Genomic DNA, 59951 nt, shown 5'->3' with positions numbered 1-59951 from the left:
ATAGTTCAATCCAATAAGCATAACATAAATGAATCACATATTTTCTTTCACCCTGCTCAATTAAGAGTTCAAGCCAGTAATCAGGGACTTAAAATTCGTATTAGAACCATCGATTTCATAAGAAAAACACTAAAAAAAGGAAAAAGAAAACCCCCAATACTTAAATTAATAAAATTTTTTATTAAAACCTTGTAGTTATAACAAAACTGTTAACACCTTCCGCTACTTTTGAACAAAAATAAAATCAAATTGGGACGGACAATTTTAGGTCAAGGTCTCAAGTCCCAACTACTTGAAGCATGAATATAATTAAATTAGATAATTTTAAGAAAGCCCCAATATGTCAATGCATAAACAGGGCGTGTTATGTTCAGGTTAGGGGGTTCAAATGAACCCCTGACTTGGCCAAATTTTTTTAAAAAAATTTGTTTTGACCCTTTAAAATAAAAATTTGAACACCCTGATCCTAAATTTTATTTAAACTCAATTGGAATAATTTTGAATATGATCATCTTAATGCTACTTTCACAATATTTTCACAATAAAATTTATGTGGCAAGATTTTACAAGTTTTTCACAATTGACATTACTTTTTTACCTATCTTTAACAACTTGCTACCAAGATTTTGTTGTAAAACTTTTGTGAAAGTATTGAGTTAGTAGCACTATTTTTACAATATTTAATTTTATAAAAAAATTTCAAATTTTTGCTCCTTCGTTATATATATATCTCTTGGACTCAGGCTTACTTTGCTGTTGACAGCGAAATAAAGTTGTTTTTCCCCTGTACTTTTATTCTTTTAAACAAAAAATTACACCACCGTTACAACCAACATTTTTATCTACATATATATGTGATTCTTTTCTCATTCTCCTTATCTCTCTTTCTCTCTTCTATATTTTCTTAGTTTTTCTTTTTGTTTGATCAAGTAATTTGATTAAAGATCTATAGATTTCTAAGTCTAAGAAGTCTATTACTACTTACTCAAATTTTAAGAGAGTGACCATGTGTATGATTAAAAAGCCATATACTTCAAAAGCAAAAACATATATTAGTTATTATTTTTTTCTTAGTTTCATCCTATTATAATTACAATCTCAGAAATTTAAACTTTTTTTCAATTAAAATGTTAATGGGCCATAATTTTATCTCCCATATCAATTATGAAACTAAAGAAAAGCTATCTTTATTAACATAAAAATAAATTGTAGGAGTTGATAAATTGGAGATGGAGACTTTAGTGGCATATAAAGCTTAGAAATTAACACTATAGATTCTACATATAAAACATAAATCATACAAGAAATACACCTAGGGACTACTAGGTTGTAGGTGATAATGTAAATTTTGAACTAGTGACATTTGTTGGTTGCATGAATTAGAGGAATTTGCCCTCCAATGTATTTAGTTTGAATATAGTTTTACTAAAAAAATTCATAGATTAGTTATAACTAATAATAATAGAATTCATGAAATCAATGTTTCATAAATATTTTCTTATAAAATTTATTAAAATGCATTGTGCGGGATATCTACTAGTTATTAATAAGTTCAAAAAAAAAACAAAAAACAAAAAACTTGTTTATATATATATATATATAAATATATATATATATATATAATGTGGGCATACATATAAAATATGGGAAATCCACTTAAAATAAATATCTAACAAAAAACAACTCATTCTCGAATTACACTTAAAATAAATCCCATTAAACAACAAAGGTAAATCCATATGTAAGGATCCATTTTATACCCAAAAAAAAATAAAAATAAAATAACAACCTTTATTTTCATATAATTACATAACTATTTTTATTAAATTTGATATTTGAAATTGGGATAAAAAGGTATCATTTTCTTTCATTTTTCATTGTTTTAACTATTGAATTAAAAAAAATAATTAAAGAAAAAAAGAGTCACATCTTCAATTGAGGGCCTCAATTACTATATATGGATGACACAAAAAAATTATTGAATCAATAGTGTGATAGATGGAATTTAGAAATTCCAAACTTAAGGCATGTTCTTCAAGTTCATTGAACATTAAATAATTCACCGCCTAGGTGGCCCTAAGGGACATGTATGTATGGCACAATTTGAAAAAAACAACAATGGTATGTCCGAAGTTGAATCAATCCCAAGTTTCCTTCGCCTGGTCCAATTATTATTAATGGTCCCAACCAGTAATTAGGGACTTACTTAAACTTCATCCTCAATTTCATAAGAAAAGCATTGAAACAATGAAAACCCCAAAATGGCATAACCTTAATTAGTAGCAACAATCACCAATCTTAAACTAATCAAAATCATTCCAAAATCAATACTGATATTAGTGACAAATCTCAAGTCTCAACTACTTAGATGAAGCATCAATTTGATTAAAACAGATCATTTAATTTTAAGAAAATACCAAATTGTCAATTCATAAACCCTAATTTCACAAACAATTTTGAGCTGACAGCATATGGTTTAGAACTAGAAGAGCACAACCAATTTAAGCTAAGGAGCTGAATTTGAAGCTCTTAGTGACTTACCAGGCATGATGGACGAATTTTGAACTAAAAACTTGCTTAACTGCTTCATCCTTCCAATGCAACCTATTCCACCACCTTTCATCTCCGTGAATTAGACTCTTCTTTGCGCTGTTGTAATCAAATGGCAGCTCTTCTAAATTACGACATCCCACTACCTCAATATTTCTGAGCGAAGGAAAGGGCAAGACACGCGGGCATATTCTAAGTAGGTGTGGCAACTTAACCAAACGTAGAACCGTAAGACTTGAGAATATTGTTCCTCTATTTGTTTCGTCTCCTGTTAGACACTCACGTAATTTTATACAGTTACGTAATTCAAGAGTTTGAAGGATTGGAGCATAAATGAGCCACATCACATCTGACCTATGAAGCACGGGTGCGTTTTGGGACTCGGGTGCGGGTGCGGGTACGGGTGTGGAACTCGGCAATTTTTGAAAAAGGTGGGTGCGGGTGTGGCGGGACTCGACGATTAAAAAATTATTAAAAATATTTTTAATATATTACTAAGCATGCTTTTTTATATAATAATAATAGAAAACTCATATAATAATAATAATAATAATAATAATAATAGTATAGAAATAATAAGAATAAAATAAATAGATAATAATAAGTAAAAAAAAAACAAAAAAAGTAGGAGGCTCTCACGTGTAGCTTTCCATTAAAAAAAAAAAAGAAAAAAAAAAAAAGAAAAAAAAGAAGGTGTGGCTCTCACGTTTGGTCAGAGAGGCACAAAAAACAAAGAAGTGTTTTTGTACTTATCAAAAAGAGAAACAGTAGTTACAGAACACTTCCAAAGAAAAAAAAAAAAAAAAAAACAGAGATCAACTTAGAAGATGATGCGAAGAAGAACACGAAGAAGCAAATCAGTCCACCGGCAATAGTAGAGTATCAATATCCAGTCCAGTCCAGAAGGTTTTTTTTTTTTTTTTTTTTTTTTTCCTTACCGGCCGATTTCCTTTTTCTAGTCGAAACACACCGATACGATCCGATTCGGCCCCAATCGGTGTGAATCCGTCCGGTTCGGCACGAATTGGCGTGCGTCGGAGCCAAATCAGCGCGAGTCGGCGCCGATTTGAGCTGCGTCGGCGCGAGTCAGGAAATCCACGTGGCACGACGCGGCATGGACGCGCAGTCTGCGGCGTCCCTCCCGCGTCGCCGCGTCCTGCCGCGTTGGACGCAAGTACGCTAGGTCCGGAGTCGCGTCCGTGCATCCCAGCATCTGACAAGGAGTGACAACCTTGAATAACCACCTTACAAAGGAGTAAAAATTGAGGAATTAGGGGGAATAAAAATTTAGGGGGAATTTTCACTTCTTCTAACTTTTCACAATTACATAATTCAAGATGCTTCATTCTTCTTAGCAATAAGGGTGATACTTCGAGGATGGTCACATCATTGCATGAGTAGAGGAAGAGTTTTCTTATGCACCGTTGTAACTTCTGCGATCCCACTAATTTTTCGACGAAATCTTTGTTAGTAATGGCAATGCAGATTTCACTCAAGTGTTGTAAGCCATCCAAATACTCTTAACAACTATGGGTCATAGCAATAATGGAGGAAATCAGGATATTCATTATAAGGACCGAACCAACTAAATATTTCCAAGAACGGAAGTCTTGATATCAATCCCGCTGGTATTCCCCCAATTTTTGTTTGATTTAATATCAAGCACCTTAATTTTTCCAATTGTCCAAGGTCAATCGGCAATGTTATGATAGCGGATTGAGAGACATTAAGATATTCCAAGTTGATTAATTTACCAATCTCCGGGGGTAACTCACGTAAGAGAAAACTATTTGACAAATCCAAGAGTGCCAAAGCAGACATCGAAGGGAAGAACCCAGCTGGAAATGTTGTTAACATTGGAACCTTACAAATCATAGTACGGAGATTTGGTAACTCCGTGACATTTTCGCAGAATTGTTCTATGCATGACGGAGAAGAATTTATGAGGACATCATCTATACTATAATCCCACAAAGACAACCTTTCTACTCCATTCCATATTCTTAATCCGCGTTCTTCATCTGACTCAGCATCTCTTTTGATGAATATTGCAACCTTGTCTTTACATTCCCACCAGGCCATGTCACGAACCAAACCGTGCATCCTAATTAACTCTTCTGATTCAGCACTCTCTAGTAAACATACATGCTTCAAACTTTTGATTATATATTCTCTGTCACGGTCATATTTATCTAGAAACCTTTCTTGTCTCCAATATTCAATGAGTTCTTCTTTCCTGATGTTTTATCCATCAGGGAATAGACAACAATACAAGAAACAAGACTTAAGGGTAGCATTCTCCAGTTTTTCGAAACTAAACTTCAAAGGAAGCAGAACAGAATCCATGCCTGGAAACTCTGAAGGAGTGTTCCTCAATGTGGCTATTTCAGACTCCCAGTCTTCTGGATCCTTCCTAGTAGCCATTGCATGCCCAACAGTGACCAGAGCTAGCGGCAAGCCTTTGCATTCTGCAGCCATAACTTTTGCAAGCTTCGGTATACGTGGATTAGAATTTAAAGTGTTTTCACCTACCTTCATCCGAAACAAACGTAAGGCTTCTTCTTGTGTTAAACACTCTATCTTGATATTTTGCTGAGCTCCCATGAGGCCACAAACGTCCTCTGATCGGGTTGTAAATATTACTTTGGACTCATTCTTATCATTTGGAAGAGGAATTCCTACAAGGTTGAGATCAAGCCGTTCCCATATATCATCTAACAATAACAAAAACTTTCTCTTTACTAGCCTACAGTATATTTTAAAGGCAATATCCTCTGTAGAATCTACAGAGAGTGTAGAACCCCATCTAAAGCTTTCAGATTGACCCAATTTTTGGAAAATAGTTTTCTAAATTTTTTTCAGGTCTGGTTGTTTTGATACAGAAACCAAAATAACTTCAACAAAATCATGGCTTAGGCTCAAGAACAGATTGTTTATTTTGTGAAGGAGGGTAGTCTTTTCGACTCCTCCGATTCCATATAAACCAATGACTCTCAGACTCTTGTCTTCAATGCATCTCCAGACCTTTTGAAGCATGGAATCTAAACCCACGGTCTCATCCATAGGCTTCTTGTTAACGGAATTATGCATCTTTGCAACTGGGATGCACGGACGTGGCGGGACGCGGCGACGCGAGAGGGACGCCGCAGATCGTGCGTCTGTGCCGCGTCGTGCCACGTGGATTTCCCGACTCGCGCCGACGCGGCTCAAATCGGCGCAAACTCGCGCCGATTCGGCTCCGACGCACGCCGATTCGTGCCGAACCGGACGGATTCGCGTCGATTGGGGCCGAATCGGATCGTATTGGCATAATATCGGCGTGTTTCGGCCGAAAAAAGGAAATCGGCCGGTAAGGAAAAAAAAAAAAAAAAAAAACCTTCTGGACTGGACTGGATATTGATACGCTACTGTTGCCGGTGGACTGATTTACTTCTTCGTGTTCTTCTTCGCATCATCTTTTGAGTTGTTCTCTGTTTTTTTTTTTTTTTTTTTTTTTTTCTTTGGAAGTGTTTTGTAACTACTGTTTCTCTTTTTGATAAGTACAAAAACACTTCTTTGTTTTTTGTGCCTCTCTGACCAAATGTGAGAGCCACATCTTCTTTTTTTTTTTTCTTTTTTTTTTCTTTTTTAATGGAAAGATACACGTGAGAGCCTCCTACTTTTTTTTTTTACTTATTATTATCTATTTATTTTATTCTTATTATTTCTATACTATTATTATTATTATTATTATTATATGAGTTTTCTATTATTATTATATAAAAAAGCATGCTTAGTAATATATTAAAAATATTTTTAATAATTTTTTAATCGCCGAGTCCCGCCGCACCCGCACCCACCTTTTTCAAAAATTGCCGAGTCCCGCACCCGTACCCACACCCGCACCCAAGTCCCAAAACGCACCCGTGCTTCATAGCTTTGCAACCACAACGTCGAATCGACCATTATTCTTCAGCTTTTCTACTTCATCCAGCATTTTTCTTACTCTCTTTCCTAACTTATAGCTTCGCCAACAGTTTTTGGGACAATAACCTATGAGACACTTGTTCTGCTCTTGTTCGTCACCATCTCGGAGAGTTTTGCTCACATCTTCTTTCAGTTTCTGTACCTCATCAAACCAGCCAGCCACTTCGCTGGTACGCTTCGCGAGTAGTAATAACTCCAGTTTGGACCCTTTGCTGCACATCTTCATATATTTGCTTGAGTTGCTCCATAGTAACTCCCAAGGAATTGAGATTTTCTTTCAGATCGCGAATGTGGACTAAACGCTTGGACCCAGAATGCCATAGGCACAACCCAACTTCTTTAATGACTGGGATCACAAACGTGCCAGAAGTCATGGCTATGGGTGACTACGAAAACAAATTTTAATGAAAAATGGTCAGCTAAAAGGAGGTGGAAAATGAGAAAAGAAACCGAAAAGAGAATGAAAAAGGGTTGCTGTGAGTAGAAGAGATGCTACTTTTTTCTTTCTTTTTTCCCTCTCTTTTTGCAGATTAACTCGTGGCTAGTACTGACTGTTTAGTTACCAAGATTCTAAGAAGATATGCTATTTTGAAATTAATTCTAAATTTCACTATTCTTAAATTTCACTATTTAAGAGAACTAAAGAATTTAGAATTTGGTTTTTGAAATTATAAGGGCCGTTTGGTAATGTTGTTTTAGTAACGTTGTTTGTATTTTTTGAAAATATGTATGGGTGAAAAAATGTGTAGAAATACGTGTAATGTTGTTTAAAAACTGAAAACACGTTGTTAAACTAAAGAGCATGTGAATATCTATAACTTATTTTAGGGGGAAATGACATGTAAAGTGCATGGATATAATATAACTTTATAGTACATTTTAAAGGAATTAAGGACATATGAAATCAAGTGTGGTTTACCTCACTTTTTTTAAAAAAGACATCAATTTAAATTGAATCCCACGTAAATACTCGTGCAAAATAGACAATAATTGCTTAAAGTTTAGAGGAGTTTAAATTTTAAACCTTGAAATTTCTGAATTTTGGATAAAATCCAAAGACCTTGAAATTTTGGGGGATAAAATCCAAACTTTAAAATTTCATGGTATAAAATCCAAATTCTAAAACTTCAAGATATAAAATCCAAACTCCCTTAAACTTTAGGAGGTAAAATTCAAATTCTAAAACTTTAGAGTGTAAAATCCAAATATCCCAAAACTTTAGGGGTATATTTGCAATTTAGACAAAATTTTGTTATAACTTAGCATGAGGTCTCTCATCCTATTCAAATCATTTTTGGTTGGAGACAACTACGCTCATTAGCCTCAAGCTTTGTGCAGTGCAAACTGTAGCTTTCTGTCCATTATAAAACTTGATCAATAGTTCAAAAGTCTTAAGCCTCAATGGTATAGATTTCAAATTTCCTCCCCTCTTATTGTAACGATTATATATATAACCCTTAATCAACAGAATTCCTAATCATTCTCAAATTACAATCAAAACAAATCCCATGATATGAGATTAAAAGAAAAAGACATTAATTTCCATATGTATCCAAATATTAGAAATTTAAGGCCTATTATGGAAAAGAAAAAATCCTATTTAATTAAAAGTGACATTTGAAATTGGCATCATCATCAGACACCAGTTTCCCAGCCATATATGATATATCTTCAAGTGAGAGTTCCAAGGAATTGCATAATTTGAGAAAACACTTGTAAGTCTAAAAATCACTTAATTTAGGGAAAATAAGCCGTTAACAACAGATTAACTTGAAATTAATACAAAATTTACTTTCACCTTGCAAATTATTGTTCCAAACCAGTGATTAAGGACTTGAACTCCATATTAGAACCCTCAATTTCACAAGAAAACATTGAAACCCCAAAATGGCCTAACCTTAGTATCAGCAGTCAAATCTTAAATTAATCAAATTCAAACCAATTTTAGTTAAAGGTATCAAGTTCCAACTACTATTTCTCGAGAAAAGAAAAAAATCACAACTCACAGCTACTTGATTGAAGCATCAATTTCTTTACTGTCCTAATTTCATTGGAAGAAAAGTCCAATTTTGTCAATGAATAAACTCAAAACTGGCCAAAATTCTAACAATAAGCTCAATAGTTTCTGTCAAGACTTAGTCAACTCTCAATTGTGAAAGGAATTTATATCGAAAATTCAGCACTTTTGGGAAAAATCAGGGGCGTTAGCATATTGTTTAGAGGAGCACAAAGAGTTTAAACAAAGGATCAGAATTTGAACAATATTTTGACTTACCAAGTGACGAATTTTGAACTGAAAACTTGATTAGTGGATGCACCCTTCCATTGCTCTTCTTAGCACTGTAGGAATCAAATGGCAGCTCTTTTAATTGTTTACTCTGTAGTCTGTACCTCAATCTGTATCATGGAAGGAAAGGCAGAAAGGGTAATGCAGGACGGTATATTCTCTTTAGGCGGCTTGGCAGGTTATTTAAACTTGCTTTTTCTGCCAATTTGTCTCCTATCCATTATTTCCACTAATAATAGATAAGAGGGGGTGGGGCTTGTAGCTTTTGAAAATTGTTATTGAACTTAGAAATCGAGGTTGTGTCAAGTGATTTCGCCAAAATGCAGAATTTAAAAAAAAAAAAAAATTTAAGAAAAAATGAATATGATTTTTCTTCTTTTATAATTTTTAAGTTGATAAAAATATTAATTTGATTATAATCAAAATTTTATATTAATTTGATTACAATCCAAAATTTTCATCGAATCCTTTATTAAAAAAAATCAACAACATAACTGATACTACATGTGTAGAAATTTTTTTAGATTTTTTTAAAACAAAGATATAATTTTTCTTCTCTGATAATTTCTATGTTGATAAATAGATATATATTTTTTGTTCTTATATTTTTCTTCTACAATTTTTAAGTTGATAAAAATCTTAATTTGATTACCATCCAAATTCTTCATCTGTTTTTTTTTCTTATTATAATATATAAATTGATAAAAAAAATCTTAATTAAAAAAAAAAGCAGAAAATATAATTTTTTTAATCTTCTCATCTTATAATTATATAACTACACGTAAAAAGAAAATAGCAAATTGAATAGGTTTTATGTATTTTTTGTCTCTTGTTTAATCTAATTTCCTTAAGTTGTATTTATATGATTATTGTTTGAGAATGAATCATTAAATATGCTTCATCCTCTCAATTTTGATTTAGAGAACAATTTTTTCTAGCTTATTATTAAGCATGTCTTGATATAAATTTGATGATAAATTGTTCATAACAATTTTTCTTTTTCTTTTTTTTTTTGTTATCAATCATTAAATTTTTTATTAGAGAATTGTTACGGGTTGCATACTTTTATTTTTATTTTTTTGTATTTCATTTTTTATTATTAAAACATTTGTTTTATTGTTGAGAAAATATATAAGAAATTGACTAAGATTATAATTTGACACAGCAATTGGCTAAAATTATGGACCATTCGAAAGTTCTTCATGTTTGAAACGTTAATTATGAAATAACCAAAAATTGTTAATTGCATATATGTATCGTTCTGTTTTTTTTTTTAATATAATTTTTAATGCAATTTATTCATTTGTTATTATAATAATTATTTATTTTGTTGTTGTTTATCAAATAAAATATATATTATATAAGTTTATGATAAAGCCGTGCAACGCACAAGCCTTTAACTAGTCTATATATATAAAACTAAAACCTCTGAAACTCTCACAATTTTTTACGTCAGCACAATATTTAAATAAAATTATTTTTTTTTAGTCCAAACTTAATATGGAGTGAAACTCTATCTCTCTAACAAGTCCAACTTAAACTCAAACTCATCATTATTATTTTTTTAAAACAAAATTATTTTTGTTTAATCAAAACCTAACAAGGAGTGAAACTTTATCTCTCTAATAAGTCAAACTTAAACTCAAACATTGATAATCTATATAAAAACAAAAATTTTGATACGACTCAAAAAAAAAAGAAAAAAAGATTCACATTAGATTAAGAAAAAGAATTTTATATTGTTATTAATGAATTTTATCTTTTATTTCAAATTTTTTTTATTTGCTTTCATATGTGCCTAAGATTTGCTTTCTATCTTATTATTTTGTTATGTTTAGAATTGATTTTCTTTTGAGTATTTGGGTTAATCTCCATATTTATAATGACATTATTTTCGTGGGTTTGGTTTTTGGGTTGAAATTTCTACTAATTATTTATTTATTTTTATTGTATATGGCAGATAAAATCATCTCTATTTTTTTGGAGAAAAATCAAAACTGCAACCTATGTCTTCCAACCTAGAGAACGATAAATTTTTATTTGGTATGTTATATATAAATTTGTTGAATTTGGTTTGGTTTTGAAGTAGAATTTGGGGATTCTATAAATTTTGAAGTTTTAAGTTTTGGGGTTGTTGGTATTTGCGTCTCAGTAGGTTGATCTTAATTCTTCACCTTAAGTGCTTTTTATTTAGGTTCATGTGATTTTTGGTTTTCTTATTAAAAACTATGATTTTTGGTTGATTAATTATTTGTTTGGATTAATTTCAATTAATTATTTGTTTGGATTCAACATAAAAGATAATGGAATTAGGTATTATAATTTTGATATTGTTCCATGTTTTGAATTGTTTATATTGTTATTACTACAAGAAAGTCATATTGCTACTCAAATTTGAAACTTGGTATGTCTTCCTTATATCATGGTCTTTATTTATATATTTACAATTTATATTAGTTTTGAGTGTGTGTATATATAACTATTGAGAGTTTTTCTTTATTAATTAAAGAATTGTAAATTACTTTGTAGGTTTCGATAACTATGCACTTGCAACTCAATAACGTTCAATGTTAGACAACACTTCTAAACTATGGAAAAGTATAGAAGTTAAATATTTCTTCAATTTTTTTCCAAAGTCAATAGCTTTTCCGTGCATTGCACGGGTTAGTGACTAGTATCTATATAAAACCAAAGCCTTGACTTTTGGTTGACCTCTCTACAATTTTCCACATTAGCATTTATTATTTTATTTAAAATAAAATTATATATATATATATATATATATATTGATAAAAAGAGCTCTTTGTATTAAATAGGTAACTATACAAAATAAAATACGTTTTCATAAAGCCATGCATAGCTGAGAATTTGAAATTAAATAGTTATAAAATTCATCAAATGGATTTTAACTTTAATTTATATATTTGTGTTGATAAAAGAAAAGGCTTAATTAATATTATTGTTATCTTCAACATTTAGGTTGAGGTTGATTTGAGCTTGAACTCTGCATTGTAATTGTATAAAACATCAATACTCATCCACCCCTCTCATCCCTATATAAAACATAACTCCTCTTCTCCAAGTTAGTAAGAAGAAAACCCTAGCCAAGCAGCTGCAGCCACAGCCACACGTTGTGAGAATCCCCAATCCACAGCCATTGCCACAGCCAACACATCAGCCATATCTTGGTGGAATACCACTGCCGGCCGCATTGTGAATTACTGCCTTAAACAGAAAAGACTGCAGCCACATCAGATGCTCTCCTTCCACATATTCATTATGGTTTTTTTTTTTTTTTTTTTTTTTTTTGAATGATGCTTAAGCTTGAGCCATCATCACCTTTCTCCAAAATTTTGTCTTTCAAAAGTTTTGTTCTTTTTTGTCAATTAAAATTTCTTTCGTAAGTTATATTTATGGTTCCATTAATATTTCCAATCTTAAGTTGCTTTCAAGAAGTTAAAGAAAAGTTTTTCTTTTAAGTAATAACACACAAAGTGATAGTGATGAAAACACGGTGAAGAAATTTTTGTTAGAAGGTATACAAAGCCAAGAAAGTCAAATTGTTTTTTATTCAAAATTGTTTTCGAAACAAATGTTTAGCAAGTGATCTTTGCTATGCAATCTTCTAACTCCAAATTTCAAATCTATGGACTTTTAGTTGTTGCTATTTTAATAGTTTATACTATGTTGCCAGGATTTCATTAGTGGAAATTCAATTTCATTCGAGCCAAGTTCAATAGAGTTATTGTAATGTTAGCTAATTATATAGGGTGGGGCTTTTTTCATTCTCATCATTTCTCTTTTCTGTGGGTAGCCAAAAAATCATTTCTCTTTTCTGTACATTGTTACAACATTATGTTCAAAATTCTAAATTCCTTGATGTGAGACTAGCAACTTTTTATATGAAATTCAAGGGCAAAAATGGCAAAATATCCCTTTCGCCCAAGAGTTCCAGCAAAATGTCCATGTTCTGAAACTATCTATCGATATGCCCCTGTTTTGAAACTCAATTTTCTAAAAATTGAGTTTTAATGTAAAACTTGATTTATAGAAAATCAAGTTATAAGCAATCAAACTTTATAAAAAAAATAAAAAATAAAAAATCTATGGAACTTGAGTTCCATTCAATTTTTCAAAGAACTTGAGTTCCATGAACTTGAGTTCCTTACTGAAATTCGATTTTTAGAAAAATCGAGTTTCAAAATAGAGGTATTTTGCTAGATAGTTTCAGAATAGGGGCATTTTGCTGGAACTTTTGAGCAAAAGGGGTATTTTGCCATTTTGGCCGAAATTCAAGGAATCTTGGAAATTTTAAATTAACATAAAAAATGTAGCCCAACCAATATGTTCAAGTTTAAATTCCATCCCACCTCTCTCTTTTTGTGTCATTCCTTTGGTTTTTATTTTTTTATTTTTTATTATATAATAATAATGATCTTTGTTTGGTTACTGAGAAATTGTAGGAATCAAATTATGAATAATTGTGGATTTTTAGTTAGTATGTTTGGGATTCAAGCATCTTTATATAGCTGTTTTATTTTTTTTATTAATTGGTTATTATTAGTTTCACTATATATATATATATATATATATATATAGGTGTTAAACTATTGATGATGGCTGCTACAATGACAAAACAATGGCACAATGGATGCAAATGGACGAAAATCTATATAGTTGAGGGTGGCCGTCACAATGATAGATATGACATTGAGTGTTTTCACAAGAAATGTACAACTTGTGTTTATGTGATGGAAAACACCTACTCTTCTCAAATTATGAAAATTTATATGTATTATTTTTGTGTTATTGCCTCTATGAAATTGTATATTTGTTGCATTAGGTTTTTGCTTTAAGTTTTTTCAAGTATTGTAGTTAAAAGTTGTATATATTGTGTATTTGTACTATTAAAGTGTTGTCTAAACAAAAAAGGAGGAACGTTTAAACATTTGGATTCTTATTTTCAAATAGGACAAAATTTAACTACAAAATTGGTTGTAACCTGAAAGTTCTTACTTTTGAGTTTAGGTTATAACCTTACTCAATATCTTTTTATTAAAGGTAAATTTTGACAAATTCACCATTGGATTACATCTTCTTCTTATATCCTCCATGCTTCCAATTTTTTTGGAAAATTAAAGATCAATTGCTATGTCATCAATAAATTGTAAGTTTTTGTAGTTTAAAATTATGCATAAAATATAAGTTTATAAATTATATAGTAAATAATATCTGATTAACACAAAATTTGGCATGTGTATTAAGAATATAAAAAACATGTAGATTTTCAAAATATATAGTAATATTTATTTTATTGAGTAAGGTTGTATAGCCTCAACCTCAGACTACAACCAATTTTGTAGCTAAATTTTGTCATTTCAAATATATCATGAAAAGATTGAAAATATTAAGACATGTGAAATGAGTCTTCTTCTTCTTCTTCTTCTTCTTCTTTTTTTTTTTTTTTTTTTTTTTTTTTTTTTTTTTTCATTTTTTTGTTGTAGTTGTCTTTGGAGAATCTATCAAGAAATTTCAATATTATTATGTTCCTTTAGCAATTTGAGAACCTTTCCAAGCATGCACTTGCAAGCCTTTCCAACACATGTAAATTCCTTTATACAAATGTATCTTTCGTGTATTAACTCATTTGTTTTAGTTGATAACTTTTAGATGAAATGTGTGAACCTTTAATTTGAACAAAATTATTTATTTCCATTCATTTTCAAGTCATATTACCTTCAAGCAAGCTAAATATTTTTAATTTTTATTTAATTATCCCGTGTATTGTACGAGTTAGCGACTAGTTATTACAAATATTCATGTAATTACCTGCATAAAAGCGTACTGACCTCCACTAGGATTTTGAGGAAAAAATAACTACTGCTTGTTCTTGAAATTCATTTGGGCCTATAATTTTAATTTTTTGTTCAATGTCATAATTTGCCATTTATAACCAATTTTTTTATAACATCTTTCATATAGTTCACACATCACAAAAGATCATAGTCTCATAGGGTTACTAATTCACAATATATGTAGTTTTATTTTATTTTTGATGTGGCGTGGGTAGTTTTTTTTTAGGAATCCGTGGGGTAGTTTTTTATAGGAACCCCCATAGGGTAGTTTTTTTTTATAGAGCATGGAGTAGGGTTTTTTTTTTTTTTTGGTGATAAGTTGGGTAGGAGCTTGTATCTATCTATTATTTAGTGGGGAGCTTTTACCAAGTAGGTTTTTTGTTTTTAATTTTTATCTATTTATGGTTTTAACCTCATTTATTATGTTTTATGAATAAGGATATATTAATTAAATTAATTATATTTTTGAAAGTCAAAAAAATAGTTACTAATTTTCCAAATCCTAATATATAGAGATAAAGAAAATAATATCTTTGTGGTTTAGTAAAAAACCCAAATCTAATTAGAAAAAAATTCCTTACGCTGTCACGCTACAACCATGCAATGCATCCACCCTGACCCAGTCATTCGCCACCACGACTCGCCACCTGAACCGTAGCTTCCAGTGGTCTCTCTCTCTCTCTCGCTGTTTGTGTTTGAGATGAGTTTGTAGCCTGAGAGTTCTTACTTTTGAGTTTTGACAATTGACTAACTGTCTAACTCAATAAATACTTTGTGGTTTACAGCTTGTTTTGCATGAACAATAGTGATATGGTGCTATCTGTTTTGTGGTTAAAAAATACAACCGAGTAAATGAACGTGGTCTCTTGGGTATATAAAAAAAAAGTATGTGGTTTCCAATTTTCAATGCACTTTTATAATACTTTACTATTTTATATTATATATTTAGTATTGATAATCACGTATGGTTCTTTTACTTTTTTCTTTAAACAATCATGTATAACCATCTGTTTGTGGTTCAAGGAATTAAATTCTCAGCCAAAAAAAAAAACCTTAAATTAATTTTTTGTTATGATTATTATTATTATTATTATTATATGCTTGTACGTGTGTATATATATAAGTCATAATTTTTTTTATAACTTAAAATTTTGTTCTATATAGTTTGTGTGGGCACCGAATACTGCTGTTTTATGCTAGTATTTGGGCCCTCAACTTATTTATTTGTGGGTTTTTCTCAATCCTATTAATGGGGCTCCAACCTTGATCTGGTCAACCTTTGTCAAGCTCTCACCTCTCACCCTCTTCCCTCCTTCTCCCTGATTCCCAGTAGTCCTTTTAAGTTCTTTTCTTCTTATATCCTCTCTCCCTATTTTTTCCAACCTCTCAACCATTTGTTTAGACCTCCTTTCATAGCCCTCCGTGAGTGGAGTGGCCATCATTTTTATTCCCACTCACTCACATATTCCCATATCTCCTAGAATCCCAAGGGATCCTCATGAATTCAGAAGATTCTCTTGGAACTTGTTCCGGACGCCGAATAGTGCTTGGGAGTGGATTCCTTTCAGAATTATGAGCTCTCGGTTACCAACCTCTTAGGAATTGCATACAGACCTCCTTTGCGATCAGTTCAGACCCCCTCCTTCTAAAGAATGCCTCGAGAAGGTTCGCACCAATTCTCAGTACTCGGTCAATGATCAGGCCCGATGTGATGAAGCCCGAAGGGTACCCCTTTATTGTGTATTGGGCCCACACTACCCAATGGGCCTAGGGCTTCGTGTTGGGCTTTGCCTCGGCAATCAGTTTGGTTCACTAGGCCCAGTTCACCCACAGTTTCCCCTAGAAAATTTTTTTGGGCCCTGTCACTAAAAACAGCCATGAACTTCTCCAAAGAAACAATACAATAACACAACTACAAGAATAATCACCACAACCAAAGCCATTGCATATATTAAGCACAAAATACATTAAAAAAACCCAAACTGACATCATCAACAACAACCTATCCTGTTTATAAAAAACGACAACCTATCCACTCCTCCCTTTTGTGTTGAAATGACTGGGTAAATCCCAAGGAATTTTCTTTTTTGCTCAACGGAGAAAAGACAAGATTTCTATATGATGCTCTTGCTCTGTCAACCTTTTTCGTTTTATGAGATCAGTGAAATTGTCTTTTGCTTTAGCGAAACTGTCCCGTCTTCAATTCTTCAAAAGATCTTCAAGGCAGCTCATGTCCAACATCTTCAATAATTGAAAGAAAAAAAAATTAATCAATATATTTTCAAATCATTCTCAAATTACAATTAAAACAAATTCCATAATATATCAATTATATTTGGAGGACATCCATTTTAACCAATAAAAAAGACATTAATCTCCATAGATCTTGGAAATTTAAGGCCGAGTATTCTCGTCCTTAATGTAGATAGCAGTTCCATCAGGGTGGGAATCATGAACGTAGGGACTTTTTTTTTTTTTTTTTGATAGAAGAACGTGGGACTTAACTCATGAGCCCTTAGAGAGAGAAAATTGTGTTTTTAAAGTATGTTGTCCAAATGAATGTCCAAGAGCATTCATAGGCAAAAACATACCCTTGAGAAGAGAAATACTTGTTAGGAGTGAATATACCAATTCCATGAGTCACGCCTTCTTCCAAAATACCGTTTTAATTAATAAATCTCTACAAAAACAAATCACAGGTCTGTGAAACAGAAAATACTTAGGTAGTTTCGAAGTATAGTGAAATGGTGGTCTCACCTCTCACATTTATGATAGACCCTATTATGAATTTAATAAGTGGATGCTATCATAATTGTGAGATAAGGGAGTACCATTCACCGTAATTCGGAAGTACCTAAGAATTACTCCTGTGAAACAATACCATCAATCAAATGGGAAGTTATTGCACATGCAATAGTGCGATTGCCCATCACAATTGTACTCTAACAAATTATACAAAATTCCCAATATAGGAAAGTCCTTTTATTAATTAAGAGAAAAACTTAGATACAGTACCTTAGGTTCCCTATTTAAAATTTTGACATCAGTCCAATTTAACATCTCAAGCAAACGGCATTAAAACTATTTTTTTTTTTTCCCTTCTTCCATCTTTTTCCAGTACATACTACAGACGGCTTCTCTTCCAAATCCAAAACCTTTCTCCCTCATTTTCTTAGTAACCAAACAGGAAAGATCAAAAAATAAAATGAGTTTGAAGAAAAGGAAAATAATCAAAGAAGCTACTTGAAGAAAAGAAAAATAATGGGGAAGAGCTAAAAAAGAGGGTACCGTTCGACAAGAATGTTGCCCATAGAGTTGGAGATAAGTAACGCCAGCAACATTTCTTTTTGTTTTGCTTTTTACTTCTGCCTTTGGTTCTTTCTTTGAGTCCGGTTTTCTTGGAAAATCTTTCTCTTCCAAACCACCCATGACCCTTCTCTTCGAAACCCCAAACCCAAAAAAAAAATAAAAAAAATAAGAAGAATATCTCATATCTCTCTCTCAGTGTGTGTGTGTGTGTGTTTCCTTTCTTCTTTTCTGATCTATGATTCTTTCTTTCCTGATCTACGGTTCTTTCTGATCTATGATTCTTTCTTTCTCTCCCAGTGTGTGTGTATCTGTTTCCTTTCTTCTTTTCTGATCTATGATTCTTTCTTTATCTCTCGGTGTGTGTATCTGCTTCCTTTCTTATCTGCTTCCTTTCTTCTTTTCTAATCTATGATTCTCTCTCTCTCTCTCTCTCTCTCTCTCTCTCTCTCTCTCTCTCTCTCTCTCTCTCTCTCTCTCTCTCTCTCTCTCTCTCTCTCTCTCTCTCTCTCTCTCTCTCTCTCTATGGACAAAATAATGAAAGAGGCTGTGACAATGGCTTTGTTGATGTTAAGAGTGTGGAAGTTTTGGGTATAGCTAAAATGGGTCCCTTTTTTGGTTTGAAACCCAGTAGATTTGGCTTTTATTTTTTGATCTTTCCTGTTTGGTTACTGAGAAAATGAGGGAGAAAGGTTTTAAGTTTGGAAGAGAAGTCGTCTGTAGTATAGGAAAAAGAAGGAAGAAAGGAAAAAAAAAAAAAAGTTTTAACGATGTTTGCTTGAGATGTTAAATTGGATAGATGTCAATTTTAAGTAGGGAACCTAAGGTATTGTATCTAAGTTTTGCCCATTAATTAAAAGCTATTTGAAATTATGATCAACGAACACTAATTTCCCAAAACGAAAGCCATGTATCTTCAACTGAGATCCTCAATTACATTACGGATGGGAAAATTTTGAAAACAACAATAGGAAGTCCAAAATCCCTTAATTTGTGCCAAATAACCCGTTAACAAAACACTAACTTAAAATTAATCCAAAATTTCCTTTGAACATGCCCAATCAATTGGTCCAAACTAGTTATTAGGGACTTAAACTCCATTGTAAAAGTGTACAATTCTCAATTTCAAAACAGTCTGGCTCCCTTCCCATTCTCTCCCATTTGATCTCTCAATATTTCTCTATCACTAGATATTTCTCTCTCACTCTCTCTCAGTTGCCTTTCTCTTTTTCAGTTTTTCTACAACTTGTCATTTTCTGGAGCTTTCTTAGCTCTCTTTGCCCACCTCTTCCACTCGCCAAGCCTTCAAACCCAGCTTATTGAATAGAAGATCCATCTCCCACACAATCTTATCCTCCTATGCGACAACACAATTGGAGCTCTTTTCGAATGCAACATTAATTTCTTCCTCAAAAAAACCCCACCTCTTATAACTTATAAGCATTGACCTTCCTCCTCCATGTGGGTTTACTCACTGCCTTCATTGCAGTAACAGCGTGAACAAAACTGATCTTCAAAGAACTGAATCATATGTCCTTTACTAAATGGGTATGTGCTCAATTATGTTATATTAATTACTTATTCTTCTCATTATTATTCAATGTGGTACTTAATTCACAGGTGTACACCGTACAATCTCCTTCTCACGTATGACTCTCTGCCTCTTTGTGGGCTTCAAGATCTCTTCGCGGGTCCTAAACAAGTCCTACTCACTCCCTTTTACCTAATAGGCTTTTTCCTTCACTAGTGCATCATGTTTCAGCCTCCATGTATCAATCCCGCTCGTCTTTTATTCCCCATGGAAATCTCGCACATCATCATTGTCTAGACCATTGGAAATAATACTTCTTTGTTGGACCTTTTTCCAACATCGTTTGTGAAGTCTTTATGGGTTTGCCTGGTGCAATATGTCGTCCCTGTTCCAACTGAGACAAAAGGGCTCCAAGTGCACACACTCGTTCCCACTCTAATTGAGAAATGAACCTTGACCCATAACACCATAGGCTCTGATACCACTTGTTAGGGAGATAAACACCTTAGGGAGACTCCTTCAGTAGTTAATACAACATATAAAAACACACTTGTTGTATGTGCTCAATTATATTATATTAACCACTCATCCTTCTCATCATTAGTCAATGTGGAACTTCATTCAAACATGAACACCCAACACCTCCACCATCTCTTTCAATTTATGTGATTCAGCCACTCTACCTTTCTCATAGAAGATTGGCATTTGGTGTCACATGAGAAATTGAGAATGTCAAGATCACAATCGATAGTTGCCTAATCAATGATTCAACCCAATGTTATTGATTCCATTTCGTTCTGGCTGGAACGGCTAGAATATCTCCTACTGGCATACAATTCAGTACAGTAATACCATCCATTCCACCTCGAGTCAAATTCCAGCCATTTCGGCAAATTTTGGTCAATTTCAACCGGTACCAAATTTGGTTTTTTTTTAAAAAAAAAAAAAAAAAAAAAAAGACTTGACCTCAAGTTGAATGAAACCCATCCAGCTCAGGTTGCCACCATGTCACTTGTCTTTGTTTGCTTGAATAAATTCAGCCTTCTTCTTCTTCTCCTCCTCCTCTCTGTTTTGTATCCACTGGTCTTTTGTCTGATGTCCTTTAAAGTTTAAAGTCTTATTAGATTGATTTCAAACTTCAACTTTCCATTTTGCTTTGCTGTCCTCTAAGAGAAATTATTAGCCACAATGGAGGACCATGTGGATGTGCTGATGTGGTCCTCCCAACTAATGGTGATCTGCCATTTGGACAACTAGCTGATGTTAGCATTAACCACATCATAAATACAAACTTAACTCTAGTTTGGATTAATTTAACCAATAAATTTCAAATTTCAAAACTTGCTCATCTCAAAATTAACTCCCTCTCTCTCTCCCTCCTCTGTTTATCTCCCAAAACACAAACTTACAAAATCCTCTCTCTCATAGATTGAAACCCAAGAAGTATGTCTACGAAACAACGGAGTTAAAAACACCGTAACCTTCACCGTTGTGAGGTATCGTTCGATGAGACCAATCTATCGATAGGTTTTGCTATCTAATTGGTAGTGAGGATTTTAGGGGAGAGATGGGTTTCAAGTTCTTTGTCGAAAATCTGAGAGTTTGAGATGGCACCAATGCCCACTTCGATCTTAAAAATGATTGCCACAATGAGACAAAGGTAAAATGCAAAAATTTTCTTTTTTATTGTCAAGATTTTTTATTCGTTAGCGTAGGGTGTGGGTTTGAGCGCTCCTTCTGTTGGACGAAAGGTCTTAAGCCCAACTAGCCCAATACAATGAATTTTAGAGAGTGGGCTTAAGAACTAGGTGTTAGTTTGAACCGCAATGACTGAACATGGTTAGGTGTGGACAGACCAATAAGGAAATGGGTTCGAGCATGAAATGTTGTCCCCGGGTGTTTCGTCCAAGGAGCTTGGTATTCTTCTTCTTTCACTTTCAGTACTAGGTTACCGTCGTTTTCAAGACCATGCAGACTGCTGCAGTTTTCTCCTTTTTCTCTCTTCCTACCCCTTTTCCGCGATCCCCTATTCTTGGAGGGTCTCTCTCATTATATATTTCTTTCCAGTCGATCTTGACCCTCCATCTGTTGATTGTGTAGGCCATTACTCGAGTGCTCGTCCCATCAGCCACCTTCTCAAACCCTTTATGAGTTGCGGCAACCAAGGCCGCACTATTCAGGAGTCCTTTCATCATTAATGCGGCTAGGACGTTAGTTGGGCGCATTAAATGCGGAGGTGACAACTTTTCCTTGAACTGCTCCTACACTATACCCCCGTGTGCGTCCTACTGTACTCATTCTTTTTTCTGGAAATGCTCTGGGAGGCTGCCTTTGATGGCGTGCCGTTCTTTCCTATTGGATTCTGGAATGCCGAGGATAGAATTGTCCTCAGCAACATCTCTAGGCCATTTGGATTTTCATGGTATGTCCTCGGACATTTTTCTCTCCTTGGCGCGGGCCTTGGGCCCAGCACAAAGTGGGCTAGGGTTGCCAAGTTCTCTGGCCCCACAGTTAGCTTTTTTTTATAAATTATTTAAATGTTGCCTTTGATTTGATTTGATTTGATTTTTTTTTTTTTTCAGACTTCCAGGAGCTAAAGAAGCAAACTCACTAGAAACTTTAATGTGAAGTATGAAATTGGACTTGTTGGTACAATTGTTATTCAAATAGTTGTCTTTCTTTGAAGATTGAAAACATGAATTCAATGTGAAATAGGTTGATGGGTATCACTGAAATAGAACCCATATGTTGTGAATTTCGAACACTAAAATCGAACCTGCATGTTGTGAACTCATATGTATGTCGCTATTCTTAGCCTTAGTTATGAAAATTAGCTTGTAACCCCATGCATATGCATAGATACACTTAAAGATATGCAATAAGATGCCCAATATAATATTAATATATATATAATTTAAATATTATTGATAGTCATTTTTATATTTTGTTAACTCTTTAAAAAATTTTGTAAGGATATAATTAGGTATAAAATGTAAATTGTCCATTTTTTTTTAATTATTGTGAAGCACCTTTTTTTTATTTTTTATTCTAGACTCTTTGGTTTTTGTACTTAATAACTCACTTGGATGAATATTTATGATGTGGTCCCATATTTGATTCTAAAATTAAGAAATAAAAATTTTTAAGAATAAATAATTTAGGACACATAGCGCAAAATTAGAGCTCTAATTTGAAATTTTAATTTGAGTTTCTCTCAGGTATACCTATTATTGGATATATAGATGGTGGTGTTGGTGCACTAGTTCAAGAGTGCGTAGGAGAAGTGTTTGTTGCTTTGTTTAAGAGAGGGGGTCATTTGGCTGGAACAAAATCTTTACAGGTTTCTAGGTTGCTTTGCACTGTTTGGTAGAGTAGAAATGTTGGTATCAGATATTTAGATGGTGAATCTGAAGATGCTAGATTAGTGAATGCTTCTGCAAATTGGGAAAATTACTTCGCTGAGGCAGGATTAGTTTAGGATGATATTTTCTCTCATGTATTGTGAAAAACTTGTAACTATGTAACTCTTGAGCTTGTAAGATTTTCTTATCCAAAGGAGGAGCTTGAGCATCAGTTATTTTTTTATTTGACCTTAGAAACGGTCTTTTTTCTGGTTTTACAAGCTCGTGATTATTATTAGAATTGAAGTGAGTAACCTTCCACTCACTATTTGTTACTGTAAACTTGATACTAGCTTCACAACTAGTCCTAGTTTGTAATTTTTTGAACTTCTTATCATCCAAATGGTCACTATCTCAGGGAAATCCTTCTTTTGAACACATGTACTCTTGTTGTCTTTTACCATCTTTTGAATATCTAAGTTTTTTTTTTTTCGAACACTAAACCCAATTCGTATGGCATAATCATTGTACAATTTATATGCTTCATTCTCATTGTGTACCACCATTCCAAGCAAATTTTCAATATCTTGAAGGTCTTCATCATTGACTCTAATATCTATGATTAAAAAACACCATTGTGATTATAAAACACCACAAAATATGTTTCTACGGGAACTCAATTCAAAAGCATATTAAAAAACAAGAGTGATGAGAATGATATGTGTATAAACTATTAAGCCATAAGAAATAGTTCATTTTTTTACTATTCACATTTTTTAATTTTATTAAATAGTTAAAGGAAACACCACACACACACACACACACACACACAAGGGAGAGAGAATGAGTTTCAACACAAAGACACATCATAAACTTATAAAAAAAAAAAATTATCCTCTTTACATCTATAAACTAGATAGGAAGAAAACAACACATAATTTTTTTTTATTAGTATTATCTCATATTGGACTTTTATGAAATACATAGAAGGTACCAATTAATAAACTAGATAGAATGAAAATAGAGCAAGAAAAATATACATTGAAGAGTGAAATGAGTTTTTGTTAAATACCTTGATCAGTCATGGTTAGCTGCAATGGTGGTGTTTGGACAACCACCTCAAATATATGTGTACTAATTTTAGCAATTTTGTTCTATAAAAGTACATTTTGTTTCCTTTAAACAATATCATTGATTCTTTTTAAGAGTAATGCTATACTCACAAACTTTGTTACAACATTTTACAAACTGTTTTGAAAGCAAATTCTTATTGGTTTGCACATGGGCCCACCACTCACATAATTTTTTTACTTACTAGTAACCACTTATCACATCAATAATTTATAAAAAAGTTTGTAACTTTAGTATTTTCCTCATTTTAGTGACTATAAAAAAAATTTATAGATCTAAAATCAAAATCAAAATATACAAGCCAAAAAAAAAAGAAAAAGTTCAACAACAAAAATTACTAATAGTAAAACTAAAAATAAATAAATAAATAAATAAGCTCAATTAACCAATTTTATTTAAAATAAATAACCCTACCCTTTAAAAAATTCTAAACAAAAACAATTCTGTTCTTATCCACACACACACACACACACACAAATTCTCAGCAGCTAAGTAGTAGCAGATTCAAAAGTTGAAACTGCCGCACACAGCCAACAGTAAAGCCGTCCCCCCTAACTCAAAGTTCTAGCTCCATCCTTGTTTGATAATGATAAATTATATTTGTGAAACTTAGTTCAAGACTATCAAAACTATAAAAGATGACAGTGAGAAGGATTTGTATTGCAAGAAGATTGAAAAATCTATTGCTTTCTGAAAAAATAATTTAGATTCAAAAGAGGGAATTGTTATTGGCGGAAAACCCAATTAAAGGAGGGAATGAAACTATTCTATTATAATGAAATACAAACGTGTGGGGTTTGGTTTGCTTTGGTGGTTTGGGTTAAAGTGGCTGGTGGCTTACTTTGGTTTTGGTTTTAAGAGGTAAGTTGGTTAGATTAATCCAAACTAGAGTTAAGTTTGTATTTATTATGTGGTTAAAGCTGACAACAGCTAGTTGTCCAAATGGCAGATCACCATTGGCTAGGAGGATCATGTCAGCACATCCATGTGGTCCTCCGTTGTGGCTAATAATTTCTTGCCCTCTAGTACTAGGAGAAATTATAGAGTCCTCTGATGGATCACGTCACTTGTCCACTATTCCACTAAAAAACTTCCACTTATTTAAAATTACTGAGTCAGTAATTAATTTCTGTTTAAAATTTTTTTCTAACTAACAATTTTAAACAGGTGAAAGTTTTTTAGTAGAATGATGGACCACATCACTTGTCCACCATGTACATCTTATAATTTCTCTAGTACTACAGCCCACGTCAAAGTCCAAAGAAGTGTTAGAATTACCAGGGCCCACGTGAAAGTCCAAAGCTCAATACTTTTTTTTTTTTTTTTTAATTTTCCTAGGACATGTCAAAGTTTATTTACCTCAGAAAAAAAATAAAAAAAGCAAATACATGTTAGTGTTGATTTATTTATTCTAAAAAAAAAGTATTATTATTATCATTATTACTATTATTTGGGTTTGACTTCCATATATTAATTAAAATATGAACCAATAATCTTAAGTCTCTTAATAAATTATATAGGTTTTGACTAATAATATAAATATATATATATATATAAATAAAATAAAATAAAATAGCGGTAACTCCGAAACGGTATACCGATATACTCCGTTTTAATAGACAAACTGAAATAGGCATTGAAACAATATTCATAATATTGATTCAAACCACTTAAGTCAACTCTCCATTTTGAAATGACATTATCTCGAAAATTTTAAGAAAAACCTGGGGCGTTAGTTAGGAAAGCATATGGTTTAGGCCTTTAGAGGAGCACAAATAATTTAGGGTAAGGTCGTGAACTTTGAACTGAAAACTTGATTTTTATTCTTCCATTGCAACCTATCCCATTCCATTCAAATTGTCATGGAATTAGTCAACTAAAAACCCTAACAAACTTCTCATCCACACTGATACAATGTGAAAGCCACAAGAAGTAGAACATGTCTACTTCAAGAAAATGACTTCAAATTCATTAGGATTCCTAGAATCCACCGGGACTTTATTTTAACTTTTAAATAATAATTTATAACAAAGATAAAAATTACTAAAAACAGCAAAAACAAGCATTTCAAGACCTAAACGAAGGAGTTTTCCTAAAAAGTAACGTCAATTAACACCTAAGGTGCTAAATTTTGCTTCCAATATTGTTTGTCTTTGCATCACCAAATTTCATGAAATTTCATCACTGTCACTCCAGTTATTACTAATAGTATGTGACCAATGCTTAAGCATGGGAATGGTCAATTGTAGTGATGCTATTGGTCAATTCTTTTTTCTTTTTTGGTTTATTATACGGAGGATACCATTAGATAAAACAATGGAAAAAAGAAGAAGAGAATATTGAATTTTATTATATAAGTGATTATGTTGGTTTATATATGTATATATATGTTTATTATATGGAGGATAGCATTAGATAAAAAAAAAAATGAATAAAAAAAGAAGAAGAGAATATTGCATTTTATTATTTAATTGACGCTAATGGTCATTTTTTTTTTGGTTTATCATACGGAGGATAGCATTAGATAAAACAATAAAAAAGAAGAAGAGAATATTGCATTTTATTATTTAAAATATATAAAGGGACATTATTATATATTTATTGTTTAACAAACCTAAAAAAACCTATTCACCAACTTAAACATCTCAAGGTCGATTGAGCATCTTTTGCACGAAATCACAAATTCTTCATAACCATAAGGTTTAAGGTTCATCATGATTCCAATGTCCCATTCCACTTTTTTTGGAAAACTTGAAAGTTTGGACTTTGATACATGGAAGTTCTAGTAGCACGTAGTCAAAGTGTTCTTCGACATTTTAGAAGTCTAAGCTTCCTATGTTCATCATTCAACACTTCCAAAAGCTTACCTATGCCTTTAGGATTTGATTCAGAAAGTAAAATGACTTCATGAATATATGTAGCAATCAAATCACCACATAAAACAGCTTCTTTAATCAATTTTTTGCCTTCAACGATTTCTTGATTCAAGAAGTATTTGTATGCTCCCATTATGAGTAGTGCATGTTGATTTTTTGCTTCATAACATGAAAATATCAAATTTTTTGTTTTGTCATCTAGTAGGACTGGGTGACTAAAATACGGAGCTGGCACCCAAATTAAAAATAAAAATAAAATGGACACTCGGCTCAAGATTAAACTACAATTAGAAACTAATTAGAATAATTTTCTTTCAACTAATATTTATATTAGTTTTGTTGATAAGATTCATTGAGAAAAAAGAAAAATAATTAGCATTGTGTTTGTAGCTTAGAGAGAGAGAGAGAGAGAGAGAGAGAGTTGGCATTAGTCCAAACCACAAGTAGTTTAGTGAAATTTACCCTTAAAAAAATAAAAGAAAAATGTTTTATATCTTATATCATTTATTGAGTCTTGCATTTTGTCAAGGAATAATAGTCTCTAAAGTCATAGATTACTCATAGATGTATAAGTTAGATGTCGAGGAATAGTAGTCTTTAAAGTTATAGACTCATAAATGCATAAGTTAGATAAAAGAAAGTTGATCAAGCTAACAAGAAATAATAATTACATACGTACCTAAATGTCTAATAGTGTACTGCTGAAGTTATTGTAAGTGAATAAAACATTATATAATTTGTCAAAAGTAATTGGTATGATCTTTGCTTCCTTCTATTCTATCATCTAGTAAGCTAAAATAACATGCCCTTTGCCATCCGCATAAAAGACATGTCATGTACATAAAAAAGAGTAATGCCAAGGAGGTGGCAAATTGGAATTTGTGTAGTTAAGAATGTTTAAGTGAATGAGGTAGTCATTCGGTTTTTGTGTTAGTATTATAATAGTCACTTGGCAAAAAAAAAAGAAAAAAAAGAATTGCTCTTGGTGTAAAATTATATGATTAGATATATGATTGTGTTTTTTTATGGTTCATTTATGTTGGACTCCTCGTCTTTTGCATTGAATGACTCACTTGGAACGAATATTTAAAAACTTAAATGAGGCACGTGGTGCAAAATTAGACTCTAATTAAAATCATATTTGGATTCTAATTGTAACAATTTTGCAAGATGGAATTTAAGATAGAATTGAACAGTATAAGAATGAACCTTAAAAGAGCAAAATGTTTAGCAGATTTATTTTTTAAGATGTCTATGAATGTTTTACTAGTGTAACTTTCATAGAATTTGTGAGAAGATTTAAACAATTTTTTGTTTCTTTTTCTTCTTCTTTGATTGCAAGTTAGGATTACTATTTCAAAAATTCCTAACGACTAAATGGGAAATATCAATTAAACAAAAATTTAAACATTAGGATTCCATTTCCTAATATATCCTCAATTATCTTCCATGCAACCTTACTCCCTTCTCTTGAACAATGTACCTCATCCCTTGTGCTAGCTTCAAAGTTCTGAACATCAAACTTAAATATTACGTATGTGTCACCAAAACACAATTAATTAATACTAACTTAAATATTACGTATGAACTATTGGCACAATGACTTACGAAAAAAAAATATATGCCACCAAAACACAATCAATTAATACTTTTTGCATTACAATTTGCTCATGATGAGAACTTTGAGAGAATCACCAAGGGAGCTCTTGATGGTCCTTAGTTTGCATCACTCTATTTAACAATATTGCATAACTTAGAGATCTTTTGTTTGCTGTAATTTCAGTTGGCTCAAAAGAAAAGCAAATGAGTTAGCTCATGCATTGGCAACCCTTTTTCCTTAAACCATGTGATGATGTAACATGTAGTTCTTTAGTTATAGTCACCATTTGTAGTAAATGTTAGAGAAAATGAGGAATATCAAATTAGAACGTGAAATAAAAATATTTTCATTAGATTTTATAAAAGTGCTATTTATTTCGCATACAGACTCGCCTACAAATTTTAGGAGTTGCATATAACAACATGTGTAAAAAGAAAGTGAGTTGAACTACAATAGTTCCACCAGAGCAAGGATAGCAACAATAGAAACAGAGACAAACTTTGATCAAATTATAGATTGATACAGTACACAAGTTATAGTTGCACTCATGCATATATTGAAAGGCTAATTAAGCTCATACAATTAAGTGGTTCTTAAGTAAATAAAACTTTAGAGACATTTGGCACTGCAGTCAAACTTAAGTAAAAAATGTTCAAAAGTAGCACAACTATAAGCCAAAATAGAGTAATATGAAACTGAATTGGCAGCCATGAAGCTACTAAGAGAGAGGTGTTTGCCATAAAGGGGACTAATTAATAGGTTTAAGAATTCACAAGGTTGACATTGGATATTCTTCCCATGTGCCAAATATTGTTTTCAGTAAAATCTACAAAAGGTAGAGGAGGAGGCCTACTATTCAAAGGATGTCACACCAAATGAGTTGAAAGCCACCTTCGTGCAAGATTGATATTTGCAAGAGAAGTCACTCACCAAGCAAGGACTAGAGGATTCCAAAAAATGTTAACATTGACTCAATGTAGCTGCACACACACAAACCCATCACTATATCAATTATGAGAATCAAAACTAAATGGAAAAATTACACAGAAAGATGAACCTTGGTGAGGATGTTTATCCAAAAGATCCATCCACGCTTTTGAATCTTCAATCTCTATTGGTGATCGAAAGTTTCGCAGCTTAAAAAAAAAAAAAAAAAACCTCAGAGTGGTAGTTTTATGGTGGGTCATTTTGTAACATGATGGGCATCTGTGTGAAGAAAAAACCTCAGAAGTTGTATGGTTGGTAAAAAAAATTCTCTCCGATCTCTTTTTTTTAGATTATGTAATAAGGGTAATGAATATAAGAGAGAGAGAGAAAGAGAGAGAGAGAGAGAGAGACAACCTGACCATAGAGAGATGGGTTTGTGCGTGTTTATATACATGCTTCACAATTGTATTATCATGAAGCAAGTCCGATGGATTTAAATTGGTACTACTGATTCCCAAAGCATAAGTATTTTAAAGACATGTTAGTCAACCAGCTGAAGCTCATCCTCCCAAACTTAATTTCTGATACCTAGAGCGCTTTTGTCCCAAGGAGATTAATTACAGAAAACATTTTAGTTGCATATGAAACTTTGCATATCATGAAAAAGAAGAGGTGGGGCAAGATAGGTCAGGTAGCTATTAAATTGGATATGAGCAAAGCTTATGATAGGGTTGAATGGGGTTATTTGCAAAGAATGAAGGAGAAAATGGGGTTTCATGCAAAATGGGTGCAATTGATAATGGTATGCATAAAAACTACTCATTTTTCTGTTTTAGTTAATGGCAATCCTACAGGTTATATCTTGCCTTCAAGAGGACTGAGACAAGGTGACCCTTTGTCACCTTCTCTCTTTCTGTTTTGTGTTGAAGGGCTTATTGCGTTGCTTAGAAAGGCAGAAACAGATGGAATTATAAGAAGAGTGGCAGCTAGCAAAGGTGGTCCTTGTATTTCTCATCTCCTATTTGTCTATGACAGTTTATTATTTTGTCATGCCTTAGTAGAGGAGTGCCAACAGGTCAATTCTTTGCTTAATTTATATGAGGCCGCTTCAGGACAAAAGATTGATACTGATAAAACTTCTCTTTTCATTAGCAACAACACTAGATTAGAGACTCAAGAATCAATTAAATAGGCATTGGGTGCAGAGATAGTCCCAAAATATGAGAAGTATTTAGGGTTGCCTAGTATAGTGGAGCATAACAAAAAAGTAGCTTTTGCTCCAGTCATTGAAAGAGTCTGGAGTAAACTAAAGGGATGGAAGAAAAAGATGATGTCTCAAGCTGGAAGAGAAATTTGGAGTAAACTAAAGGGATGGAAGAAAAAGATGATGTCTCAAGCTGGAAGAGAATTTTTTATTAAAGCTGTGGCACAAGCCATCCCCACATATGCTATGGGATGTTTTTTGCTACCGAAAGGTTTGCTTAAAGATCTTGAAGGGTCGATGAGCAGATTTTGGTGGGATCAGAAGATGCAAGAAAGGAAAGTACATTGGTTAAGTTGGTCTAAACTTTGTATGCCCAAGTCAATGGGAGGAATTGGGTTTCGGGATCTTCATTCCTTCAACTTAGCCATGTTAGCCAAACAAGGATGGAGGCTTCTGAAAAACACACACTCCTTGTTCTATTGAGTCTACAAATCAAAGTACTTTCCCAATACATCTTTCTTAGATGCTCTATCACCAAATTCAGGGAGTTTTGCATGGAAAAGAATAGTGGCAGCCGTACTTATAAGGCAAGGCTTATAAGGCAAGAGTAGAAGGCGTCTCTCTCTGATGTGGGATTGAGCAAATTTGTGCGGGTGGGAGCAAGGGTCGACCCTGCCCATCCCAAAGTGAACAATACCTAATTGGAGATCGAGACGAAAGTCCTCCCACAATCACAATTAGTATGTTACAAAATAATAATTTTTATTTAGGTGTTATCATTTTATATTTGATTACTATTATACCAATACAATTTATTCATTTTGTTATTATAATTATTTATTCTGTTATTGTTTATCAGATAAAATATATATTCTATAAGTTTAAGATAAAACCGTGCAACACACGGCCTTTAACTAGTTGACATTGTATTTGGTATAACATTTACATTTTTAATTAATTAGTTATTTTTTTATTACTAATATTTATTACAATTTTCACACATTGTCCTTTAATTTTGTCTAAATAATATCCTACTCGGCCAATGCATCTAGTACATTGTCAATGGAGCCAAGTTAGAGCAGAAAGAGAATTACCTAATTGCTGCAAGGTGATAAGTTATGCGGCATCCCAGTTATTTTCGACCCTTATTGGTGAGAACTGGGAACTAGCATATATGATTTGAAATGAAATCTGAACCAAGCAACATGCTCTTTGCAATATAGTTGCCATCTTGGAAGTAATAAAAACTATGTGAACCCGTTAAAGGAATTAAACTATTAAGCTCCAAATTCAAATTGAGCCCCTTTTGAGGAATCAAAATCCTTTTAATTTCTTGAGGAATATTATATCACTGGGTATGGTATTCTGTCAATCAATCAGAAGGGTATAAAATTTCTATTTTCTACACCCACAGCACCCTTTAATATTCAAAAATCAATGAAAGAATGAGAATATCTCAGTGTTATTTGGTTTTCATGCAATTGACGAGAACCTCCACAAATCTCTTGTACATGTGCCGCTTTAGGTACATTCTCTCTACCTTCTTTCGTCCTTCCATTCCCATTTGCTCCCTTGCCAATGGGTTTTTAAGCAAAAACCAAAGATTTTGAGCGAGGATATGAGTTCCTGGACGCCCCAGAGGATGAAGAAGACCTGTTACATTGTGATCAACAATCTCTCTTGTCCCACCAGCATCTGTTCCAAGCACCTGTTCCACAAAATGAAATGAAAATATTGTCAGGATCTGTTTGTTGCACTCATAAACCTATGCAGCATGGTACAGCTTTTCTTCAAACTCCATGTTCCCAAGATCCAATCCATGATTTTGATTTCGTCTAATGTAATTTTTATCTTATATGTCAAAGCATCTAATGCATCTTAATGTTCATTATTACCATAATTGAATCATAATTCACCACTAATTAGAACTTGCTATAATCACTGGGAGATCAAGACAACAGTGAAATCAAACTAAAAGATAGAGCGGTTAAAATTATCCAAAAAGGCAATGCGGTCTCAATTACGTAGACAGGACTTGCCAAAGGAAATTTTCTTTGTGTCATTGTTGAGTTTGTGCAAATGCAAATGCACAAACTCAAACACAATGCTAGCACACCCAAAAAAAAAAAAAAAAAATATCTTGCAAAATCAGAGGACATCAATAACTTAAGAAAGACAATGTCAACACTAACTTCTTAAGTTATCAATAAACATGCAACATGGCAAGAGATGGGCTTAAGCAAACATTGGAAATAGCCTCAAAGCAAGAGATGCTGCATTTGATTATGAGTTGTCCAAATTACATTAAACTTTGTGTCTTGTGTGGATGCTTTTAATGTCTTGTTTGCTGTGAATGTGCTTCCACTAGCTTCAAATTCCAACACCTATAGGCAAGACAGCTTGATGGTAAAACCCCGGTGACTCTTATAAGCATTGGATAAAATTAGGCTCCTATTCTTGGCACATGACACTTGATAGATGTTAAAGGCTTCTATTTAGGGGGGACTATAGCTAATGTGGTGGTAGAGACACACAGAAGGAAAGGAGAGATTGTTCATTGTTGGAATATCCACGTGTAAGTGTAACTATTAAATTCTACATCACATGGTAGTAAAAATAATCAGTTACTGATATAACATTGTTAGATCCAAACCCATAGATGAAGCTTTTGGGTTATGGTAGTGTCATGACGCATTACATGAAGCCCTCACCTGGGGACTGCTCAAGGTGTTATCACCCCTAACAAATTCAAAGAAATTAAGTAATTTAATAGTTTGATCGATGTAGTAAAAGGCGTGCTTCACCTATCATTACAAAAAGTGTATGTTCAGGACTAAAAAAATAACTTCAACTCTTATGAATAATAATGCCAAATCTTAATGGAGTTTGGGCTCTGTGATCAGAGGTATCAAGCCACCAGCATAAGAAGTATGGAGGCCAGGATCACACAATATTAAACTGGTGTGCTTTAACATATTTAAGTTCTTTAAGCAAAGATAAACTAGCAGGACAAGGTGAAAAAATCATATGCAACGCCAATAAAGAAGAAAGAAAATCTAGTTGGTTGTCATACCGGAAGTCCAAAGGCCATTGCTTCAATTGTCACTCTCCCAAATGTTTCTCCCAGTCCCTGTACACAATTTTACATTGTGAAATTCGTTTAACGTACAATAATGAAAATAATAAGAAGCATAAATTAAGAAAGTTATTTTGAATTTGTTGAGAATTAAATTTCATATAAAAAGCAAGAAGTAAGATATTATATATTTTCAAAGATCAATACCACGTAAAATTTCTCAGCACGTACATTGTAAGTGTAACACACTAACAAACACCTAACTAGAGCCACCTTCATAACACTTTTGGATAACGAATGGAGCTGTATGCAAGGATTCTTTGTAGGCAGGGGATATATCCCCAAACTTGAAAATTTTTAAAGTACACAGAAAAATTAATCAAAACATAAGAACAAGCACAAAACCAAAGCCATCCATAAATACATACAGAACCATGAGCACTTTTTTATTGACTTGAATCACTAAAAGACCATGTAAATAGTTCACCTGGGAGTTTATGACATAAACATCTGCAGCAGAATAGAGTGAGGCTACACGTGTAGTTGCTGGAGTCCACAACACTGACTTCGACACATTTGAATGCAGGGATAAAAATTTTAGAAGTCCTTTGACATAAGGCACCTTGTTGCTCTTAGATCCCACAGAACCAACAAGAATTTTAAGCGACTGTTCTGGTTTTTCCCCATTATCAGACAACATTGTTCTTCCTTGATTGACATAAAAGTTCACAGCATCTGTGTCATTAACAGATGTAAAGAGACTACGTAACCGCAAGGTTTTCCCATTGGGTATTTTCAACTTGACAAAAGAGCCACTTAAAGTAGGTGATTTGTTGGTCTTGGCATTTTCAACTTGTAACAGAGCTCTTAAATGGTGTTTTCTAGCCAAGGTAGATTGGTCTTGGCCAATATCCATTGGATTTTTTATTTGAGGATCATCATCCAAAGGTTCTTGTTCAACCATCAAGCGTGCTGACTCAAGAAGTAAGAGCTGGCCTTTTCCAGGGTTTATACTACTCAGGGACATTACAAGCATATCATTATCTGTTAATCCCATCTCCTTTCTAATTGAATCCCGCAACAACTGCCTTTTCTGTTGCATTTTTTCAGTAGTGAAAGATGGCGTATTAAGTGAACTAAAAATGCCAGCTACAAATGCTAGTTCATCATTAACAGAAAGCGGAACAACTGCAGGCTGAGATCTCAGCTTAATGTTTTCTTCTTCACACCAATTTAGCCATTGTCTAGACTGTGATTCAGATAGAAAAATCAGCATTTTCACTCGGTTAAGGACAACCTTTGCCCGATCAAAGTACTCTCGCCGGTTTTCCATTATCCACCAACCAACTTGACTGCCACCAGCTGGAAAATGAGCAATATATTGGTCTGAAACAAAAAACAATTAAATAAATATAAATTGTAAAGTTGTTTGTTATTTAAGGTAATACCACAGCATACATTCAAAAGAAGCCAATACTTCTTCAAACAACTCATTCACACTAAAGACTAAACAAATTAGTATTAGTTGTTACTCAACAGCCACAGTACCAAAGAGGTACGTAGAGAGTCGCTCATAACTCATATAAGTAAATATTCTCATTTTGTTGATTTTAATTAGTGTACGCACAATCAATTATGGTTGATGAGAATTATAAGAAGCAACCATTACTCCTAGAAGAAGAAAACTCCACCGTTAGAGAAGCCTGTTAATACTTTATTGAAGAACTTCAACCAGATGATTGCCATTACAGCATGTGATAAAGAAATCCACTGTTACTTTTGCAACAAACATTAGTTTTCTGATCCACAACTTCTAAACTCTTTTTTTTTTTTCATCAACAGATTGTATGTCATAGCTGAGACATAAAGATGATATGACCTTTGATATGTGAAGAAAACTACATGACTTTAACTCTTCTTTTGTATCCTTATTTGATATCAGAGTGGTATCATTATGTGACCAGGGTCATATTTAGATGTCATAGAATGTAGCAATGGTTTTTAACATATTACAGGTATGACAATTGTTTTTAAAGCTAAAATTGCGAAGAGTAATGCATGTCAATAGCTGAACAGAAGTAGTTAACATACTTAAGTATAAAGCAACTTATAAGCACTTCAAAGCTACAGAAGAGTATTGAAAACACAGAATACAGAAGACACTTTATGTTGGATTGTAACATACCATAACATGTATAGAGGAAGTTAAGAAATAAAAAATGCTGGTGATAAAAAAATTATATGAACAGAGGTGTAATTGATTATTCAAATCATGCAATTTTTACTCAACTTTAAATTTTTTCATATCAGCATAAGTAACAAATGTAAAACTTATCAAATTATATTAATAAATGCTGCCAAATAGTTCCTACCAATCCATGATGCACAGACTGCTGATCCAGCAATGACAAGATCTGCCTTCATGGCAGTTTTGAAGCTGAGGTCAGCTCTGTCCTCAAGCACCTTGATTCCTCTCCTATCAAGTTCTGGCATCAACCCACCTCTTTTGCTAAGAACTACAGCAGAAACTGTAGCTCCACAGCTTAAAAGCTCTGTTGCCAATTCCATCATTGAAATTGGAGCCCCTGTCATTGAAAGCTCATGGAATATCAACACAAATCTCCTAGACCAAACAAGACGTGCAAAGTCTCCCTTCCTGTCACAGGTTCCAGAACGCTTCTCAGGACTCCATTCCAAAATTCTATCCTCTGTCAAGCCAAATGGACCAACAAGCAACCCATAAGAAGCATTTTTATTTGGAATTTCTGGTTCTAGTTCCTCTTTGTCAATGTGTTCAACCCCTAATGCTGTCTTCTGCTTACCACGCGATCTACGTCGTGTTCTTCTACTTCTCTTCCTTGATTTTAATTTCCTATTTGATGAAACAACATTCTCTTTTTTAACCAAAACTACACCCATCCCTTTATCCTCTTGAGCCTCACTTTTGATAGTCCCATTATTGACTGCAAATACATCATCTTTTGCAATCAAATCCCTTCGGGGATTCAGCTCAGTATCTGGATTTCCATTACTTTCCTTATTTTTAAACCCCAAAAACTCCTCCTTGTTATCACCGTGAGCCCACCGGGACTGAACATAAAATCCCAAGTAAGCCCAAAGAGTAATCAATAGCAACCAATACACCAACCGGTTGCTTCTAAACCACTGCATTCTACCTCCAACACTTCTACCTTCTCTTCGTGGAGTTCGACTCGAGTTCAGTCTTCGAAATGTAGGAGAATTCCGAGGAGTTGACTTTCCTGACAGAGTTGGCTTAAAAGTGCCACCTGACTTAAATGATGACTGCCTTAAATCCCCTCTGGTACTGCTTTCCTCCATTGGTTTCATCAACTATATTACATCACCAAAAATATTGCTTTGAAGATCCGATTCTACATAGCGCAAGAAAACAGAACTTTCATTCCCCTGTTCAATATCATGATAATAATGGTGTTAAAAAATAAATAATAATAAATAAAGAGTTGGTTTATCGTTTTTGTTTCTCTATATAAGCCAAATAGCATTGCTGGATTATGTTTCTTTCTTTCTTTCCTTCTTACGATTGAATAATTTAAACATAAAAACGTGAAAATTTTCAGTTCTATAATTTTCTTGCAGTTTCTCAGCCACCAAACAGAGCCTAAAATCACCAAGAGTAGCATTAAATGTGGACCATTGGAATGTAACTGTTCACTTGGCCACTCAGAAAACGAAAGAAAACGAAACCTCCATTAATTTGAGTGCACTTTAGTCCAGAATTATTAATTATGATGATTAACGATTATCATAACAGTAATAACAATAATTACAAAAAATAGAAATTTCAGGTTTCCTTTCATTTCCTACATTTTCTCAGCCACCAAACAGAGCCCAAAGACAAAGGAAAAAAAAAAAAACTTACCGTCAGTTAATCAATACACGTAACGGAAATTCTTTTTATATAACTAAAAGAATCAATTTCTTTCTATTTTCTCTCCACTTTCTCCGCAACCAAACACGGTACACAGATAAACACCGATTCTCAAGTACTCTTAACTATTTACAGAAATAGTAGTCGCAATCCAAGAATTGAATCTTTACACTATAAATTGAATGCGAAGCTTGAAATCAACGATTTTGATTTTCTTTGAAAAAGTTAGAATTCTTCGTATTCTGAGTTAGGAAATGCGGTGTTGAAGCTGAGAGAGCTTTACAAAAGAAAGAAAAGTTAAAAAAAAAAAAAAAGAAGGAAAAGCTTGCTTACATGGATCTGTTTCACACTGTGAAGCTTGTAGTTCAAGATCTGAGCCAAAAGTTCTCGAAGCTTCTAGAATGTGCTGCTTTGAGCTTATTATAGCAGACATAGAGAGAGAAAGTTAGTTGGGAATTGCTCTGAGCTTTGTTGTATTGTTATAGAGCAAGATTTTTAGAGAGAGAAAGTTTTAGAGAGAGAGAGAGAGAGAGAGAGAATGTTGAAGAGAGAGCAACTGTGATAGTTGCAGAGTTACAGAGAGAGAGAGAGAGAGTCTGAGATTTCAACGAGAATTAGAAATGATCGCACGTGCGAGTTGACTCGTGTGTGCGGGTTTTAGAACTGGAGAAGGAATAATTAATAGTATACAAACGCTGAACTATCAAATTATATGAGTCCTTTTATTTCTGTTTGATCAGAAATTAGGTTCGTTTGATTTTTATAGAGATTATTGATTGAGATTTGAGATCAAAATTCAGGACTGATGATCAAGAGGAATTGATCACCAATTGTATTTTACAATTCCCCCCCTATTTAGATAGATAGTTATGAAATCCATGTTCCTTAATTTTGGGGTTATTTGTATTTTTGTAATATATATGCCCAAACTTCAAAACTGCCTCAATGTCATCTCTTAATTATTGAATAAGAGAACATTATTCAATTTTGAAGGATAAAAAAATATTATAATTATAATATATAATATTTTTTTTATAATTTAATTATTATAACAAGTGGAGGTGGGGGGATTGAACCATGTTTCTTTTCAAAGAGAAGACCTCACAAAATAACTAAGCTATAAGGCTTTTGAACTCTTGACTACATGATAAATATTTCATAAAATTATGATTGTGTGGATTTTATATTCCTGATGAAAGTCACACAGACTTATAAAATAGTGTTACATATTTTCAATCACACAAGACATCATGCTATTAATTAATAAGAGTATTCTACCCAAAAAAATTAATTTAATAAGAGTTGTTTAAGAGAAGTAAGATTCCAATTCTCATATTTCTTATTTGTTACGACATTTGAATTATTAAAAAAAAAAAAAAATTCAAGCCACTCAACTAAGAGTTGTGTTTTGGCAAAAAAAAAAAAAAAAAAAAAAAACCTTAAGAGTTGTTTTGTTTTGCATGATAACCCATGGCTCATGGTGGTAATTACTAATTATGTTATTTTCTTTTCCTTTTATTTTTTGATAATTTAATAATTAAGGAAAAAAAGATTCTATCTTTAAACTTTTTTGTTAAAAATATTAAGAATATTAATTGAGTTACAAGTCTCTTGTTATAATACTTACAGCTTTTGGCAAAGTATTTTGTACTCAATTCATTTAAGTTTGATGCATGTCTTATATATATATATATATATATATATATATATAGATTTATTTATTAAGAGTAAGCTCCACCTGTACACTGATTTAGTCTAAAGCTTTTAGAGTTCTATGATGTCAACTCAACCACCACCACTAGGACCATCACAATTTGATAAGTTTTATTAGCCATATATTTTGGATCAAGGATGTGGTGGGGGTGGGGCCCACATTATGGATCAACAATTTTTTAAAGGAGTTAATGGAGACATGGAGGAATTTTTTTTTCCAAATAACATTAAATTTCAAAAAAATTAATTAGTTGTCATATTTCAAAACAATGTTGTAAACTAACATCTCGAGTGTCTAAAACTCGAGTTCCAAGATTAAACTCTAGTTTTTAAGTCTCGATTTGTAAGTGGTGGGAGCTAATGTGGAAAAAAATCCACGTGGAACTCGAGTTTTTAAGACTCAAGTTTCACTTTTAAGACTTGAGTTTTAAAGACTTGAGTTTCACTTCTTCTTCCTCGCGTTCTTCTGAGCACCCAGCGTTCTTCTTCTTCCTCGCGTCCAATCGGAGCTCCAGTGTTCTTCCTCTGCTCTTTGTCTCTTCGTTAGATTGTTCCTTTGTTCGTCAGCATTCTTCGTCTCTTCCTCGTGCCTATTCGTTTTTCCTCATTGCTGAAGACCAGATTGTCCACCCAATCGCTAAAGATCAGAACGTCCACCAGCATTCTTCTCCAACCAGATCGCCCACCTAGCACCAGATCGTCTTCTTCAGCACTGCGTTCTTCTTCAGGTTTGTTTTTCTTCAAGTTCGACAAAAATCGAGTTTCGAAGACTCGGTTTTGCTTTTTAGAACTCGAGTCTTATAGACTCGAGATCTATATGGCTAATTTGGTCCACAGTAGCAGTAGAACTCGAGTTTGAAAGCCTCAATTTTCGTCATCGATCTCAAGTTTTAAAAACTCAAGATGCTAGTTTTCAAAATCCTTACGAGCGTATCTTAACTTATCATATTTTTTCCCCTCACTGTGCTAATCTGCAAAATCCCTCAGACATGGAGTATATGTCTCTTTTGTTCTATTCATTGGATTATATGTGTAGTCGGGCATGAAGCAGAAGAATCATGCATATTGATTCCAGCTAGTACCTACCAAAAAAAACCACAGAAAGAAATACCATAAACCAGGGGCGGCTTGATGTATTTGAGGGCCTAAGGCGAAAATTGATTATTTTGTTTTAGATGCAAAATTACTACAAATTAACATGAATTACATAGAATTTTTCTTTTTTTTTTAGAAATTTTATAGACAGAAAAAACTTGACAAAACTTTTCATTCTTATTGTAGTGGTAAGTAAAAGAGTGGGGTTAGTGATAGACTTAGATAAAAACTAGTAAAAGTTTGCTAACTTACTTCTTATTATTATTCTTATTTTTTTTAGAAGTGCAACATTCACAATATTTTTTTTGCAACAAATCTTGGGTTTTAAGTTGTTTTTTGTTTTCTATTTGAAAATATCACTATAATTATTTTTTTGCCATTAATAGTAAGTTGTAACAACTTACTACTTAGCATTAGTTGTAAAAGTGTTATGAAAAATATTGTAAACGTTGCATTTTTCTCTCTTTTTTATTTGTTTCTCATATGGGAAAAAAATATTATTTTATTTATTGATTATAAATAACCCTATTGGTTAAAATTTAGGGGCCTTTTTTTTACTTGGGGCCTTAGGCGATTGCATATTTTGCTCACCCATTCAGCCGGCCCTGCAACGTGGTGCAGGGGCGGCTTGATGTATTTGAGGGCCTAAGGCGAAAATTGATTATTTTGTTTTAGATGCAAAATTACTACTAATTAACATGAATTACATAGAATTTTTCTTTTTTTTAGAAATTTTATAGACAGAAAAAACTTGACAAAATTTTTCATTCTTATTGTAGTGGTAAGTAAAAGAGTGGGGTTAGTGATAGACTTAGATGAAAACTAGTAAAAGTTTGCTATCTTACTTCTTATTATTATTCTTATTTTTTTTAGAAGTGTAACATTCACAATATTTTTTTTGCAACAAATCCTGGGTTTTAAGTTGTTTTTTGTTTTCTATTTGAAAATATCACTATAATTATTTTTTTGCCATTAATAACAAGTTGTAACAACTTACTACTTAGCATTAGTTGTAAAAGTGTTATGAAAAATATTGTAAACGTTGCATTTTTCTCTCTTTTTTATTTGTTTCTCATATGGGAAAAAAATATTATTTCATTTTATTGATTATAAATAACCCTATTGGTTAAAATTTAGGGACCTTTTTTTTACTTGGGGCCTTAGACGATTGCATCTTTTGCTCACCCATTCAGCCGGCCTGCCATAAACTTCCTCTAATCTAGCATTATGAAAAGGAATCATGTTTCATTTTAGAAATATTTAGCTTGCTTTTCCCAGGCCATGCGAGTCTTGGAAATGGCATTTTTACTATAATAATATAACAAAGTAGCTGTAACGAAAGCTACTGTTTATTGAAGTTGGTTCTATATGGCACTTCCAAAAGCATACACACTTTGTATTACTACTCCTCATTCAGAGATACTTGATATTCAACCATTAATATATACATATATAGCTTGTTAGATATGGTGGTTGAGACCTGAGAGAGATATTTTGCAAAAATTCTTATTTTCCATATGTCAAAAAGAATTCTTATTTTCCAAACAGAGTGTGTTTTAGTTAATCAAAACTTTCCAAACTTAAATAAAATTAATAATGGAGCCCAACTTTCTTGAACTACTTTCCAAATTTGAGAAGAAACTTCCAAGTTTCATTACCGAATCAGACGAATTTCTTCAATTACAAATCTGCATCAGTCAAATTTAGGGTCCATTCATTATTCAAAGTTGTTGGCCATTATTGAGGCATAATTTGTAGTGAATAAACTTATTCTCACCGCCAATACCCACTAAACATCTGCTACCTACCGTGACCTCTATCTAAGATAGGCCTTATCTTGATGACATCTCAATCAGGCAAACTAGTTAGCATCAGCCAACTATATGTTGCTGCTAGAGCAAACTAGTTTACATGCACAATATGCTAGGAACCGTTTATTTAGCTTTTTGTTGAATTTTTTTTTTTTTTGGCTGAAAGTATGCTAAAATATATATATATATATATATATATATTTATTTATTTATATTTTTTAGAAATATGCTAATTTGAACCTCGAAAAAAGTGAGGGATTTTTTTTTTTTTTAAAGTGAGAAAAAGTGAGGTTTTAAAAAGATGTATATAAAAATTAAAAACTAAAAGCTAATGCAAAAAGCTGATGCAAACTCACCAATAGAATCGTGTTGTGGAATTCTAGCATGAGAAACATAAAAAATAAAAAATAACTGAAAAATAATAATAATAATATTAAGATTTGAGTCAAAACTCAAAAGTTCAATACAAAATTCAACATATTTTAGATTTATTTTTAAACTTTTTTTATTAAAAAAAAAATAAGTCAGAAGGATTTTATTACCAAAACACAAACTACAAGCACGCAACAAAACTTCAAGATTGAATTATTTGAATATTTTATATTTTGAGTCACCACTTATTTTTATGAAATAGGAAAAATAAGAAAATTATAAATATGGTATTAGGGTACTTTTTTTACACCTAATATTATTTAAATACCACTATAAGGACACAATTTGGGGCCCAAGCCCAAAAATGTATGGAGTTTTGGTCCAAAAGGCCCAACACAATAAATTTGTAGAGAATGGGTTGAAGAGCTAGGGCCTAATAAGTTGTACAACGGCAAGTCTTAAATTAGATGACAGTTAGGCATAAATAAGAGATATTGATATCAGTGGATTTTAAGTCCGAGGAGGCTACAATTGTGTATGATGATTACAGTTGGATATTGAGACAACTTAGGTTACTACAGTGTTCTCTCTCATTTTTTCCCGATCTCCATCTCATGGGGATTTCTCACATTATATAGCCCTCTTCGAGCCATCTTGATCCTACACTTGTTAATCATCCGAATTCCCACTTGAGTGCCCATCCCATCAGACACCCCTCTTCAGCTTTCTGTGAGTTGTGGTAGACAAGGCAACACTGTTCAGAGGTCCTCTCCACATAAATACGGCAAAAAAAGTAGCTGCAATGCATTTAATGCGGTGGTAGCAGCTTTTTCTTAGATATTTTGTGTTTTCTTCTTCCCTGTATGTTTACATGGCACACTCCTATCACTAGGGCCTTTCGGAGGGGGCCTCTAATTTCTAGAGTTACGCATTTGAGCTACATCAATCACATCTGAGGAGGTTATCCTCCTCGGATCATCTTTCATGTATTTCCTGTTTATGAGACTTTAACTGGGAGCCTCTTTTACAACCATTTGCCTCTCCTCGGACTTGTCAATTATCCTAGGTGAAGCCCAAAGCCCACTATATGATTTTGGGCCTTTGTCCCTATAACCACCTATTTATTTTCAAACACCACCAACAAATTATAGGGCTTCTCCAAATATTTTTTACCCTATTATTATAGTCCACAACCATTTTTTTTTTCTAGCCACCACAAAATTGGGCTACAAATATAAAACGTTATAAGATCCAATATTTTTTGTGAAACCCATGATTCAAAATCGTCCCCAAATTATTTTATGGAACGAATTCAAATCTCATCCTGTTCAAAACCCAAAAATACTTACCAAAACCCATGGTTTAAACCCACGACAATTTTATCAATGGAATTCAAATCCATGATCAAAGCCCATGATTTAAACTCATGACAATTTATTTATCAAAAGCCTAGTTCTCACTGGCAATATCAAAAGCCCAGTTCTCAGTTCTCACTGACAATATCAAAAAACTCAATTCTCATTGACAATATTAAAAGCTCAGTTCTTACTAGCAATATCAAAAAGCCAAATTCTCATTGGCAACGTCAAAAGCCCAGTTCTCACTAGCAACATCAAAAGCCTAGTTCTCACTAACAATATAAAAAAAGCCCAATTCTCATTGGTAATATCATAAGCCAATGTTGATACTATTTTATCAAAAGCCCAAGGTTATTAATACTTTGCAAAGTACTATATCCAACGAGGAATAACGTTTTAATTTCTTAAACGGTACCATAATATTACAAGCCCATGAGATCTATGACAATTATCTATTCTCAAAAACCCATGGAATTTATATAATAAGAACCCATAATCACTATTTATATCACAACATTATTTTTCGAAACTCATGGTAATTATTTATCTTGCAAGCTCATCATTTAAATTATGACATGATTATTGAGAACCATAAACATTACTTATGCTATGGAATTCATCATTTCAAAGTACTAAAGCATTTTGAAATAATTAATGCTCATGCTATTATTTTAAATATTACAAAATCATTGCCCAAAAACCCATTACAAGCATTTATCAAAACCCATACTACATTAAGTATCCACTAATAATTAGAATCCATGATGGATGAAAACTCATGGCAATATGTGTCATTGATGTCCATTTTGTAGGCCCAAATATGTGACAAAAGAAGAACAAGCCCAAGTAAAAAGGGCAGCCCAACCAAAGGGTCCAACATGCGTGAATAGGCCCAGACCAAAGAAGGCAGAAAGCTGAACCAGCTAGCCAGCTCCTTTCTTGTCCATCCCTGACCAAGCTTCCACTGGAGATAACCAAACCCCTAAGAATGAACTAAAGGTTGTCCCATCATCTTTCTATCGTTGCCTCCATCACGTGCATAGCATTCAGAAGTTGTGTTAGCAACTAAGGTCCAGGGGGTAATGGGATTTCATCATCTTCCTCAAAGCTCCACCTCCAACAGAAGGGAGCCATAACCAAGTTAGTCAAATCTCAACAAATCAATCCTATAAATGCCAAAACGTTCAAGAATTGGTTCATGTGCCAAGCCCATGAATCCTAAAGGGGAAAATTTGAGAACATGTGGTTTGGAGGGCATGAAGGGATCTCCAGCAAAACCCTCTGAAGTGAGCTTAAACTTTAATACCTAGCTTGGGGTGTTGAAATCCTACTTCCTAGGGTCCAAATCTCAACTGCAACACTAAGGCCTTGTTTGGTTTTAAAAAAATGGTCACTCATTACTCATCACTCAGTTTTCATCACTTATCACTCATCACTCATCACTATCACTCAAAAATACCCCAATTTCTGATAACTCTATTTGTGGCTTGTTTGGGTGAAATATCTGACTCAGTTTTGAAACTCCATCACTCACCTTTATGTCAACTCACTGGGTCCCACAAATATCAATTAAAAATCTCTATACAGAACGGTCATAAGCTTACTCGCGTTCTCTCTCTCTCTCTGTCTCTCTTCTCCATGCCCTTTCCACCCCAAAACGTCCCCAGCATCCAGAAACCCAAAATTATCAAAATGGAACTGTGCAAAAGCCTAGAATAGCAAATCGGAGTGATGCTCTTCTTCCTCTCCTTGAACCTGTCTGCGCAAAACCCCAGTTCCTCTCAGCATTCAGACCTGGCTTGAGGATCTCGTTGCCCCTCACTTCCCCGCCTCCACTGCGTTAGATCCTCCCTCAGCTCGAACTCCAGAAAACCCACACGAAGGAATCCCAGACTCCCAACTCTGAACATAACCCCATTCGGAAGGTCGCCGGAAAGTGGGCCTTACACGATCAAAAATCGCGGTAGCATGTGGTAATCGATTATTCTTTTTAAATTTGGGTCGGTTTTTATTTTTATTTTTATTATTTTTATTTCTATTATTTTTATTTTTATTTTTTATGATCTTGATTATAATTGTTATGATTATGATAGTGTTTGTTATGTTTATGTAGTGGGTTTTTATTTATTTTTGCTAAGAGTGTTAACTATGAGTTTGCCTTAATTTCATAATTTTTTTTTAAAAATCTCACTTTATTTTTTGTTTTAATGAGAGTTTTCCGTATCCAATGTTGCTCATCTTCCTCACCTTCAACTTGTAAACTCATCGCGGCACTGTGGGTCTGCTGAAGAGAAACTCGTGAGCCCTCTGTTGGTACATGCACTAAATTTCTCTCCGTTCTCATGATTTTGCCTTTATATTTCATAAATATTTTACTGCAGATCTTGTAAATTGGATTTGAACAATCAAATGCTGTGAATACTCTGCTTGGATTTGAACATTTTTATGTTAGGTTTTTTTTAATATGAAGATTGTAAGACCTCTGTCTTTTGAGACCTCTGTCTTTTGCTTATTACGATGGGTGATTTCCCTCTGTTTCGACTATAATCCATGGGTCTGTTGAGGTCAGAGAGTTTTGTTTGGGTAAAAGATGATAATTGTTAGTATATAATATTTTAGACATATATCTGACATGCATTCTTTATCTCTTTGAACATTTGTTTTTAAAAAATTTTGAGAAACAATTATCTCTTTGAACTACAACATTCAATTTTATTGTTATGTGAACTCTTTACTTACCCGAATTCATGTACCTAATTGGAGTTGATTTGAAGCATTGGATGTGCAATAAAGGATTTGATTAATATTGTAACTTTATAGGCACCACTGTACCTCTTTATTTGAAGAAATGCCTTTAAATTTTCATATCTTATTAAGTGTAGCACTCATCCTAAAACATAAACACCCAAACAACATTAGTTCATAAAAGGCAAAGAAGGGCAAGCTGGCTGGGCTGGTCTGGTCATAATTTGCAGGCACTCTTTCTAAATTGAAGGGTGTGATAATAAGGTAAACTGAAAAATAAAAATAAAACTATAGCAGGACTACAATTTGCACTAGTGTCATTGACCAAAATAGGATATAAAATCTACATTACTGTCATCTCTTACTGCATACATGTTGATGAAAACTTTTAGTACATGGTTGGTTATGTGTTGAATGACAGTGAATATGCCTTGTAGGGCTAGACGATTCACCACAATGTCGGAGGGAAGTGCTAGTAGCTATAACTCCAACTATAGGGGGCATGTGTGTGACATGAATCAGTGCGTGTTGCGGACATCTTTGCAGCTCCATAATTTCGGTAGACGGTTTTATGGCTGTAGACATTGGAAGCCTGTAAGTATCAGCTGCGCGCTTACTATCATTGTTGTTTCATGGTTAAAGTTGCTATGCTCCTTAGCTCATGTACTTACCAGCTTTGTTTAATATGCAGGGCAGTGACGAACATTGTAAGTCCTTTAAATGGTTGGATGGCATCCCATGTAGGCGTGGAGCTGAAACAGCACCGATTGTCATCGCGAAATTTACTAGGCTTGAGGCCGAGGCAGCTATGGCAAAAAACAATGAGATGGAAGCCCGTGCAATGATAGTAGACCTACTCCATAGGGAAAGAGTAGCAAAGTGTAGTGCTGAAAAAGCAAAGGTTTCCCTTCGTATGGCCAATGCGCGAGCACGTAAATATCAAGTTGCTCTACTTATGTCATGGTTGGCAATTGTGGTGTTCATTATATTTTCACTTGGTAATAGGGATGTTGGATTACGACAAATGTGTCTGCCATGACCTTTTTAATTTTTATTAGTTGTTTGGAAATGTATTGTACATGTTGGGAGTGCCTTTTAGTGTAGGTGTTCGACTTGGCAATTGTCTGTGTCGAATGACAGACTTATTGTATGATTCGTATACATATAATTGCTGTTTTGTAATGGTAGACATTTTGGTAGCATTCTTATTTTTTGTCATTCCTATTGTTTATGATTCAGTTGTGTTGTTAGTATATTTAAGCATTGATATGAATAAAAACAGGGCAAGCAAAATAAATTGCCAAATGTTCAGTTGTGCTGTATCTGGCTGTACCAGGATAATAAGTGTACTATTAATAAAAACCTACGTGTTTATCAAAAAAAAATCTACACTTTTTAACAAAATAAAAATTAAGACTATGTTCTTATCTCAAAAAAAGAAGAAAAGTGCACTCTATATATAAGTTAGGTTTGTAATATGTTTCAAAAGAATAAATTACTTATTACAAACAAAATACTAGTATAAAAAAAATTAGTCCTTTAAAGAAAAACTTAGAGAAACTCCTGATATTGTCCCAATCATTCCACATTGGAGGCTAATTCCACATTGGAGGCTAATGCCACTAGTTTGTATTGTGAATAGGCTTTGTTTTGAAATTCTTTTGGCTATGTTAGTGTTTTATGAATTTCCCTTTCTAACAAAAAAAAAAGATTACATGCCCTGTTTTGAGTTCCTATATATTTTAGAAGGTGATATAACATAATTATCCACCTATAACCATATTAGATACACAATAATTGGTCCTTCAAAAATACTCCATTGCAAAAAGGTATTACATATAAAATGCATTGCGAAAAGGTATTACATATAACCATGTCCACCTGTACTTACATTACCAATAGGCATTACATACACTTACTTTAAAATTGCCAAAAAGAATTACATCAGAAATGTCAATAGATTATTGACATTAGCCATTACATGTAAGCATGTGTACAGTTAATCTTAATTACAAAAAAAATGCATCATAATGTCCAAAATGGTGCATCACATGTCATGCTAAGTGACTTCTAGTCACGGTATCTAGACTTATACAAAAGTCCCAACAAAATGTCATGGGACTGGGTATTAGCTCTATACAAGTCCCAACAAAAAAGGTGAATCCTTAGACATGCCAACCACTAACGTCGACGTCGCACGTACTCCTCCCACATACGGTCAGTTATATCATCCCTGAATTCACCCATTGCTCTCTTCGATGCATTAGACATCTCCGTCACATGTCTTCTTTCGACACTTGCATTCGACTCAGGAGAGTTCCCATTGTTTTCGGTTTGCATATCATCCCTACCAAGGTTCTCCCATGTGTTAAACAAAACATCTCTTCGATTATTGATGCGTATGAAATTATGTAACGCACAACACACAGAAACAACTAAACGCTTATGATATTGCTTATACTTCGCCATGTTGCTCAAGATGGGAAAGCGAGCCTTCAAGACTCCAAAACACCTCTCAATCACCATACGCAATGAAGAGTGTCTATAATTAAACAACTCTTTCCCCGATTTTGGTTGTCTAGTACTCCTCCTCCTGAATTCTTGAGCATGATATCAGGTGGCTTTATGTGGTGGAAGGAACGATGCACCAATGGGATACCCCGAATCAACCAAGTAATAGGAACCTACAAGAATAGCATATCCAAATCAGTAATAATAAGGGGATTAAATCAGTAAAATAATCTAAGCAAAGGAACTATATTCTTCAATATCTCATCCTTTCATCTTACTATTGAAAGATTGGCTAATATTTCATATTAATACAATACATGAATTTAGCTATTAATCATTAGCAAATAAGATTTTGATCTTCATATCAGCATTAAAGCCCCAAGGATATTATGCACTAGTCTTCACATGCATGGAAACTTTTGTTAGGACACCCTAGTAGCTGCCATACCAGTGCAGCAACCCAAGCTGCAACACAGTGCAGCTTGGGCTGCACTGGTGTGGCAGCTACTAGCTGCTGCACTGTGATGGGGCAGTTAGTGCAGCAGCTGCCACACCAGTGCAGGGGCTGCAACAGTTCCTAAAAATACCACTGAAGCCCTCAAGAAACTGTGTTGAAACCAAGCCGAACACTGAAGCAAAGCCACCCCAAAACTACAGGGAAAAAAAAAAAATCAAACTGACCATCAAAGGCTCGGCAAACCCACTGTGAACACCACCAGAAACAGGACCAAAATACCCAGAAAAACAACCCAAAAATCTCACTGCAAATCATTCACTGAAAATCACGAAAACAGTCCCTAAAGGTTGTAAAACACGTACACCAACTTTGAACTAATTCATAGGTATTCAATTATAATCAATGGTACTAGATTGGGACGTTTTGCATTGATTGTTCAAGTCCAGTTTGGAAATAGGACACAAATTTTATTGCATTTAGACACTAAGTTTCATTCAACTGACAAAAAAGAAAAAGAAATGGTGATAAATTTGGTGTACAAAGCAAAGTCAAGGAAATTTCCTTTATCAAGTAAATTTTTAAAACCTCCCATACAAAACCAAAAAAAAAAAAAAAAAAATGTCAACAGCTAGTACTGGTGTGGCAGCTGCTGCAACACAGTGCAGCAGCTAGCTGCAACACCAGTGTAGGGGCTGCAACAACTAGCTGCTGCACTGTGTTGCAGCTTGGGCTGCTGCACTGGTGTGGCAGCTACTAGCTGCTGCACTGTGTTGCGGCAGCTACTAGCTGCTGCACTGTGTTGCGGTAGCTACTAGCTGCTGCACTGTGTTGCGGCAGCTACTAGCTGCAACACAGTGCAGCAGCTAGTTGTTGCAGCCCCTGCACTGGTGTTGCAGCTAGCTGCTGCACACAGTGCAGCAGCTACTAGCTGCTGCACTGTGCAGCAGCTGCCACACCAGTGCAGCCCTGCACTGGTGTGGCACTGGTGTGGTAGAAAATTAAATCTAGTCCAGTTAAGAACAACCTTAAAAGGTATAATCTCTCGCAGGCCATTTTGTTGCATTTCATAGATGTTAAAATGTTCAGCTTCTAACTTAAAACAGCTATGCTTTACTTAAAACAGCTTCTAGCTTCTAACTTAAAATGTTCAGCTTCTAACCTTAAAAGGTACAAACTAGGAAGTCTTAATTCTTGCAGCGGGACAGAGGAGAAGGGGAATGAAATGAGGCAGCATAGCATTCCAGTTGAAGAACAAAGTAGTCAGAAAAATCATGGAAGGCTGCCAAACCAGACGAGTCCACAGCAAAATCTAGGCAACACAGTGCAGCAGCTAGTAGCTGCCACACCAGTGCAGCCCAAGCTGCACTGTGTTGCAGCTTGGGCTGCTGCACTGTGTTGCAGCAGCTAGTGCACCAGCTGCCACACCAGTGCAGCAGCCCAATGCTCTAAATGTCAACAACCCTCAAATGAGTTGAGTTCTACATGAACCAGCCACACCAGGAAACCATGGAAAACATTTACAATATAAAGTTCTACATGAAAACAAATAAAGCTAGGGACTCAAAACAAACCCAAAAATCATGGAAAACATTTACAATATGAAGATCATCATTAATTCACTGTGGAACTCAAACAAAGCCACAATCATTAGGATTTAAGTTAAAGACGCATACCTTCCGGTGACCATGGGAAGCCATGCTTTGGGTCTTTAATAGCTTCTTCAAACACCCTGGAGTCGTTGGCGCTTCCCTCCCAACCACCATGGACATACGTAAACCGCATGTCATGGTCACATGCACACATGACGTTGGTTGTAACAGTATTCTTGCGACTCCTATAAGTCTGGAGTCTTATCGCTGAAGGCCGAGAACTAACATGTGTTCTGTCAATAGCTCCTATGCTTCTCTACAGTGAATAGTGCCAATTAGTTGAAATACTATATAGTAATGTGTACAACCATTTTGGAAGATATTATGAAATTATTTACCTCAAACCAAGGGTCATACTTATTGTTCCCCCGCAAATGCTTTGGAAGGCCTACCACATTCGGATCCGGCTTGATTAAATGTTAGCCCCATGTGTGGACAGCTCGCAACACCCTACGGAACTTGTGATCCACAGTTTCAGTGGAATGCTGAAATCTGTCTGCCACAGGCCGCATCCGAGTATTATGCCCAACAGTGTACAAGAATATGGCCACTACCTCCTGCACGTCAACACGCCCCTTCCCTTCCTTCAAGTACCCATAATGTTTCAGCTCCTCAACCAAGTGATAGAATAGATCTAGTGTCATGCGGAACATCTCATGACAATTGGTAGGATTGCCATCTCTCACTTCAGCCATATAATCGCTTCCAGTCAAAATGCTAGTACGTTGTGGGCGCTTGTCGTAATGCCGTTGGAAATATGCCACCATCTCGCCAATAAGTGAAAAGACAAACCAAAACTCCTCCTCCTTGCTGTCATACTCCGAGTCCGTGTCTGCACCAGTGGTCATGTCATCGTCACAATCACTTATATCCATGTCGTCATCACTCAAACTAGTGTCCATGTCATCATCACAACCACTACTGTCCATGTCATCATCGTCAGAGTTAAAATAAGCATTATCAAAATCATATTGCCAGAAAGGATCACTGGGGGAGACCATTATACCTATACCCTAAAAAAACCAAAGCATTAGAACCAAAGATATTGAAATATATAAACGGACAAATTAATATAAATTATCAAGAGAATTGCAATAATGTTAGCTGAACTCACCTTACAATGTAAGTAACATGAACTAAATAAAAAATATTAAAAAATATATATATAATACTATAAAAAAACACCAAGTACATAACAAAGCCCACACACTAATTTAAGTAACACCATAATAATAGGCATAGTTCACAACACTTTAACATTACAATAAAACTACATTAAATAAAAGTGTTCAACTGATAGCAAAGAGAAATAAAACCAAACGTCGAATATTGTCCAAGCACATACACATAAAGTCCTTAAATGATACTTAAAAACTAAACCAAGTGTTTTCTCAAAAAGAAAAAAACTAAACCAAGTGATTCACATAGAGTGTCACATAACAAAAGGTAGAACAAAAGCAATCCCCATTAGTTATTCGGCTGCTGAGCGTGGCGCTCTATAAACCTCTTCCTCCTTTGCTCGGGCATGCCCATGAACAACACTCTTTTCTCCTTCTTTTGGAGAGCCTTGGTGACATTAAGGTAGGTGTCATCATCAAGATCAGTATACTGATTCAGCACTTCTAAAGCTCTCCCAAGTGAGCAAGGATCGCCACCACCGGCAGATTGTGCAACATGATCAGAGCTACCAAACGACTTTCCCTTTTTTTTGGAAAACCTTTCCCTTGCTAAGGCAGTGTACTCTTGTAGAGCCATGATCATCTCACTAGCCCTATCATTTTTCTTAGCAACCTTCTTCCCCTTGGTACTAGGCTCTTCCATTGGACGTTTGTCCGCGCGTTGGGTTTGCTCATCAACAGTGGGATCATCTTAGGTTACGCCCTCCATGTTGGGATTGTAGCAATCATCATCATCCAACTGGGTACGATGTGCCTCACGTTCCTCATTGGCAAGTTCCTCTTCCAGGACACGCTCTTCGTCACTATCTGGGGCTGGCGTGTTTGAGGAAATTTGAAGGGAACCAGTTGCAGTATTAGGGGCAAAAAGTTGCTTAAGCTTCTCATAATCAGGACACCATTTCTTCCGTAATGCAGCTGCCTTATTATCCCCCTGAAATGACAATATATACATCAAAATCATGCTAATATGAAATAGAAAATTACAAACAAATATACAAAGAATTAGGATAGTAAATATAACATACCGCAATCACGTTAGCCCACACCTCATCAGAAGCAGTCACCGTTTGGGTTGTCTCATCCCACCCCAACCCGGTATGCCTCAAAAGCTGGCCCCACTTTCTTTGTTTTTGCCTAAGCCTATTATGCTTGTCTTTCACTTGCTTAGGGGTGAAACCCTTCCCAGTTTGCTCATTTAGGGTTTTCGTAATTGATAACCAAACTTTGGCCTTAAAGACATCATGTTCCATGTTCCCCTTTTGTTGTTCATCGACCATGAGGTCAATGAAAAGATGTTCAATGTGGGTAGGCCACTTTTTCTCCTCAACATCCTGTGTTTCTTATGCCATCTAATACAAGTTTCCCAACACAATTGCATATGTTAATATTTGTATATTCATAGTTCTATGAATTGGCCACTAAAATGATTCATTTATAGAGTTGTTTGGGATTACCATTAAAAATAAAAAAAACTACAATAGCATGTGATTATATGGAAGGGATTCATGAGGCAGGTTCAGGATTGGGATTTTTTTTCCTTCTTTAATAATTAAATAATGCTTCATGTAAGAAAAATTAAAATTATATAAGGAACCAAAGCACAGAGGCAGTGTACTAAGTAACCAGCAAGAAAAAGAAAAATGAAGAAAAATATGATTTATAAAATTTTGAGATTGAATTATATAATTGTGGAGCTGAGTAACATATTATTTAAATCCTAGATTTTAAGTTAGGTTTTGTTTTTATTAATATTAAACTTAAATATTTTACTATTTTGCTAATCAGTTATTATATTGAGGTTGATTGAAATAGTCTATTATAGTGTTGAAGTTAGGCACTCTTATCAGCCTTATGCTTTTCCCATGGAGCCAACCGACAAGACATATGCCAAAATTATCATGGATTCACTCAAAATAAAGAATTCTTAAGACATGGAACTAGAAGTAAGGTGAATACTCAATAACATTGGTGAGGCACATTTTATGTCTGAAAACCTGCGGAAGAGTTAGACAAATATTTAAAAATCATTTTTATGATTATAGGTCCAAAGATCATCTGTGTCCAACAAACACGACTTAATTGAACAGACTGAACAGGCACAGATCATCTGTGTCTTTAAAAAGAATTTTAATAATTTGTGCTAATGGCTCGAAAGTGCATCTAGATTAGTTTTGATTTTTCATGGAACAAGCACCTGAGCAATCTTGGGCTAGTTTTCACCCCTATCTAAATCTGGCAGCATTAACACACCATAAGGCAATATAAAATTCTTGTAAGCGGCGACATTGATTATCTTATTACCCGGCCCTTTAAATTAGTACAAACTAGTCTGCTATGGTCATACGTTGTTTTTTTTTTTTTTTTGGATAAAATGCATCTAATAAAAATAACAATGTATATAGCATTCTAGGCTTCCAATCACAAAATCTTCAAGAAAAATTTCACTTAAGACTAAATATAGTTTGAAAAAAACAAGCTGTGGCATTTAATCTAAATAACGGCTCATTCTATAATACAAATGATTATTTCCTTTTTTTTTTTTCACTTACATGCTCTGCTTTGGACCTATGGTATTAGAGTAAGATAATACAAATTTTCCCTAAAAATCCATATGAGAAGAATTCAATCAACATGTCTCACAAGCCACAACCAACATCAGTAGAATAAATCAAAAACCCCTTTCACATCCAACAAAAAACCCAAACCAGAACCAGACCAGGGACATGGAAAATGGAGAGGGAGAGAGAGAGATTTACTGCACCTGGGAGATAATATCGCACTTGGGAAAGGGAGAGAGAGGTATGGACACGGTGACAGAGAGCTACACTCGCCGGTGAAGATTCCGGCCTGGTTCAGAGCTTCGTTGAGGCGTTGTTCTTCAAACACGGACGACCTTCTCAGGCCTCGTTTAGTCTTCGAACACGGACTGTGGTGCCATGGGCTACCACGCTGGGATGTGATGATGGAAGTGAAAATGAGAGGGAAGTGAGAAGAGGGAAATTTTTTAGGAAAAAATTTTCGGACAAATGCAGAGTAACAGGGAAGCAAGCTCCAACAGTCAGATAGATGGGACAATTCACTGGTTGCATGGGCCCCACTGAGACAACTTATTACAAAACTGCCACTGAGTCATGGGTGATGAGTCTTGAAAACAAGGAAAATGTGTTTTCATTTTTGGTCTTCATCACTCAAGTTTTTGAGTGATAGGATCACCAAAACCGGATGACCAAAACAGAGTGATGGTGTCCAAACAAAAAATTTTCCGTGGGTCCCACAAATTTTGGATGATGAGTGATGAAAACACAATCATATCACTCAAAACTCACTCATCCAAACAACCTCTAAGATTCTTCTTTAATGTCTGTCTTAACCTCATTGCCTAAATACAACCTCAGAGATCTAGGTATTTAATGCAAAATTTTATCTTGATTTTTACCCATGCGTGACATTGCCCAAAGAAGCAAAATAACCCAAAAGAAAATCTATCATTTATGGCCAAATCCTAGGATGAATAGTCTGCCATTTTTCCCCCTAACCAACCTTATGTTTTTGGATTCTTGCTAATCATTCCCCCCTCAAGCTCCATTATAAAAGAGTAATAACATCAGCTCACAAAACACACACAAAACCCTTTAAAAAAAAACTCTATTATTCTTGTTATTCTGTCACATTTTAGCTTGTAGTTAGCTCCACTGACCCACAAATAAGCCATTTCAGTCCATACCCACTTAGCCTTAGACATTCCCTTCACTTTTTTTTTTTTTTTTGCATATTCTAAGTTCATAAATGCTCCATAATCAGCCATAAACAACTCTCTTCCCCATTAAAGACTTACTTTTTAGCATTTCCCTTTACAAGCCTACACACCCACTCACTCAAAATAGCCTTCCTATCCCACTCACACTCTGCATACATATCCCATAAGAATCTTGGCACAATATCTGTTACACTGAACTAGAATCTCTCTTTCCCTTCACACCATACCAAATAACCCTTTCCTTTTCACTATGGAGCCATTAGTTTTTACTTGTTGTTTTACCATTGAAGGATATAATGTGTTTGTAACAATGGAATTCTTCCCTCATATTGATATAATGACGACTGAAAGTACCTTAGACCCTTTTGACCAAGACACATAAGGACTTCCAGAAGTGAACACTTTCTTAAATTTGTTCAATAATTGACTGCTGAACCATAAGTCTAATTTTACCCTACTGCCTCATTTTCTTGTATTGTTGTAACAGGATCACTAATCCTTTAATTAATTATTGTGAAGTGTTTTATTGGGTCTTATTGTTGTTTTTGCTAAGGTGCAACCTTTATTTCTTACTTGGATAGGCTTATCGATCACTACACCGAAAACCTTTGGACATCATCTCAAGAGCCCATCGTTGAGTTTTGGCTTGACTTTCCCATATTTCATTCTAAGACATAAATTTCCCCCTCAACACATGGTTACTAATGCATAATCCAAGGCCAAAAAGAGTATCATGCTGTCATGAGTATCATGGTTACCTCATGAGTGCTGCTAGTGCTCGTGCTATAGAGTGTAAAGAAGCTCCCTCACAACGGTCTTTGTAATGGTAGTCTGTTAGAAATAGAGAAAATATAATAAATGAACTTCTTGTATGTTGAAAATATATAAGCTAACAGGAGGCAAGTTAGACAAAATATTACTAAAGTTGACTAATTGAAACTAACTGATTCTAATTAATTAGAAAAGCACATGTAGAAAAATTTTGAAGATGTGTAGAGAAATACCCAATCTACAAAATATGATCCCTAATCTAAATTACAATTTATGGTATGCCTCTTGTGGAGCATTTCCATGCGTTGTAGTTCCTTGGCCATATACCTTGAGCAAGTTTTCCTCAAGAAGCCAATAGGGATGGCAATTTATATCCGACCCTCAGATACCCGACCCGGCCCGATCCTAATGGGTCGGATTTTACCTGACCCGATAAATTATAGGGTCGGGTATGGGTTTTAAAAAAAAAACCGAAGTGGGTCCGGGTCAGGTCCGGGTTTTATCCATACCCGGACCCGGACCCGACCCGTTTAAGGGTAAAATACCAAAATATCCCAATATATATATATATATATATATATAAGTTAAAAAAAAAAAAAAAAAAAAACCTTACTCCCCTAATCCCATTTTACTCAGCCGCCAACCCTCTTACACTCACATCACTCTCCTCTCCCACTCGGCTGCTCTCACTCCCTCTCACTCTCCTCACATCACTCTGCTCTCCCCAACCTCTGATCTCTGTCACCACCGGCCATCACGTGCACCTCCAGTCAGGTTGTTTTCTCTCTTTCTCTCAATCTCACTCTCAGTCACTCTCAATCTCACTCACTTTCAAGCAGCGCCGCCCAGATCTCAGCCTCTCACCGCCGTTCCAAACATTCACCACCGCCGGTCCAAGCTCTCACTCACTCTCAATCTCATCGCCGGCCCAAGCTCTCACCGCTAATTTGTTCTCTACTTCTCTTCAATTTTTTTTTTTTTTTTTTAATATGAGTCTCTGAGAATATGAGATGTTTGTTTCAATTGTTTTGTTTGGTGTTTTCTACTTAAACTATGGACTTCAACGGATGGGTTGTGCTACTTCTAGTTATTGTAGTTTAAAGACTTGAAATTCTGAGACTTTGTGGTGTAACTGTAATATATTGTGGAAGAAATTGTGTATATTGTGTTTTGTGTTTGTTGTAAATGCAGTGCCTAAACGGAGATGGGAGACAAAAATGAATTTGGGCTTCATTCAAAAAACTTTTTTTGGTTGGCCACAATTTGGGCCGTTGGCTAAACGGGGCCCAGCGAAGCGGGTCTGGGCCCGGGAAAAAAACCCGATTAATAATCGGACCGGGTCTGAGTCATGGGTCCAGACTCGCGGGTCGGATCCAGGTATGTAAAAACCTGGCCTGAACCCGACCCGTTGCCATTCCTAGAAGCCAATTTCAATTGAAACTCCTCTGGGTGAGTGCCGTTGGGCCGCATGAAGCTACTTGGTATGATTTGTGGCTCGATTGGTTGGGCCTGAGTGGGTCCTTTTATCAATTGGCCCTTCTCTATTTTTCATTGGGTCTGTGGCTAATGGCCCAATAACAAGTGGGCAATTTATAACCCCCACAGGGAGATAGAGATTAGAGATGCAAATAGAGACTTCTTTTGAGCTTTTGATGTTTTGTACTAACGGGATTTTGTTTTAAATACCTTTTGAACTTTATTTGATATACGGTATCCTTTCGGTTTCTGTTGTTTGTTTCACATGCCTATGTTGATTTGATATATTCTTTGGTATTGTGAATTAAAACTGTATCTTGGGCATTATAACTGACAGTATTCGTTTTATTATCCCACGTATATAGTGCACAGTGCTTTCAAGAAAACACCGGTTGAAGCTAATCAAGACATTCCAGCCGAGTTATTGCAGTGGCTTCGCGTGTTCGGGTGTTGTAGATTAGACTTAGTTATGTCATTTCCAAATCGAAACTAGGTTAGGATTGTAATTTGCTTTTTTACTTTTGTAAATGAGGTATTGTCATGGATTACCAAAAGTGGCGATTTGGCAAACCGTGTTAAAGTATCAATTTGTATTTTATGTTAAAGAGTCTTGAGGTTTTGATCAAGAAGACCAAGTTTCAAGAAGAGCTCAAGAAGACACAAGTTTATGTCTTGACGATAAGTCTCTCGCTCGAGTCTTGATCGACCAAGTTTCATCAGAATTAATTCTAATTTAGGCCCATAAATCAACTTAAAGCTTTAAATTCCACGCCGTATTCCTCAAAGTATATAAAAGATCATATTTGTCAATTTAAAAGAGGTTAGTTTTGTGTTTATGCACTTGGAGTTTTGCACTAAGTTTTCCTTTCACCGTCAAATTGAAGTAACTCTCAAGACTGGTGATTTAGTCAAAGCTACTCAACAATCAATACAAAATTGCTTCTGTGGAAACCTTCAAAGTAGCCTTTAGTCTGTGGAAACCTTCAAAGTAGTCTTTAGTCTTTAGTTAATCCAGAGTTAGAGATTCTGACTGAGTTAGAGCTGCGAGTGGTCTTGACTATAAGGGTCATTTGGTTAATCATGATATTACATTACACCGTAATATATTACATTATTATAATTTTACATTAATGTAATTTCAATACAAGAATACAACATCACATTGTTTAGGAAGGTAATGTGATTAAGGTAATATGATATATTTTGTAATTTTAGATTATAATGTTAGAAAAAATAAAAGAAACCAAAATTTTTAATGTCATATCATTGTAATGTGTATCACATCAATTACACATCACAACGAACCAAACGCCCCTAGTCACAGTAGAGATAGCAACTATAATTAGTTAGTTTTGTTGTATAAACTTCTATTTAATATTTTTACCCATGGATTTGTTTCTTAGAGGGTTGGTGGTAATTAAGCTTCTAAAGATTTTTTTCCACATGGTTCTTTCTTCGTAACCATATTCTTTTGTCATTTACCCTCCAATTATATTTG

The 59951-nt window shown here is 34.3% G+C and overlaps 3 protein-coding genes across 4 annotated transcripts; 1 reads left to right on the top strand and 2 right to left on the bottom strand.

Annotated features, from left to right (window-relative positions):
* Nucleotides 1–3595: 3595 nt before the first annotated feature.
* On the bottom strand, nt 3596–5640 carry LOC126727996 (disease resistance protein SUMM2-like). The gene is made up of 4 exons (XM_050433886.1): nt 5535–5640; nt 4871–5333; nt 4217–4786; nt 3596–3794 (listed from the first exon to the last, which is right to left on the bottom strand). Exons 1-4 carry the CDS (start codon nt 5638–5640, stop codon nt 3596–3598), a joined length of 1338 nt encoding a protein of 445 aa, XP_050289843.1.
* A 26223-nt stretch (nt 5641–31863) lies between these two features.
* On the bottom strand, nt 31864–38155 carry LOC126725554 (uncharacterized). Of its 2 annotated transcripts, none has more exons than XM_050430334.1 (5): nt 37894–38155; nt 36023–37076; nt 34138–35036; nt 33648–33704; nt 31864–32282 (listed from the first exon to the last, which is right to left on the bottom strand). In XM_050430334.1, exons 2-5 carry the CDS (start codon nt 36996–36998, stop codon nt 32037–32039), a joined length of 2178 nt encoding a protein of 725 aa, XP_050286291.1. In that variant the 5' UTR covers nt 36999–37076; nt 37894–38155; the 3' UTR covers nt 31864–32036. The 2 variants fall into 2 exon arrangements, with proteins under 2 accessions (XP_050286291.1, XP_050286292.1); XM_050430335.1 differs by having other exon boundaries at nt 36023–37042.
* An 8937-nt stretch (nt 38156–47092) lies between these two features.
* Nucleotides 47093–47693, top strand: LOC126727995 (uncharacterized). The gene is made up of 2 exons (XM_050433885.1): nt 47093–47248; nt 47346–47693. Exons 1-2 carry the CDS (start codon nt 47111–47113, stop codon nt 47691–47693), a joined length of 486 nt encoding a protein of 161 aa, XP_050289842.1. The 5' UTR covers nt 47093–47110.
* Nucleotides 47694–59951: the final 12258 nt, after the last annotated feature.

The sequence above is a fragment of the Quercus robur genome, chromosome 5 (genome assembly GCF_932294415.1).
Source record: "Quercus robur chromosome 5, dhQueRobu3.1, whole genome shotgun sequence".
Taxonomy (NCBI): Eukaryota; Viridiplantae; Streptophyta; class Magnoliopsida; order Fagales; family Fagaceae; genus Quercus; species Quercus robur.
This window is presented reverse-complemented; position numbering and strand designations above follow the sequence as displayed.

Coding starts and splice junctions, on each gene's coding strand:
- LOC126725554 (XM_050430334.1), bottom strand. CDS start 36,998: ATGAAACCAATGGAGGAAAGCAGTACCAGAGGGGATTTAAGGCAGTCA. Junction 33,705..34,137: donor TTTATGTCATAAACTCCCAG/GTGAACTATTTA, acceptor AATTGTGTACAG/GGACTGGGAGAAACATTTGG. Junction 32,283..33,647: donor CAATGGCCTTTGGACTTCCG/GTATGACAACCA, acceptor TTTGTGGAACAG/GTGCTTGGAACAGATGCTGG.
- LOC126727995 (XM_050433885.1), top strand. CDS start 47,111: ATGTCGGAGGGAAGTGCTAGTAGCTATAACTCCAACTATAGGGGGCAT. Junction 47,249..47,345: donor GCTGTAGACATTGGAAGCCT/GTAAGTATCAGC, acceptor TTTAATATGCAG/GGCAGTGACGAACATTGTAA.
- LOC126727996 (XM_050433886.1), bottom strand. CDS start 5,640: ATGCATAATTCCGTTAACAAGAAGCCTATGGATGAGACCGTGGGTTTA. Junction 5,334..5,534: donor CAAGAGTCTGAGAGTCATTG/GTTTATATGGAA, acceptor CACTCTCTGTAG/ATTCTACAGAGGATATTGCC. Junction 3,795..4,216: donor GGACAATTGGAAAAATTAAG/GTGCTTGATATT, acceptor CTCCTTTGTAAG/GTGGTTATTCAAGGTTGTCA.